Source organism: Lactuca sativa, chromosome 3 (genome assembly GCF_002870075.4).
Source record: "Lactuca sativa cultivar Salinas chromosome 3, Lsat_Salinas_v11, whole genome shotgun sequence".
In the NCBI taxonomy this organism is placed as follows: domain Eukaryota; kingdom Viridiplantae; phylum Streptophyta; class Magnoliopsida; order Asterales; family Asteraceae; genus Lactuca; species Lactuca sativa.
The window spans coordinates 15604470-15675411 of NC_056625.2; the positions used below are offsets into that span (position 1 = coordinate 15604470).

Sequence of the window (70942 nt, forward strand, 5' to 3'; positions counted from 1 at the left end):
CAGCTTCCACCAGTCCTTCCCCCCCCCCCCCCCCCCCCCCCCCCCCCCCCCCGACGAAGAAGGTTCAGGGCGCACCTGATGTTTTGGTCCTTCAGACATGAACAAGTGAAGAAACATCCTTCCATATCAGATAACCACCCTATATAAATAATCGGGTCCTTGACCTCGTCATCAGCTTCTTCTCCCCCGGAGTCCCCCCAACAACAATAGTCGCAGTGGTTGTGGCAGCAACAGCCTCCGTGATGGCAGCTTAGCGCTCGTGAAACATATCAATCATGGCGGTCTTGATAGACCCAAAAAACTCTGATATCGCCTCCCTAACACCCACGGTTACCTGAGTGGCGATCATCTCTTAAATGTCATCGTCAGTCAATCTTGGCCTCGCCTGGCCGCCAGCTCCTGATCCAGAACCTCTAGTGATCGGCATACTAAAAATAAACCGAAAAACATTAGAAAAGATTGACAAGCCATATTAATATATCATCACGGAGCTACTAACCCTTCGGGGTTTGTGACTTCTTTGATCCTCTTACGGGTCCTGTGCTTTTAGTAGTACAAGCCCATACTACCTTCCACATCTATCCATATTTATCTAAAGGTATCGTCACGGACCATCCGACTACAAATCCCAAATACTAGCATACACATGCATCTTATACTCACTCTCTCTCAAGTAGTTAATCATTCCTCAAGCTGGACTACTATAACCCATACACACTCATGAAACTTACACCAACCCTGTAGTCGCTCATGTATGTTAATCATACGTAACATTGGATTCGATAAACAGTCGAATACCTAATTCTACCCTAAGCCTACAACCAGACAAGGAATAGGAAATAATGCTAAATCAAACAATCTCAATCTGTAAAATCTTAGTTATATAGAGCTACGATACATACACTAAGCAGCCACAATAATAATGTCAGTTCCATATAACATAAAAAGAATTTCTCCTAGGCTATCATGTAACATCCGGAACCCCTAGGTACTAAATTTATTTATCTATTGCATTTTGAGGGTCCTCACGACATGAGATCTTACAGGACACGTCGTGAGTGGCCGTTCACCCATTGACTTGTGCTTTGGAGTCTCACGACATGAGCATGACTTAATGATCCCCAACCCTAATTTTTGGGTATTTAAGGGATTGAGAGGCTAGGGTTTCCCATCCTCGGCCTCTCTTACCCTCTAAGCCTCTGGAAACCCTAGTTTTCATATTACCTTGAATTATTGAGCATTTTGCTTGTAGAAAGGAAGGAAAAAGGAAGAAGAAGAAGAAGTAGTAGTATCTTTGGAAGGAATTGCTTGGGATCATCATCATCATCAACAAATTTCATCTTGTTTGGACCATTGTAAGTATCAAGACTCAAGCTTTATTGTATTTCATGTCTAGATCTAGGCTTTTGGTCCATTTTCTTATGATTTGGCTTGGTTAGAGTGGAGTAAATCCATAAAGTTAGCAACTTTATGGATTTAAATGGCCTTTGGAGCCTTGTGTCCTTCAGATCTAGGTTTTGGTGGAGTAATAGATTTTGCATGAGAACTTGAGGCCATATTTGCACCTTTTGACCATAAATGGTGAAAGGACATGACAGTTGCATGCATGTCCATAAATCAAGCATTTTTATGTACCATTAGGGACCCCTTTAGCTTTTGGAAGGGGTGAGGTTAAGGGATAAATGGATTAAGATCATTGAAATAGCGGTTTTGGCTTCAGAACATGGTCATGACGTGAGACATGAGGTCTCACAACGTGAGGATGGGTCACCATCCCCGTTGAGTTGTATGAGTTAGAAGTGAGGCACGGATTTAGATCGGACATGTCTCACGATGTGACCAAGGATTGGTCATGGCATGAGGCGCTGTTTTGGGCCTTAGTGGTCCACTAGTTTCTTACCTCGGGCCTTACTGTGTTTGGTCACATTTGGAGCCTTGTGTGTTATTCAAGAAAATTGGGCCTTTTGGGGATTAGGTCCATGATGGGTTTCAGGACCATTTAGGAAGATTGGTTGATAGTGGGCTTTTGTGTTAACGGATTGGGCATTAGATTTGGACCAAGTGTGAAGCAGGGTAAAAGGGTCTTTTACCCTAAGCATTGGGTCAGTAACTTAGATTCTTGATTATGGGTTGAGATCCAATTGTTAGTTGGATATTTATTTGATGATGTCAGCACAGGGATTTTCCGGATCAACAGTCTGAGATTTTCTCTGTGTGGTTCTACAGTTGAGGTGAGTTTCCTCACTATGTTTAGCGGGTCGAAGGCACCAATGTCGACCCATGGTTTGATATGTTAGTATGCTAGTTGTCTGCGTGACTCTTGTATGTGTTATATGTATATGTTTACCGGGTGGGGCTTGATGTCGGGCGGGGCCCAATGACTATTCTGTATTCTATTATCTTTGTGATTACCGCATGTGTTTGTATGATTATATGTTTATATGTTTATATGTATACCGGGCGGGGCCCGATGTCAGGCGAGGCCCAATGACTGACAGATCTGTATACCGAGCAGGGCCCATTATGTGTTTAGTATGTATGGTATGTGGTATTTTGGGAACTCACTAAGCTTTGTGCTTATGGTTTTTAGTTTATGTTTTAGGTACTTCTGCATTTTATGATTACTCTGATGTTTCATGATGTATTTGACACACTTTATTCTATATTGATTTTATGCTGATGTTTGGATTACAATTTTATTAATGTACAAGCGAAAACTTTTGGTCTTAATAATTGGGACGTTACATATCAAGCATCATACATCAGAAAATTCTATCATGCAATTCCTGAAGATCCTTAGCCTACATACTAGCTCTATCATATCATTTATACACAAACCAAATATGGGTATCTTGGGGATTCACTTTCCTTGGCTCTGGCTGATTGTACACATCAAATCCTTTCTGTCGGTTCTTTTAGGGTTAAATTTTGAAAACCTTTTGCAGATCCTTAGTTTGAGTCTGGAATCACACAAGTGTTCATCCAATTCGCTCAAACCAGGGCTCTAATACCAACTTGTAACATCCTAAAATCATGAAAAAAATTTCATTTTTAAACCATTCCAAAATCCATAAATTACGTAAAAACATTATTTCTCAACCCATAACATGAATCAGAGTATCCGAAAATCACAAGTCATATAAAAATCAAGGATAATGTGCACAATCATGCCTTTGCCTTGCCCCTGTCATCTGATGTACTTGAAACTATAAAATCAAACTGTAAGTTAAAGCTTAGTGAGTTCCCCCAAAATACCCCACACAATAAAAGTATTCACACGTTATTGGTTGAGTCCACAGTCTCCTGATTGGATTACCCTTGGCCCACAGTCTCCTGACTGGATTGCCATCTGGCCCACAATCTTCCGACTGGATTGCCCATATGGCGCACAGTCTCCCGATTGGATTACTACTGGTCCATAGTCTCCTGACTGAATCGCCCCGAGTTTGTTGGCCTACAATAAAAAGCAGTACTGCCTCAACCCACCCATACTATGTCGACATATGCAACATATAAACATATAACCAACAAGTACATGTAATCATATAAATATGCCAATCTAACATATAATCAACAAATACTAGCAATCATAAAGATCTACTAATCGAACATAGCATCATCCTATATACTAGGATAAATAACCTAGTAAGCCAGTATTGGTGCCTTCGACCTACGAGTATAGTAAGGAAAAATCATCTTAATGTCTAAAAGATAGCTTAACTAAATGCTGCTCCAAAAACCGACTCTACAGGTCACCTATACAATAAACAGTGACCAAACCACAATCTATTGCTCAAATTACTATATTTGACATAAAGTCAAACTTGGTCAACAGTCAAAGGTCAAAATCCTTACTAAAAAGTCACCTAGTCACTCGTCACATCGTAACCATCTATTGGTCATGTAGTGAGCTAAATAACACAAAATAACCAAAAATCATCATTCTTAGGTCGTGAGACCTAAGTGCTCACGATGTGAGAAACGCTCTTGACAGATTTGATGAATAAAGCTCTTAATCCCTTAAGATATGCAACCAACACTTCTAGAATGTCTTATCTATGTCCGAACATCATACAAATCGTGGCTTTTTGGACATGCATGTCCTAAACACAAACTAAGGCACACAAGAAGAAATTACATTAGAAGCAGGGCCGGTTCTGAGGATTCAAATACCCAGGACGAGATGGATAAAAAAGGCCCTTAGGCCTTAACGTGTAACAAATTAACTTACATAAACTAATATTTTTATTAAAATGACGATAAACTTTATAGCAATAAACAAAGCAAAATCATAGTATTTTAATGAGTCATAACATATCCTAACAGCTAACCGACAATCCATGAAGCCCTCCTAGCATTCTTGATTGCAAATTGGTTGATCAACTCTTCATAGTCTATACTCTCTAATATTTCGTTCTAGATAGATATCATTGCCAAACCGCTAAGTCTTTCTTGTGTCATTGTGGAGCGTAAGTAAGATTTCACAAACTTCAATTTAGAAAAACTCCTTTCTGTAGATGCAACCGTTACTGGAATAGTCAACAATATTCTATATGCAATGACTGCATTTGGGAAATAATCAAGTTCTTTCAAAAAAAATTCAAAACATCTATAGGGTTGCTAAATTCATTGGTTTCCAATGTCTCAAATAATTTCAACTCTGTATAAAGTTCCTCGGCATCAATATCTGATATTTCTTCAAACTTGAGTGCTTTTTCAAGACGATGATAATACGACTTAAGATCTTTATCTTCAATTCCCCTTAAATTATGTGGAAATAAAAAACCAAATACTTTGTCATACTCTTTGAATTGTTCAAATATTGTCTCAAGAGAAGAAATAGCTTGATCAACAATGAATAAGAAATAATTGACTCTAAAATTCTCTTCAGGTGTAAATGAAACTTCTTCGCTAGTTGAACTCTCATCAAACATTCTTTTCCTTTCAATCAAACGCTTTTGTGGAAATATTTGATCAATACCCATTTCAATAGCAATCTCCTTAGCTTCAACAATCGCTTTTGAAAAACGAGTTTCTCTATAATTCTTGAAGTACCCAATCAATTTGTTTATTTCTGTAATAGCATTATCAAGATGCATATCCTTTGATTGTAACTTCTTACTGACAATATTCACATGGTTTAGTAATTCATACCAAATAACAGTTGATACAAAAAATTCAAAGTCACCACGTTCTTTTTCTGCTACTGAAGTTGCTTCACTTGCAATTGCAACATCATTATCTTTTTCTCCAACTTGAAGTAAAGCTTCCCGTACATCCACAAGTTGAAGTTTAATAGCCTTTACACTCTCAACCTGGCTTTCCCAACGAGTTTGACACAATGACTTAAGACTCCAAGCTTTAACATTATCTTTCAAAATTTCCCACCTCTTAGTAGAATTTGCAAAGATAGTATAAATGCGTTGAATGAATCCAAAAAAGTTCTTTCCTTTAACACACTTGTTAGCCATATCACATAATATTAGATTAAAAGAATGGCAACCACAAGGAGTGTAAAATGCTCTAGGATTTATATCTAAAAATCTCTGTTGCACTCCTTGGTGTTTTCCTTTCATGTTTGCTCCATTATCATAGCCTTGACCACGTATATAATCAATTTCAAGACCAAGAGACTTTAACTCCTCAAGTGTAATATCAAATAGTCCTTTACCAGATGTATCATCAACATTCAAAAAACCTAAAAAGGACTCCTAGACAGTAACAAAATTATATGATAATGTTAAATACCTCACTATTATAGTCATCTGTTCCTGGTGACTTGAATCGGGAGTACAATCAAATATGATTGAGTAGTACTTTGCTTTCTTTATCTTCTTCATAAGTTCTTTTTTAATTTCTTGAGCTAGCAAAGATATTAGTTCGTTTTGGATTAAGTGGCCAAGATAATGCACATGAAGCCCATCACTTGTGATCCGCCGCACATGCTGTTTGATAACCGAGTCAAACTCTTCCATCATTTCAATGACACCCAAAAAATTTCCGTTACCTATTACATACAATTAACAAATAAGAAGTGAAATCAGTCATAATAATTAACAAAAAGGTATTTGGTGGAATTAGAACAAAAAAAGTACAATTTATAGTTACCTTTTTTATACGACTTTTCATTGGATCCACGAAATGCTAAATTATGTTTAGCAAGAAACTTCACTACTGCAATGATTCTCAAAAGGACTTGTTTCTAGTAATCTCTTTCTTTCTTAAATTGCTCTTATTGAACTTTATCAATTGTTTCATTCAAGTTCAATCTTTTACGCATATCAAACCACTTATTCCTATTTGTAAGATGATCCAATGAAATTTCGTGTTCTTTAACGGTAGTGGTAACATGGTGCCAATCTGCATAACCTTCACAATCCAATTTACCTTTTGAAATCCCTTTTCTAAACACTTTACAACAGAAATGAAATACTTTGTCTAGCTCTTTTGAATACACTAGTCTTTCTCTATCACACTTTTCCAAATTTGGTAAAGTTCTTATATATAAAGCTGCAGAAAACCGTTTACCAAATTTATCGTAGGGACCAGACATAATACTATTATCTCTTTTAGGGCATTTCTGGACTAAAAGTTTAATCTCCTCAGAATTAAGTTTTTCCCACCTTCTTGGATCATATATATCAACAAGCTCTTTAATGGACTCTTGCTCTTTTACCTCTTCTACTTCTATATGCTCTTGTTCTTCAACATTCTCTTCAATGTGCTCTTCAACATGCTCTTCAATGTGCTCTTCAATATGCTCTTCAATAGGTTGTCTATAGACAAACTTATCTAGAGCACCGGCGTCAGCCTTTCTCTTTTCTTCATCTAGTTTTTTTTTTTTTTTTTTTTTTTTTTTTTTTTTTTATACATTTTTGACTACCGGATGGTTGTTTAGACTTCATCTCTACAATTTTACAAACAATAAACATAATTTGATTCTTTAAACACTATGGTTTCTGAATTCAAAATTTTTGATAAACAAATATACAATAAACATAATCTCATAATTTCATTTATGTTTCTAATAATCTATTTCAAAATCATTCATTGATTTCATTCAACATTGTGAATCATTCAATCAGATTTCAATATGATAATATGACATAATGACAATATGACATAGTGATAAGTAATTAAAAATTCATGAATCACAATCAAGAATCTGAAAATTAAACAGTTGTTTATCTAAACAATTACACAATAATCTGAAAAATTGATAATACATTCAACTGATTCAAGTATGCAATTGAATTGAGAATTATAATTTACAAACTCATAATCCTTAATTCCTTATTTATAATTCCTTAATTTCTCATAATCTATTACATTAGCAGGAAAAGGAATACAGGATAAATCATGAATGGATAATTCATAATTGGGTCATTGATAAATTGATATCATACAAGATAGATAAATTCTAATATTCTAATTGTCTAAGACTCTAATACCCTCACCTAGAAAGTAGAAAGTTAGAAACTGCTGTAGTGTTGTATGCATGTATCGATTTGGACTGATGAAGGATGATGAATGATAATTGTTGTCTTGTTGATTGTTGTCGATGTCGCTGACCTGATGGCTCGCTAATGCACTGCACCACTGCCCTTCATTTGATCGTTTCCCTGCCCTGATTCTAGTCTTCCACTATTGTCGATTGTTGCAATCGACTTTTTTTTGAAGGATAATGAGCAAGATGAGTCGATCGATCGCTGTTGTACGCTTTATGTTTAACGCCGATTTCCGAATTTGAGATTCAAATGGTGTTGGATTGATTGGGGCTGACGGGTTACACTATAATTTTTTTTGGGCCCCTTAAGATTTTGGGCCCTGTTCCAATGCCCATTTGACACCTGCCCTAAACCGGGCCTGATTAGACATGCAATAGTCTCAAAACCCAACCATACTTCAGACCCCACACTTATTTCATCAAAGGGACATTGAAGATCCATAAACTTAGCACCATAATGGATTCCCAACATTATATCATTCTATACATGAAAGATAATGCATAAAAACCTAGATCTAAACTTATAAACTCATACAACACTGAACTTGGAAACTCACAAAGGTCCAAAAGGTGTGAAAATGAATGATGGTGAGGCTTGAATGCTGAGATGATGAACTAGATGCTCTTCCTTTTCTTCCTCTTTGCTAGAATCACCACAAATGGGCTTAAAATCAACTATGGGGTGCTAGGGTTTCAAAGAAGAGTATTAGGAGGTGATGGGGGTTGAGAGTGGGCTAACTCTAGCCCTCACTTCCTTTAAACATGAAAAACAGGTGAACATCAACTAATCTAGTCACATTTGATTTATTATCCAATTTTATCGTCTACCTTGCTAGCTTCTCGATAGGGGTTTCCAATATATTTGCCGGTAAAAAATAAAAAAAAAAAAATCTAATTTTATCGTCGGTACATTTCATACCATTATATTACATTAAATTAATCAATATCATCTAGTGTTGTTGAGTCAATTCACGCACTTGAGTGGTCCCTAGCTTTGAGGGGTGAGTGCCATAATTGACGATAAATCTAGATATGTATGAATAATAATAGAAAGTGTAACCTTTAAATTCTATAGAAAAAGAATTGTCCATATTTGCATTACATCCCCTTAAATTTTCAAATAAGATTAATAAGACCCTCTTCATCACAAACTGTATTGTACAAGTCGCATGACAAACCTTTTCGGTTTCCACCAACATTCGTGGTGTTTGAGATTGCTTATTTAAATCAGTTAATGTTTATTTAATTTATCGGTGTCAAAATAGAGTTTAAAAAATCATTTGATTTAACTTATCCGATACCAAAACATAATAAGTTAATAAATTATTTTTTAATGTTTGACAAATTCTGTATATTCATATAAAATAACCAAAACTAACATCTTAAATATATGTATATGTGTAGGATTATGGTAGGGTTAGTATGATAATTTGGTTTAAATAAATTATATGTTGTTTTATATAAGTAAGAAGGTATTGACTTATAAAAAACTCTTTATCTCCATTCTTAATAAAAATCTCTCCTAGAAGCCATGTGTCCATCTTTTAGACTTGCCTTCTGCCACGTGTCCATCTCTCTAGCAATTCTCTCTATTTTCTCCCGCCTAATTCATCATTTAATATTAAATCTGTAATCAAATCAGTATCCCTATAATTCAGCTGCCGAATTTGGTGCAATTTCGGTTTTCATCATCTTTGTTCCTATACATCATCGATTAATTTTTAAATACATGATTCCATATCAATTCATCTTTTAGACCTTCCTCCCTTTTGATGCTGTCAATCCTTAAATATCGCCAATCCCTTATCTTTCTTCGTTATTTCCTTTTTTTTCAACCCTAATTTTCTTTTTCCTCTCTATTAATGGCCACAATTGCAAGGAACCCTGGGTGTCGCCGCTGCTCTGAATGGTTTCCATTATATTTTTTCCTTGATTTGTTGTTGGTCTGTCTAATACACATGAATGGTGTTGTCATAACTTCTAAGAATGATGATTGGAGTGATAGTCTGAATCAGATTAGGTAGATTATGTTTTATAAGTAATCTGAGATTCAACTTATTAGTGATCTGGGTATTTCAAGGTTTGTAATTTTTCAAGTTCGTATTAATCTTCTTGATAGCAACTATTTCTTCTTTGACTTTTAATTCAAAATTTGAAGCTTTGGATTTAATGTTTAGATTGAATAAACTGAATAGTAGTATGAATAAGGAAAAAAACCAATGATATGTTGTTAAAATGTGACGAGTTTGATCACATACTAAGTGCTCGATGAAATGCTTGAACAATATCTTATTTTTAATTCTTTTTAACTGTAGTTAGATAGGAAGAAATTAATTCAATCCTTTATTTTGCATAATTTCTTGAAAGGTTTTTACTCCAAATGTAATAATTTTTTTTATAATTATTGCAGTTCTGCCCTACTTTACTTAAGTATATGGCTTCAATGACAACATGTTTTCCTCATCTAAATTGATCAGTGTAAATGTTGGAGCAACCAAACAACCAATTCACTTCAGCATCAGAAAATTTGGTACAGACTTTCTTATTTGATTTTATAATATGATGATCTATCTGTTGATTTTCCAAATAATTAAATTGTTATTTTCCAAAGAAATGAAGAAACATCAACCATTATTGAAGAAATGCATTAGTTAATTTAAAAGACACTAAAAACTTATTTTTTATGAAGGTATACACATGTTAAGTGAATATGTGTTAGTTGGCTACATAAAAAAGTGCCGATTAAGGTATGTGATTCACCTCTTTTACTCTTCTTTTTTCCCCTGAGTTATGATCAGTTGTGAGTTGTGAGTTGTGAGTTGTAAGTTGTTAGTTGTGTGGTGTGATTGTGGTAAACCAATTATTATATTTTATATTTTACTATGACTACTAATATTAATTTAAGTTCAAAATGGTATTTTAGACGTGGAAAAAACATAGATGTTGCAGGCCACTAACATATCATGAGAGTCATAATAAATGTTTGTTGCAATCATCATGAGTATCAATCAATTATTTAGGGCAGATGCTAATATCAAACTCCAAAACTTCATTGGTGTATATCTACTATTATGTTATCATATTCATAAGAGCATACTGATATGACATGTCTGATGTTGGTGGTATTCTTTTTGGCAAAGTTGAAAGAGACATATAGTAAATATGTTTTTTTAACATACTTTTTTTTATAGAGTATCCTTAAAGATAATGTTGACATGGTCAATGTTGTGTAGGTGATTGATAACTATGCCTTTAAATTGACTCAAACTTCAAAGTTTTATGAATAAAAGTTGGTGATAAAAAAGGCATTGATTTCACCGGAGCCACCTCTCCTCACGGTATATTCTGCATCTAGGTTTATTGTTAGGAGTTATATTGAGTCTTTTTAAGGAATTTTACCTACTAACATATTTAATTCAACAATTTGTTGTTGGATTTTTTTTAATTAAAGTTTCTATCAATCTTTCCACCATTTGTTGTATGTCTAATGACGAGGGACTGATATTCATCAAATTAACCTTCTTTGTTAATGTAAAACCTATTTCTTGCCTTCAAATGTTTTTATTTTTTTATTTGTATTATTTTAACAGTGTGCCAATGACTTTCTTCATTTTAGTATGCTTGATTTTTCAAGCCTTTATTTATATTATAATACATTAAATTTTTGGAAGTGTATGGATATTGGAGAGAACATTATATATATTGGTTTGATTCAGTAGAGTAATTGCTTTATGGTAATTTGGAATTACTTTTAGATGTTAAGAAAAAGAATGTATGTTAATTTTGCTTTTTGGTGGGGTTTTTATGTCAAACATGCAACATATTATAACCTCTTATGTGGATAATAAATGACGAAACAATGTTGTTCTTAGACACCCTTGATTTTGTAATTTCTTTGGTAAATTATATAATAAAGTATTCATGGACACCTATTACAAATATAAATGGACATACGTGAGAAGAACTAACACAAAGCAAAACAATTTCTACTATTTTGAATTTTTATAATGTGTTGATTATGTTGTTGATTCAGTTTCCTCATTTGGAAACAACCGTGACTTCACCTCAATAAGGTACCTTCTCTTTGTGAATATTGTTGATGAAATGGGTAAAATTGTCATTTACTTCTTCCATTAAGAAAAGAGTAAAATGATTTTATTAATGGGTAAATTATGCATTCACTTCTTTGATCAAGAAAATGGTATATTGTCATTTGCTTCTTTTATTAACGTAAGGGTAAAATGGTCCTCATAGTAAATCGTTGCTATATAACAGGTAAATTCTGGATTATTTTGTCACTTCTCGCCTATCGGACAAAAGGTATCATAGGCTTACAGCACATGGAGCAAATTTGTAAAATTTAGTGTTTTTATGTTGAAAGTTGGAAGTAAGGTAAAAGCTTCACCATATTTAAATTATGTTTCATCTTATGAGGTAGTGATTTATATTTATTTAATTAATTAGATTTATACTTATTTAATTAATTATTTGCTTTTTGACTCTAATGGATTTCATAGATAGATATCTTCTTCACCATTTATATAAGGTTGTGTAAAAAAACATTATTCTTGACATTGAAAAGGAAATAATACTTTATAATATTCTCTTTAGATTATATTAAATTATACGACTACTATTTCTTTTTAACTTTGATATGGTCTGATGGAGCTATTTCATTTAATTCAAATACTTTGACTTTTACTTTCATATATTATTTTGTCATCTATTTAGATATTTTATATCATTATGAAACAAGAAAATTTTAATTTTTGGTTTGTGTGTGATCTTGTATTAAAGGAAAACAATAATTTTTATTTTCATTTTGTTTATAACGAAGAATGTTGCTATATCTTATGTTTAAAAAAGAAAACAACTATATTTAAAAATTATTTAATTTTTTTTATCATCATTGGTCAATAATTATTTTAAAATTTTCATTAAAATTATTTTTGTCTTTTTCACCCGTGCTGTCCACGGGTTATAACCTAGTTTAAGTCATTAAAGGCTTTTGTTTTTGCTATATCCAAACACTAAAAAATGCTTATTATCGGTGCCAAGTCTCAATAAAACTAGTAAGTAGTTTAAATAAGCAATCTCAAACACCCCATAATGTAACTTTTTGCGTAACGTATTTGTCTAATTTAAACATTTATGACAATATACTTGAATTTTATGCACCTAGTTTTGTATATGTAAAGGTCATTGTAAGAAAAAACATAAAATGGATTTGTAAGCCAATTCATGTTATTTGAATTTTAATGAGGCATGACTCAATTTTGTTTTATAGAGCAGAGACACAGTTACTTTGCTTCACTGAATTTTGAACAATTATCAAGGTTTATATCCTTATTTTCAAGTTCACTTTCACAAACAAATCAAACTATTCCATCGACTTTTTGTTTATTGAGATTAATGGTTAGTTAAATTCACAAACCTAAGTAGCACTCAAGCTACACAAGGGGCCATGACATGAGGGCCTAGACATGCCCGTCCTAATTTGCGAGTAGGCATCAATAAACTAAGCTTGATCAATGGGCCCATCAAGCTTCAAACAAGCTCCTTTTTCGTAGGTGTGCCTTAGCCTCAACGAAGCTTTTTGCGGGCTTGCTTGAGCTATACCTGGACCGAGTCGAAACTTTTTAGTTATTTCTTTATTTTTTAGCATTGAAATACATGAGTCTGATGCAATCAACATAAAATACTTGAAAACGATTAAAATAAATGCAAGTAGGACACTACAAATAACAATACACATTTATATATTTGTGCATTATAAACATCATACTCTAATTTCTTTCCGTTTCATGTATTTGAACATTTTCGAGATGTTAAATATCCTCTTACTAAATGTTCCTACTTATCCTCTTACTTACAAGATCATCACAAGTGTCAAAATCAAAGGAGGAGATGAGGAAAGAGGGTTAATGTTTTACACATGACAATCATTAAATTGGTATGAGAATGAAGTAGGAAACAATTCAATTTCCTTATAGAAAAACAAGTAGGATGCTATATAAGTAACTTAACTACAATGATACATAAACTAATGAAAAAAGTAAAAAAAAATATATATGAACCACGTGGGGCTTTTAGTCTCGAGGAAGCACCGACAAAGTCCGCATGCCTTAATACTCAATTTTTAAGGGGTGTATGTGGGTTACGTTAGGTTGGGCCTTCAACGAACTTTTATTGACAAGGCTTTGACCAAGTTGGACTTTCGGGCGTACAAGACGAGTTTTTGTGCAACTCTAAGGGTGTGTTCGACGAATTAGCTGGTCACGGATAGCGAGTAGTTGGTAGCTGATAACGTTTTGTTAAATGCTACGGGATGTAGTTTTGGATTTGGAGTGTTTTGTTTAAACTAAACGCTAGAAGCTTCTAATGTCAAACGATACTTTCTATTTAAAACGGAGCGTTTTGTCAAACACTAGAAGTTAAGAGCCCTCAAACGCTTCATATTGAACATGCCTTAAATATAGTGATTAATTTTCAACAATGTTGCCAAGTATTGTCAAAGTGCTGTTGAATGTATTGTATATTCAAGAAATTTTGAAATTACTACATGTAAACATGTTGCATCTAAGCAAGGGAGTGTTTGACTGAGCTTTTAAAAACAACTTATTAGGTTCCACACCACTATAAATTAAAAAAAAATGTTTGGATGAAAATAATTTATTCCGGTTGGAAACCTCTAATAATTTATTTTTTTCATAAGTTACCATATACTTACTTATTAACTTATAAGCTAATAAGTTATAAACTAATAAGCAATAAGTTTTTTTTGCCAAACACCTCCGAAATATTTTGACAAAGCAAGTCAAATCTTGAATGCATATTGCTTGATATCTTCACTACCATTCAAACCCTTGAAGCAAAATATAGACATTTTAATTTTGATGAACGTTGTAACCAAATTCTTTAAACCCTTGGAGCAAAATATTAGCACAATGTGTATTAGGTTAATTTTGATGAACGTTGTAACCAAATTCTTTAAAGGAACATTTTAAAATCAAATTGAGCTTGTCACTACAAAGTTCTTCATGAGTAATTGAAAGGTTATGCATTTAAATCATCTCATTCGAAATGTTCATTAAATTACCACGAATAAGATCAAATAACAAAAAAAGGGATTGATTTTGATTTCATGAAAATTGAAGGGGTTGAACGGCTATTCCCTGTAAGTACATGAAATCTACATAGTCATTAAATTAACCCTAGAGTTTCGCCTAATTAGGAATAAGAGTGGCTGCAACAATTTCTATTAGAGAGCCAAAGGATCCCTAATTATGCCTTAATATGTATATCTGCGTCAGCGAGTAACTTGTGTTAGTTGTGTATACATAGTTTAATAGTTATATACCTTTTTTTTTTCGCAATAAATTACTCTCAAATGTCCAATCTCTCTCTTCCCATCTCTGATCTGTTGATTAAGAAAAAAAAACCATTATCGTCATTTGTCGGTTTTCTCTGTCAGAATCTCCTTTATTTCTTAAATTTATGACCTTTCATTTTTCATTTGGGCTCTGTGAGGAACAAAATCCCTATCGATTTAGACTGTAAACTGTAAAGGGAGTGGGAGTGAAGGGGGGAAAATGAAGCAAAATTGGTGGAGGTCAGCTTACAAGCAGAATCACTTGGTGTTCAAGTTAGGGATTTCGATTTTGTTCGTGGGTTTTGGATTCAGACTTCTTTTCTCACAATCATCCAGTGTGATCCCCGATGTTTCTGATAATAATATTGATACCCCTGTTGCGGAGAAGAATGTGAAGCCGATTCCTTTAGATGTTTCTGAATCTCCCAAAATAGAACTGAATCATATTCATCCCAAAGGTATCCATGATTGTATTTTAGCTAGCTTTTTTTTTTTGTTCTTGTACTGTCGGTCGAGATTTGAACTGTTTTCAGTTTTGATCTGCATTTACTTGTGTTCCTGAAATAGAAACGGACTAAAACTTGTGGGTTTTACTATTTACCCAATAATGCCATCGCCCAGAATAAATCTCGATGCATCTGTTCAACCATATTCGTACATTTACTTGGCAAAATTACTTTTTGGAACTGAATCCGTTTCTTGGAAATTGTTGTGAAGATGATGAAGACAAGTGTGATATTTTGGATGGTGAATGGGTACCATATTCGGGCGGAGCACCATACACCAATAACACCTGCAGATGGATCGAAAGTCATCAAAACTGTATGGGAAATGGTAGGCCGGACACAGGGTACATTAACTGGAGGTGGAGCCCTAAATCTTGCGAATTACCTCGTTTTGATGCGAAGAAATTTCTGGAAACGATGAGGGATAAATCGTGGGCTTTTGTTGGCGACTCAATAACTCGGAATCATCTTCAATCCTTCATCTGTCTTCTATCTGAGGTACGACTTTTTGTGGTACGTTTCTTGATGTTTAGCTTCCAATTCCAGAAATATTTATCTGTATCTTATCTCCTCTAGGTAGAAGATGCTGTTGAGCTTTTCCATGACAAAGATTACAAGAACAGAAAATGGCAATTTCCATCCTACAACCTTACAGTCTCAGTTATTTGGTCTCCGTTTTTAGCAAAAGCAGACATTTTTGAAGACATCGATGGTGTTTCATCTTCAGAAATACAACTCCATATTGACATTCTTGACAAAACTTGGACTGAACAATTTCATACATGGGATTACGTGTTGTTTTCATCTGGTAAATGGTTTATCAAAACAGCAATCTACTTTGAAGAAAACACTATTTTAGGTTGCCATGGTTGTGAAGGAAAGAACTTCACTGATCTTGGTTTCAATTTTGCTTATCGAAAAATCATAAAGAATTTATATGATTTCATTATGAATTCAAACAAACAAAGTACAATTATTTTCAGAACATCAACCCCAGATCACTTTGAAAATGGGTCATGGTCAACCGGTGGGACCTGTGATAGAAGGGTGCCAGCTAAAGAAGGTGAATTTGAGTTGACCGATTTGAACATAAACCTACGAGAGATTGAATTGCCTGAATTTGAAAAAGCAGAAGCTCGAGCTTCTGAAAAAGGGAAGAAATTGAAACTTCTTGATGTGATGCCTCTTTCGTTGGTGAGACCAGATGGGCATCCAGGTCCATATAGACATTTTTACCCTTTTGCAAAAGATAAGAAAGCTAAAGTTCAGTATGACTGTTTGCATTGGTGTTTGCCTGGACCAATTGATCAGTGGAATGATTTGTTGATGAAGTTAGTGGTAGATGATTGATGTAATGGCTTGTGAATAGTGTTGAGAACTCCATTGGTATCCACTTTGAGGTTTTTTAACCTTTTATAACTTTATAAGTATATGTTGTTTCCACCAATTCTTAGGGTTTAGAGGTGTATTATTATTCCTTGTTGTTTTTTAGTAGAGAAATCTTAAATGGTTGTAGATTGAACAGACTTATGCTTGTATAATATGGGCTTAATGGAGTATTTGTGATGTTTCTCATTCGTCTGTTTTATTTTCTTTGTCTTATGAATCCTGTTCTTAGGTTGAGTATGGTTTGGTTTTTGCCTAAAACCAAAATCGAATAGAAAGAATCAAGTTTCTAGCCGACAACAATTATCAAAGGACCCTTTGTTTGGGCTTGGGTTCAAATGTGCGTCGTAGATTCCCTTTCTAATTTTGCTTTTTCCATGTAACTTGGTTAAAATTTGACCAATTTAATCGATGAAGGTGTTAGTATATTGCTAATGTGGCATCTCATTTTACATCTTAATAAAAATCGTAAAATAATACCAAAAAATATTCTTGGTAATTTAGTATCATATGCATTTTGGGTAATTGGAATTGTGAGAGTGTCAAATGAGATTCTAGACTATGACTGTATAAGAGTCATGTGGTGTGAAGTATACATTTATATAATGTTAGTTTGACCTGGATCAGATTAATGAATGACAATGGTTAAGGGCCCACTCTCCTTAGATCTAGGGACACCACCCTTATAGGGTTAGGCAGTAAAGGCCCTTGCAGTAGCACAAGATAAATGGAGTTTACACACTAGTAAAGGCCTTGCAGTAGCACAAGATAAATGGAGTTTACACACTACAAGTGTAGTTGAAAAGATTGAATAGAAATAATGATACTCATATAAGTCATTAATTTGGTACATACTATTATACTACTAAGACTTGGGGGAGTGGTGCGTTAAGGGGTTAAGGGAGTGCAGTCTCGCCGCCGTGGCAACGGAACACCGTCCCCTAAGTGCGGTCTAGGCCGCAGTGCGGTACAAATTTGTTGTACTCTCCACTCTCTCTCTCTCTCTCTCTCTCTCTCTCTCTCTCTCTCAACCAATCCCCTTTTTTTTCTTTTCTCTCTCTTTACCTTTTTCCCACTCCCATCATGCGGTTTCACAGTGTTCAAATGAGAAAAGTTATGAGTTGGCGTCTACATGGCATAGGAAGGAGTGCGGTTTTTGTGGCACCACTCCCTCCAGCCTAAGGTTAGTCGTTGATTGAGTCAACTATCCTAGCTAATGCCAAGGGGTCACAGGTTGTCGGGGTTCATCATATATTTTTATCGTTAATTGTTAGACTTAGATACCTATAACATGCTCTTGAAGTAATATTGTTGAAATAGATGTTGGAAAAGGGGGTTGGTGTTGAATTGGCGAGCCTTTGTAACATATTCACAAAATATGGGTATGGTTGAAGTGTTGTGTTTAATTTGTACAAACTAATAATAGACTGTGTTGTAAGAATCCCGACAAGTCTTAGATTAGTCCCTAGTTGTTACCTGACGACTATGACGCTCCTAACGATTAATCTATGCCTAGAAAAAGAATGAATATGTAGAAGCCGATGAATTTTTAACAATTTTAACAAGTTTTATCTCAATAAAAACTATTTAAGGAATGATTAGTATTGTATTAATCATATTAACTTATTGTGTTATGATATTAGTGACATTTACCAACTTTTTTTTTTATGATATTAGTTATATTTATTTATTTTTTTTAAATCTAATGAATATACAATAAGAGTCTCTGACTAGTTGCTGATTAATCCTCGACTACACCGACTAATCCCTAGGTGGTAGCCGACTGACTTAGTACCATATAACGACTTTTACAACTTTCTCAATAGGTGAATTAATATTTGGTGTGTTTGTTTTTTTTTCTATGATTTGATTTTATTTGACTGATAAATAATTGATAATAAAGAAACAATGAATTTGTGGTTATAGTGTGGAAATGTGTATATAGTTTGTTAGTATATAACTATTTATAGGTAAAAATTGATTTTTTACAAAGCCTTCAACGGTCATGAGACCGTTTGGTCTTTCCCTCTCTCCTTTATGATGACCCATAGCAGACTCCACTCCACGCCAACACCACAAGACACAAGGGCGGTGTTCACACGTAGAAATGCCCCTCAAATCATCTTTACACATCTTACTTAGCCACCGTACTTTATGGTCTAACGGGTGGGGAGGAGAGAGAATGTAGGGTCCATTAGATTAAGCCATGAGCCTATTTTATATTCTTATTTATATAAGGTTAAATCGTTAATATGGTCAGACAATATTAAAGCATTCTACACTACAAAATGATATCAGAGCTATAGGTTAAAACCCTACTGTTTACCACAACATGTAGTCGTCACCAAACTAGAGCTCCTTCCTTGGCTTCTTGTACTGCTTCATCTACTTCTGCCTCTTCCTGTCTCCTCCTTGGATGGTCCCTACCTCCAAGCAGCCTTCTATCTCTTCCTCAACCCTCGACTGATCTCTTTTTATCCGAATCTCTTTTCCGAGTCAACCTCTTTCGATGTTGTTGTTGCCTCCCTCTGATGACACCTTTTCCACCGGGAAAGCTCTGATTTTTAGTCTTCTCTCTCTCTCTCTCTCTCTCTCTCTAAATCAACATTGTAGTTGCCGATCTCTTTTCCGAGTCATCCGTGTCCGGTGCAGCTCGATGCCTCTTTCTTTCTTGCTGTTTTTTTTTCGGACCGCTCTATCACCCAACACCATGATAGTCGTCTCTCTCTCTCTCTCTCTCTCTCTCTCTCTCTCTCTCCAACAATATGACCTCTAGCCGCCGCTTCTTCTCCGACTAACAATCATTGTTAGCCGCCAATCGTTAAAGCTCTGCCACCATCGTTACTATTGTCTTCGTTTATTTTTTATGTTTTGTTGTTTTGTTGTTTTGTTTATTTTTCTAGTTTAATATTCTCTTCCTCGTCAAATTGCAAAGAGTTGTTAGTGATTAGCATTAAATTAATACCCTCATTATGATCATGCAAAACCAAGAGCCCATTTTAAGTTCATATTTATATAAATATGAGGTTAAATCCTCATTACTTATGATCATGCAACATCAAACTGTTATATGTTATAAGAAAATAAGGAGATGGGGTAAATTGATATTTTATAGACATTTAACGATTCATTTTAGATCATGGTTATCAAAATCGCGATCATGATCGTACGATCCTAGGTATGAAAAACGATCCGGATCGTAAAAAGATCGTATTTGGGGTAGGATCGCAGGTAGGATCGTAAGATCGTAGGATCCAATCCTACCTTCCCTTGATTTTTTTTTTTTTTTTACAAATGAATTTTTTTTACCACTTTATGTCTTTTACCCTTTACCAATTTACCATTTATCATTTTTTATTATGGCTTATGACTAGTATTTGAAGTTTTTATAACTTTTAAACGAAAAATTGAATGTTTGAAATATTTTTCATGATTAAAAATTATAAATTAAAATTATATTTTATTTTGTGGGATTTTAGGATCCCGATCCCGATCTTGCAAACCCAAAAATGATCATAGGTAGGATCTCGATCTTGAGAACCTTGTTTTAGATGATGACAATTTTAGAGACTGCACTCAACTTTTAGAAATTAGATTACGAGGCATATCAAAAATCGAAGAATTTGACTTAAATTTCACATGGTGCAAACCACATTGATCAAAATTGCAAATTACACTTAGTAATAATAAAAGTTGAAAATAAAAGAATTATTTCAATAGACTGTCTATAAAGTATATACATTACGTAACGTAGTATTTTGTCAACGCATGGAAAACAATATGGGTCACTCCTCTTAAATATATGAGCTTCCTTTGTGGGGAAATAGACTGTAAAGAAACTATGAGTGAAATTGTAATGAAGCAAAATTGGTGGAGGTCAGCTTATAATCACTGGGTTTTCAAGTTAGGGATTTTGATGTTGTTAGTGGGTTTTGGATTCAGATTTCATTTATCACAATCGTCCAGTGTGATTCCCAATGTTTCTGATAATAATCTTGGTACTCCTTTTATGACGAAGAATGAGAAGCCGATTCCTTCAGATTTTGCCGAATCTCCCGAGGAATTAAACCAAATTCGTCGTAATGGTATCCATTTCGTACTTGTATATTGTCGTTCATTTTCTACATAATAGATTTTAGTTTTCTGCAGCTTCTATCTACAATTACTTGTGGCCACGGGATAAGATTTGTGGATATTAATGTAATAAAAACAAGACTTGTATTTTTAGTATTTACACAATAATATCATAGCCAGAATAAATGTGGATGCACATATCTGTTCATGTTCAGCCATATTCATACATTAAACGTGTTTTTTGAAAAAAAAAAAATACAAACTTTCTGGAACTGAATGCGTTTCCTGGAAATTGTTGCGACGATGATGATGAATCAGAAAAGTGTGATATTTTCGATGGCGAATGGATACCAAATTCCGGCGGAGCAGCGTACACCAATAACACCTGTAGATGGATTGAAAGTGATCAAAATTGTATCGGAAATGGTAGGCCGGACACCGGGTATCTTCACTGGAGGTGGAGTCCCAAAGCTTGTGAATTGCCTCCTTTTGATGCCAAGAAATTTCTTGAAATGATGAGAGGTAAAACGTGGGGTTTTGTTGGCGACTCCATAACTCGGAATCATTTTCAATCCTTCATTTGTCTTCTGTCTCAGGTAAAGCTTTCTTGATATTTAATTTTGAAATCAAGAACTAGTTTATTATATATTTTCATATGAACAGTTATGATCTCTGGTGTTTTTGTATCTTGTCTCCTTTATTTAGGCAGAAGATCCTGTTGACTTTTTCCACGACAAGGATTACAAGATCCAAAAATGGCATTTTCCATCGTACAACCTTACAGTATCCGTTATTTGGTCTCCTTTTCTTGTAAAAGCCGAGACTTTTGAAGATATAAATCATATTCCGTCATCTGAGATACAAATCCACGTTGACATTCTTGACAAAACCTGGAGCCAACAATTTGACACATGGGATTACGTCTTGTTCTCTTCTGGTAAATGGTTTGTAAGAACAGCGATCTACTATGAAAACAATACCATTCTCGGCTGCCATGGCTGTGAGGGAAAGAACTACACTGATATTGGTTTCAACATTGCTTACCAGAAAGTCATAAAGAATCTTTTTGATTTCATTATGAATTCAAACAAACAGAGTACGATTATTTTCAGAACATCAACCCCGGATCATTTTGAAAATGGTCCATGGTCAAGTGGCGGGACTTGTGATAGAAGGGTGCCAGCTAAAAAAGGCGAGTTTGAGTTGGGAATATTTAATAGAATCCTACGCGAGGTTGAATTGCCAGAATTTGCAAAAGCCAAAGCTTCTGAAAAAGGGAAGAAATTGAAACTTCTTGATGTGATGCCTCTTTCGTTGGTGAGACCAGATGGTCATCCAGGTCCATATAGATATTTTTACCCTTTTGCGAAAGATAAGAAAGCTAAAGTTCAGTATGATTGTTTGCATTGGTGTTTGCCTGGTCCAATTGATCAGTGGAATGATTTGTTGATGAAGGTAGTGGTAGATGATTGATGTAATGGCTTGTGAATAGTGTTTAGAACTCCATTGGTATCCGCTTTGATGTTTTTAACCTCTTATAACTTTATAAAAATATTTTGTTCCACCGATTCGTAGGGTTTAGAGGTGTAGTATTATTCCTTGTTTTTTAGTGGAGAAATCTTAAATGGTCTTAGATTGAACAGACTTATGCTTGTATAATATGGGCTGAAGGGGGGGGGGGGGGGTTATTTGTGATGTTTCCCATTTGTTTATTTCATTTTCTTCGATTTATGAATCCCAGTCTTGGGTTGAGGTTTGGTTTTTGCCTAAAACCAAAATCAAATATAAAGAGTCCAGTATCTAACCTATAAAAATTGAGTTCGTTCGTGTTTGGGTTCAAACGAGTCTTTGTGTTTTTGTTTTTTAAAGGGAATGAATCTTCCTTTCATTTCACTTTAATTCTTTTCGATTTGAGAGGACATTATGTAAGAAATATTAGCATGAATCTTTTTTGTTTGTGGTTTTTTCTTTTTCCTTTTTCTTCTTAATTTTTCCAATAAATAAACTTAAACGTAATGATCTTTTCTCAATCTTCCCACTTTTTTTCTTTCCTGTCGTAATAGTCATTAGACTCTCCAGGATAGAGTTTGAGTTATATTATAAAGAGTAAATTACACGAATGATCCCTATGGTTTGGGGTACGGGTGAGCACGGTGCGGTTTGGTGCGGTTATTAGCCAAAAACTTCACCACTAACCGCAAATGCGGTTATATTTGCGGTACGATTAGACGGTTATTTTTGCTGTGCCGTTTTGTTTTGTCTGTGTTGCGGTTATTAACCGCATTGATTTGATGCAGTTATTTTGTGTGGTTTTTAACTACAGTTTAGAGCTCAAATAGTTTTAAAAGTTCAAACATATTACTTGTAATAAAAAAACATAAGGTATAAGATAATTAACTATTTAACTTAAACCACAAACAACTAATATCTTAAAAACGTCAAATCAATAGTAATTAACAATAAATATCTTAAAATTCTCTAATTTCATCATTTTTTAAAGTTAAACATAAGAAAAACTAACACTTTTATCTTCTAGTATTTTATCTGTCTTTCATTCATTAAACTTGTCTTATTTTTAATACTTAATAAACTAATAATTGATAAAAAAAAATGTATATAATATATGAGGTGCGGTGCGGTTTTTGGAAACTAATAACCGCACTGCACCACAAATTTGCGGTTTTTGAAAAACAAAAAACCTCACAATCGGTTTTTATTGCGGTTGCGATTTTTCGGTTGCGGTTTATTCGGTTTTTGCGGTTAATTTTAGTTGCTATGCGGTTTTTGCTCACCCCTAATTTGGGGTAATTTGCGTGCTTGGTTCCTAACTTATTTTTTTTAACTCAGAAGGTCCTTAATATTTGTTTCTTTACGCGTTTGGTCTTTACTGTTTGTTTTAGTTATGCGTTTGGTCCTGTCTTACTTAAAAAAAACTATTATTTAAATATAGAAAAATGTTGGGGTAGGTAAGGTAAGGTGAGGGGTGGGGTTAGGGGTGTGTTTATTTAAATAAATTAAAAAATCAATAGCAAAATAGTCTTTTTAGGTAAGACAGAGACCAAGCGAGTAACAAAAACAACCAATATGAACCTTCCGAGTTAAAAAAATAAGTTAGTGACCAAATGTGCAAATTACCCTAAACCATGGGGACCATTCGTGTAACTTACTCTATATAAGTCTTTATCCACAATATTCAAGTAAGAAAACTCATAGAGAGTAAGTTACACGAATGGTCCCCATGGTTTTGCGCGTTTGGTCCCTAACTTATTAAAGTAATTAACTTTTCGGTTTGTTCGCATCTAGGTAACTATTTTTTTGTATACATCTACGTAACGAACTTTTTGGAAGTGTTTACATATGACCGACTGTAGTACGTTACATCAGGTCATAATGATAATATGCGAACACTTCCAAAAAGTTCGTTACCTAGATATATAAAAAAATAGTTACCGAGATTTGAACAAACAGAAAAGTTAAGAGTAAATTACATGAATGGTCCATGTGGTTTGGGCAATTTGCGCGTTTGGTTCTTAACTTATTTTTTTAATTCAGATAGTCCCTAATGTTTATTTTTCTTGCGTACTTGGTCTATGTCTTACCTAAAAAGACTATTGTACCCTTATTAATTTATTTTTAAATTAATTTTCTTATTTATGTATTTATTTTTTATATATTAAAAAAATTAATAGACCCCACATATCCGTATCTCCTCATCCTAAACCTAAAACTACATTTGAAAATTTTAATTTGGGTCCCACCAGTCACCACCCCATCTCTCATCCCCCTTAACTTCTATTTCCTTTTGTCTTTAGGACATCGACGTCTTTATCATCCCTTCATTTTTTTGTTCTTCAACTCCGACAAACCAACACCACAACCTATTGTATATTCCTCGAATTTTCCATCGCTACAACTCAATGCATCACAATCCTTGCAACAAAAGAAAATTGATACCAGAAAGAAAAAAAAATTAGAAAACCACATCAATTGAAAACCGTAACTTGAAATGCAAATCAAAACCTAAAACTCAATTAACAACAGTGTAAACTTTAACTCATCAAACGATGTATTTTTTTTTATATATTATTGGTCTCCATTTATGATCATTTTAGTCTCTAGTAAATTTAAATTTTTATATTTAATATCTTAAACAATAAAATTCTATAAAACGACGATGTTTTTTTTCCATGCCAAATCTACAATTTTTATTTTTTATTTTATTTATTTATTTATTTTTACCAAAGTAGTGTATTTAAAAAAAAGTATTTACCAAAATGATGTGGTTTTAAAAATATTTACCATTTAGGTAACTATTTTTTTATACACATCCATGTAACGAATTTTTTTGGAAGTGTTTACAAAAAAATAGTTATGCAGATATAAACAAACCTAAAAGTTAATTACCTTAATAAGTCAATTTCCCTTGAGTTGAAGGGTCGACTGAGTCATTTTAAAGTTAGAGTTAAAATCATCAATTAAAAACACTATTTTTTATGTGATTAGGTTATTTTTGGTCACTTAACTTTTGTTTTGTGCTCATTTGGTCACTTAATTCTTTTTAAGTTTTAAAAGGTTATCGAACTTGAAAATTTGTGTTAAAATGGTCATGAAACATTTTTTGGTCACTTAACTATTTAGTTTGTGCTCATTTGGTCGTTTTTAAAAGTTTTTTATATGGTAAATGTCATTATAGCACAATCTATTATCATCATTATCCAATTTGATCACTAAAGTATTTTTTTACGCAATAGGTCATTAAACTTACAATTTACTTGTCTATTAAGTCATTTTGGTTAGTATTTAATGGATCCCCCATTAACTAGTTATTCTAAATTACATGAATGATCCCTATGGTTTTAATATCTTTCATGGCTGGTTCTCACGAACACCGTTCATCATCGGCACCACCACCGTTCACTTCTAGCAGCCACCACCTTTCACCTCCGACCAAAATCGAAAATCTCCACCATATATGAAAATCGATATAATTCTGTTTCATCTTAAACCACTTTTCGAAACATCATTGATCTGTTTATAACATAAATACCCATAAAAGCATAACATCATAGTACAATAGATTATTTTTAATCCATGTGATTTTTAATCCTGTTTGAATGATTGCTTTTTAAATGTCCTTATTTTTCAATTGTAATATCGATCAATTTCCAAAATGAGATGTTAAGGAATGTAAATAATTTGACGTTAGATGTGATAAGTGCCATTTTAGCAACTATATTTATGGATCAAATTACATACGGGGTATTTTAAGCCTCTTTTTCAGAATATACTCATATTTAAATTAGCATATACTACTTCCCTTTCTTTTCTTATACTTCCTTAATAAAAGGTTCATGTCTTTACAATTAACCTTTTAATTCCCTTTAATTTTCTATCATAAATTTCATATATTCTTACAAAATATTTGTATGTTATATTTCTACATTTTTGCTCTAATAATAATGGTGTTTCGAGTTCTAGCATTATTATCACAAAATTTGATTTAGGCCTAATATCTCACCACGATGTGCTAGAGTGTACACAACGATGAGGTGTATGGTTAATGAAAGACGCGGATCCATTGGGCGCCATGAGATGGCAAGGAGGGTGCCACGATATGGGGAGTGTTTCAACCCAATCCCATGAAATTTTGGGTTTCTTCCATATGTAAAGTCCTAAACTAAAGGTTTAAGGCACCCTCTTAAGCCTCCAACCCTTTCATATGAAACCCTAGCCTCCATGCATGATTAAGGGCTTGATTTCTTAAGTTAGAGTTTATTATTTGGATTTTGGTGAAACTTGGGGAAATGAGAGGTTAATCTTGGTGCAAGGGAACAATAATCAAGGTTGGATATGACATTCTCTTCAGATTTCTGACTTGTTGGAGGTATAAAGTTTTAAAACCGACACTTATTCTTCTAGATTTAAGTTTGAGGTCATATTTAGGTTATTTTGGTCCCTTCCATGGATGCTCTTGGAGTTTGAGGAACTCCAAAGCTTAGTATGGCTCCCCTATGGTCAATATGTTCTATAGAATGGAAAAAAGAAGCCATGTTGGAGTCACCTTGTGTCCATGCACAAGTTTTGGCTCCATTAAGGACTTAATGGACTTATTATTGTAGATCTAACCTTAGAATTGAGTCCTAATGTATAAAGTTGGAAACTTTATTCATTAAGTCATTGAAAAGAAGTAGATATGAAGTTTTAGGTTTAAATCTATAAGGATTAAGCACTTAATGAAGATTTTGGCAATCTGAAAGAAGCGACGACATGGCCAAGGGCTTGCCACGAGGCGGAAGTGTTCAGATGCTTGACTGTTTTGTCCTTAGTTGGCCACGACATGGCCAAGATCTTGCCACGTCGTGAGGGTTGTAGACATGTTGACCGTTGACTTTTGACAAGTTTGACCTTGGGTTTAACCTATAGTTTTTGGGTTGCTGATCAAGGTGTGTACTTTGACTAGGTGACCATCGGTTTGCAAGATTATCCAGTACGAGGATTTGAGAGTGTTGCAGTGTTATCCAATTATGCATTTCAAGTGAGTTTCTTCACTATACTATACGCTACAGTGTATATAATTGTATGTCAGGATATAGGAGTAGTGGTATGCTGGTTAGAGTACCAGTAGGTGTGTAATTGCCTAGTAGAGTGTCCTAGGGTTGTATGAAGTCGCGTAGGATAGCCAAAGAACTCTTGATCTATGAGTTCTTGTATGTTCCTTGTTTGGTTGTAGTTATAGAGTGAGATCACCTTGTGTGAATTTGTAACATCCATTTCCAGGTAATGCTTTTTCTCGAGTTAATTATTTTAGTTATTAAGTGAGAAGCTATTAGGGTGGGCCATGATGAGGTGGCTAAGGCCCCACATCGTGGAAATTGTCCAATATAGATCATGAAGTTGTGTAGTGCCATGGCGTTGCATCCTATTTGTCATGACGTGGCGGCCATTTTTGTGTAAACCCTAGATCTCCTGGTTTGTATCCTATTTAAGGGCACTAACTCCTAGGACTTTCTTATTTGCCAACCTCCATCCTCTAAAATAGATCCCCACCCCAAAACATATCCTTTTGTGTGTATTCTAAGTGTTTGAAGCCATTTTTGTGAAGCTTTAAGGAAGGATAAGCTCATCTTGTGGTTTGTTAACTTGGTTCCAAATTCCAACTTAAATCATATATCTTTATCTCATTTCAGACCTTGTGGAGGTATAAAGTCTCAATATTGCTCTTTTTTCTCTAGATCTTGCTTTAGGTATTTATGAACTTTTTAGTCCCAATCATCTTGTCCTTGAAGTTTGAGTGTACTCCAAAGCCTTTGGATGCATATTTTTGCTTATATACCATGGTGTTAGTTTGAGAGTGGTCTTGCATGAATCATTTTGGTACCCAAGCCTTTAGTGTAATCATTAAGAATTTTGGAGTAAAGATCTTGACTTGGTGAGGTATTTTAATGGATAAAGTTGGAAACTTTATCCATCAAGACCTCTTAGAGATTTAGATCTGATTTGTGGAGCTCTTGGGTTAGGACATAGGAGTTTAATCCATTAAGTTGTCCTTGTACAATTTCCATGCCATGACAGCTTGCTTGCCATGACATGGAGATTGGTCTGGTCACGACTATTTTGTCTGGATTCTTCCATAGTGTGGTCACATGTCTATCATGGCGTGGAAAGTGAAGTTTGAAAGAGTTCAAGTTGAATGACCACGACGTAGAAGACAGCTGGAGTTGAATTTGATCATTGACCTTGACCGTTGACTTTTGACTTGGGTTGAAGTTTAGTCGAATGAATAGTTTTAGAAAGTAGACTAAGAGTTTACTTTATATGATTCATTAAGAGGTGTATAGCATCCGTATTTCGACTATGTGAGCCTGTTAGCTGTTGGCTACGTTGTGAGATGAGTCTTTTCACTATAATGTGTAGGGTGCTAGTTATCTTTGTGACTCTTGCGTGGAAGATCAGGATTTGGCCACTGGAATTTGTATGGAATACCACGGTTTGGCCCCTGGCATTTGCATGGAAGACTAGGGTTTGGCCCTTAACAATTGTATGAAAGACCAAGATCTACCCCTGACACTTGTACAAGTAAAGACCATGATTTGGCCCATGGCAGGAAGTAAGACTATGATTTGGCCCATAACATCCGTTAGAGCTTGAGATAGACCTATTATGTTATATATCATATGAGGTATTTTGGGGAACTCACTAAACTTTGTGCTTACAATTTTATGTTTAAAATGTTTCGGGTACTTTTGGTTCGAAAGGGAAAGGTCCGACTTAATCGGACAACATCCACCGGAGATTTATTCCACACTAGTTATTTAATACACTCTGATGTTTGAGAATTTTTACATACATTGATTGGTTTTGAAAAAAATGTGTGTATGGTTTTGGTGGTTAAAAATCAAAATTTTTACCTAGTATTTTTGGGTTGTTACTGAATTCAAACAAACAGAGTACATTTATTTTTAGAACATCAACCCATATCACTTTGAAAATGGATTATAGTCAAGTAACAGGACTTGTGATACAAGGGTACCAGCTAAAGAAAGTGAGTTTGAGTTGGGAATATAGAATAGAATTCTCTGAGAGGTTGAGTTATTGTTGTAACAATCAAAAAATGTTGGAAAAAGTTTCATTTTTAAAGTAAATAAAAAATCCATAAACTTCACAAGTAAAATAATCCAAAACATAAGTATATTATTTTCATAAATATAAAAGTGATCCTAAAATCCCATAGTACGGAAAAATCATCGGTGGATACAACACAATTAAGTTGGCTTATTGCCCCTGCTACTAGATGTAACACCTGTTCCAGGTATTAATTAATTTATCTAAGTTTTAGGGTTTTATGCATGGACTCGGCGAGTTGGGGTGCTCCAACTCGTTGAGTAGAGACTATTATGAGGATGCGGGACTTGGATACTACTCGACGAGTCGGAAGGCCCCGACTCAACGGGTAGGTGTTGTAGAGGAAACCCTAATTTTCAAGGGTTTGCACTGATACGTGCATATTTATACACATATTTATACAACATATCCTGATATTATAATTACTTTTATGCCCTTAATAGAACAAAAGATACTTAATTTGCTATGAATCATGTTGCAGGTATTAAAAAGACTTGTTTAAGCAAAAAGGAAGCTGGAAGCTGGATTAAAGAAGCTTGGAGTTGAAAGTTTGGACTAGAGCTCTAAAATGAAGGAAAATATGCCCAACACGTCGTGGTAATATCTGCCACGACGTGGTGTCTTGAAGATTCCCGATCAGATTCGATGACGTGTAGAATACGGGATAAACACAATCACCACGACGTGGTGCCCTGCTTTTCGGGGGAAGTATAAATATCTCACATAAACCTTCGAATGGGGACTTTTGGCTCTGGAGAATTCGAAGTTTTTTAAGGAAAAGGCACTGGAATTAAGCATTGGAAGCGAGAAACTCAATTACAATCATTAGGCGAAGGAGATCTAAGGCAACTAAACTCTACTTTTCGATTTTTCATTAGGAATAACGATGCCTTTACTTTTGAATCTCGATTTTATGATTTTGTTTGTTGAAATCATGAGCTAAACACTCATGACTTTCGTTTGGCTAGGATGAGTTGATTAAATATGATTGATTTCATAGTTAGGATTTAGTGATTTGGTTATTTGTTGACTTTTGCTTATTAAAGAACCTCAAGTATTTTTGATAACTGCTTTTAATCTGCTTATTGCTGAATTTGATTAGGATAGAATGACTATTTTACTTAATTGAATTTGAATCTTATGATCTCGTGACTTGCAAAATCGTAGGACTAGAGTTTTGATTAAAACCTAGGGGTAAGTAGAAAAGTGGGTAAAAAAGTATAGGACCAATATATGATGAAAAATCATATATAGAATTGAATCAATAAAATCAATTGGTCAATTAATTATAAGTCTAAGCAACTCGAACTAAACACTAGTGAACTTGTAAGTTTGTCCGCTTGATCACCGAATAAATAAGCTAGTTTGCTAAAGGATTAAATTGGTGAATACCAATTTGGTCATCTTAGGAATCGGTAGCCAAAGAAACTAAATCCATTGCACTTCTATGAAACAACCATAATAACAACAAACCCGAAGCTAAACGAAAGTCTCTTTCTCACCTTGATTAATTCATACTTGTTTGCTTGCTTAGCTTAGTGTTAGTTTAATTAAGTGAATTTTGAGTAATTTGGTAATTTAAGTATCTAGTCTTGCAAAACTAGGAAAATAGTAATTAGCTAATAGTAGAATAAAGTTAATTGAAACACTGTTCCTTGAGATCGACACTCGTTCTTACCATAGCTATACTATTGCACGATTAGGTACAATGTCTAGTGTGTTTAATAGTCTAGTTAAGTAAATTATTTTTATAAAATTAACTTGAATAAAATACAAGCATATTAAATTACACATCATGCACCCTATTTAAAGGACTTATGGATCATTTGTAGCCTCCCTCATCGTCCTTGCAATCCAGAAAGAAACCCTATCCGCATAATTGAGCTTCCTTGAGTGTGTGTGAGCCTTAGAGAGTGAAACTTGTGCCCTTGTGAAGGATTTTAGAGTTTGAAGAGGAAGGAGCAAGGAGAGGAACAGTAGATCCGACATCTACTCTGTATTGGCCATAATTTTGAGGTATAAAGTTGTTACCTTGATCTCTAGCTGCTTAGATCCCTTTTCTTGGAAGAAAATGGCCATTTTTGGTGCAAAATGGTGTCAACTTGGTTCTGGACTTATCACAAGGATATAGTTCCAGATCTGGACCTCTCTAGGTCCCCAACGACATAAATTTTCTCACTTTATCTAGATTAGCCCCTTTCCCTGCACTAAAACCTTGTAGGAAGCTTAGTTTTGATGTTATAACCTTGGAGGGCCTTGCATGCACGTAAAGTTTGCAACTTTACATGGTAACTGCACTAGGGGAGGTTGGATCTGAAGTTTGGGACCTTGGATCCTACTGGAAAGTACTGAACACAAAAAGGACTGAAGGAACTTGTCGAGTCCCTTAGTCGACTCGACGAGTCTGGTAAGGTTTACTCCTTTTTGAGATTTGGGGTGATTTCGGTGAGGGATTAGAGTTTTTGGTCTGCATGGGTTTTCGGTCTTTTGGACATTGAGGAACTCGACGAGTTAGATAGGTGACTCAGTGAGTTGATGAGTTACTCGGGTAACTCGACGAGTTGTTGGATGCACTCAACGAGTTGAAGTTAACATGGATTGTTGACCTTGACTTTGACCAGGGTTGAACAGGGTTGACTTTGAGGGTATTTATGGTATTTCGGGATCGTGATAAATTAAATACATGATGATTATAGGCAGTTGAGTTGGAGCAGCAGGTGGGGTATATTGGATCTTAGCTTGTCAGTTCAGCATCCGAGAGGTGAGTCTTCTCACCATACCAATGGGTCTAAGGCACCAAGTCCAACCCATTTTATGATATGTGATACACTAGTTGTAGTAGAGATATGTTGTGTGATAGTTAGCTATATGCTAAGCGGTATGCTAGTGATCATATGATATTTGCATGGAAGATCCCGGGGGGAGCCCATGACGCATTGGAGTAAGACCCTGTAGGGAGTCCACAACATCCTTATATGCTTATGTATGAGTTATGTAGTATGGTAGATACTTTTTTGCTATATAATATGCTAGTTGATTATTATGCTATTGTATGGAAGACCCCGGGGGGAGCCCGTGGCAATCGGATATAAGACCATGTGGGGGAGCCCGTTGCATTCCTAGGTAAAAACCATGAGGGGAGCCCATGACATGTAGGTAAAGGCCCTGAGAAGAGCCCACAACATCCTTATATGATAGTATGCATGGCTTATGTTATTTATGTAGCTGTTATAGCTAATATGATATGTGTTATGTGGATTGTGCGTGGGGTATGCTCTGGGGGACTCACTAAGCATTAGCTTACAGTTTGTGGACTTGTTTCTGGTACATCCGAGCCTAAGGGCAAGGGCAATGCTTGATGGCGCGGCGTGCACTCTCTCTCAGGCATTTTTATTGGACACTCTGATGTTTGGAAATAATATTGTTATGGATATGAATTTGAAAACAATTGTATTGATATTTCATGGATTATGGATAAGTGTTTTGGGCTATTTAAAAATGAAAATTTTCTTTTGAAAAATTGGGTTGTTACAAGTTGGTATCGGAGCCTTGGTTTGAGGGATTCAGGCACACCCTCGGGTGTGTCGGGACTCAAACTAAGGAAATGGTAAAACTGTTTTCAAAAATAAAAATGAAAGTTAAAACTTTTAAAGAATGGAAAAGAGGAGAGTGCAACATGTGTGATCGGCCGAGCCAAGTAAGTAGTTCCCTAATATGTTAGCCATGTTATACTGATGCTTGAGCTATGATAATCGTATGGATCTTGCTATGTGTATGCTTTTAAAATTGTATACGGTTAGGAGCTTATAGCCTTAGAATGATTGATTTGGCCTTATTTCTTTTTCTTCGTCTGGTTGTGGTCCTAGGGTAGAATCTATTATTCGAAAGTCTATTTGATCCTTTTATGTGTCTAATTTGCATGCATAAAGGCAATCGATTATGATTGGTATGATTGATATGGGTAGAGCAAATCTTAGGGTCGCCTAGGGTTTGAGATATGCGGTAGTATGTGGGATATGATTTATTTTGAGACGAATTGGAGTTATCAGGTAGACCCCTGGGAGGTACAGGTAGGTGTGGAAGGTAGTATTGGGCCCGTATTACTGAAAGCACAGGACCTGTACTCGAACTAGTGTTAGACCTGGAAGCTCTAAGGAGGATCGATGTGGGAGGATCCCCTCTATAGACATCCTGATCAATATGTTTTATGGTATTGCAGTACAGTATGTGGTGACACGACACGAAGCTGGGGGATCAGAATCGGGATCTGGATCTGGATCTGGGTCGGGCGATGGCACCGAGCCCATTGACGAGAGGTTGTGCAAGCTCATCGCAGCTGAGGTTACGAGGGACATCCTTGACGGCACCCCGGTTATCTTTGGGACAATCAAGGAGAGCATGACAAAGATTTTAGAGGAGAGGCTCAGGGAATTTAGAGCCAAGATTGTGGCAGGCCAAGTCGGGGCTCGAACTCCCTTGTTCCGGGAGTTCAAAGCGTGTGGGGCACCAGAGTTTTTCGGGGTCAAGGACCCCATTGTTAGCCGACATTGGGTGGTGGATATCGAGAACGCCCAACATACGAGTTCTTGCCCGAATGTTGCAAAGGTGGGTTTGCTTCATGTATGCTGAGAGACAGAGCCCGAGACTGGTGGGGTGAGGTGACTAGTTAGGTATGAGAAGTTGGTATGGCTGAGAGCTTGAGATGACACGGTCCGAGTTTGTTCGGCAATTTGATTTGGAGTTTGCACCACCTATCGAGGTGCAACGACTAGTGAGGGAGTTTCATGACCCACAACAGATCACCGAGACTATGGCGGAGATCACCGCCAAGTTTCGGGAGCAAGCATTACTGATCCCACAATATGCTACCGATGAGGACATGCGGAGGATGAGATATCCCTCTATGCTGAGGGATGATATCCGGGAGTTTGTGGGCTTTACAGAGTGTAAGACCTTGAATGAGATGGTGAAGAAGGCCCGTGAGCGGGAGATGGAGCTGGACTTCTGGACCAAGCGGAAGCCGGAGCATGTACAGGCAGCGGTAGGTCAGGCTAAAAAGCCTAAGACCTCAGATACTTCCAGTAGGGGCCAGCAGGGTCGGGGCCGATGTGCCAAGTACGATAAACCGCATAGTGGAGCTCGTCGGATAGCAGACTCAGAATGATACGCATGTGGCGAGCCGGGTTACTTGAGCAGGGATTGCTCCAAGAAGGGCCTTATATGTTTCCACTTCAACCAGACTGGCCATAAAAAGGCCGATTGTCCGAGGTTGCAGGGAGGGGGAGGAGCAGTGGCAGAGCCTGCGCCTGCCACGATGAGGACTACCGATGGCCGCCCTGCTAAGGCGGATGCTCCAGCAGTGAAGTGTCGCGCATTTCAGTTGACTACCGAGGAGGCTCGGGTAGTGCCATACATTGTGGTTGGTATGTGTTTATTCTTCTCTGCTCTATGTTTATTTGCATTGCTTACGTGTACATTTTGCTTATGTATAGGGACCTTTTTGGTCAATGGTATGTCGGCTCACGTTCTATTCGACTCGGGTGCTACCCGGTCATTTGTATCTCTTGCACTTAGCAAGAAGTTTCGGGATGCGCCGGGGACTTTGGGTTCTCCGCTTGAGATTCAGATTGCGGATGACCGCACTGTGAGTGCTGTGGTGGTGCATCGGGACTGTGTCCTTGAGATTGCGGATGACTGCACTGTGAGTGTTGCGAGGGTGCATCGGGACTGTGTCCTGAATGTTCTTAGGGAGAGGTTTCGTGTTGATCTACTCCCAATACCATTACAAGGGATGAAGGTGATTGTCGAGATGGATTAGTTGGTGAACAATGGGGCCATGATCGATTGCGAGCGCCAGTTGGTGAAGGTTCGAACCCCAAGTGGGGGAGAACTAGTTATTCATGGTGATAGGGTCTCACAAGGGCCAACCCTCTGTTCAGCTGCGAGGGCTAGGAGATTGCTTCATCAGGGTTGTTCAGGATTTTTGGCTTATATCTCAGATACGAGGGTTGAGGCCACGACAGATGTGGGCAGTGTGCCGGTTGTACAGGAGTTTCGGGATGTCTTTACCGAGGAGTTACCGGGAGTGCCTTCAGAGAGGCAAGTGGAGTTTCATATTGATTTGGTGCCAGGTGCCGCTCTGATAGCGAAGGTACCGTACCAGATAGCACCTCCCGAGATGTAGGAGCTATCTATGCGGCTTCAGGAGCTGCTAGACCGAGGGTTTATCCGTCCGAGCAGTTCCCCGTAGGGGGCTCCGATCCTGTTCGTGAAAAAGAAGGATGGATCCTACAGGATGTGCATTGATTACCGAGAGTTGAAAAAACTAACGGTGAATAACCGTTATCCATTATCGAGGATCGATGATTTGTTCAATCAGTTGCAGGGTGCATCTTGGTTTTCCAAGATTGATCTTCGGTCGGGGTACCATCAGATGAGGATTCGGGATGAAGATATACCAAAGATAGCTTTCAGGACTCGGTACGGGCACTATAAGTTTGTGGTGATGCCATTTAGGCTCACCAGCGCCCAGCAGTGTTCATGGATCTCATGAACAGAGTGTGCACACCGATGCTGGATCGGTCGATGATCGTTTTTATTGATGATATTCTGGTCTATTCTAAGACCAAGGAGCAGCATGAGCAACATCTGAGAGAGGTATTGGAGACTCTGAGAGTGGAGAAACTTTATGCTAAGTTCTCCAAGTGTGATTTCTGGCTGCGAGATGTTTAGTTTCTGGGGCACATCATCAATCAGGAGGGCATTTTGTTTGATCTAGCCAAGGTTGAGGCAGTGATGCGGAGAAGTACCGAGGAACGCATCCGAGATCCGTAGCTTTTTGGGTTTAGCGGGCTATTATCGGAGATTCATCTAGGATTTCTCCAATATTGTTGTGCCTTTGACCCGCTTGACCAAGAAGAATGTGACATTTCGACGGGGCACGGATCAACAGTTGGCTTTTGAGACCTTGAGACGGAAGTCATGTGAGGCTCCGATTCTAGTACTACCTGAGGGGTTAGATGATTTGGTGGTATATTGTGTTGCGTCCATCTCAGGGTTAAAGGTAGTACTGATGCAGAGGGGAATGTGATAACTTACTCCTCGAGGCAGTTGAAGCCTCATGAGGCTAATTACCCTACTCACGACTTTGAATTGGGTGCAGTGGTGTTTTCCCACAAGATTTGGAGGCACTATCTGTATGGGGTACGGTGCACTATTTATACTGATCACAAGAGTTTGAAGTATTTGATGGATCAGCAGAACCTCAAAATAAGGTTATTTTGGTCCTTTTATTGATTTTAATGGCACTTGTGAAAATAAGATAAAAGGGCAATGTAGTCTTTCTCTAATCATTTTCAATTGTCAAATGGGATTGGATTATTAAAGCTTGTATGGATTTTTAGGATTTTAGAAGGCAGTCAGGACAATATATCAATGTGATAATCTAAAGTATTGGGGAAAAATTAGAAATAAAGGGCATTGTGGTCTTTTTATGATTAATGTTTATTTGTCATTTGAAATAGCTTTTTACTTACCATTAGAAAAAGGAATTCCAATCCATCTCTTAACCTTTAATAAACCATCTTTTCTATCACTTATTTTTTTGTGTCCAAAATCTGAATTATGACGACTTGGTAAATATAGTAAATAGCAATGTAATTTGAATTTACACGTTTTTTTCCTGTTTTTTTTTTCAGTTTGTTTTGATTTTTTATCAAAGAAAGAAAAATCCCATTACGAGCATTTTCCATTTTCAGGTGTTATATGCACTAAAATAGCAATGTACTTTAAATTTAAATCTTTTTTTTTTCTATTTTTTATTTCATCTTTATTCGTCGCCAACGTGTAATCTCCGCAATAATTGTAACATGCTGCTTCATCTTGCCCAGATATACATTTACAGAGGCATGATGAAATTTTTTTTGGTTATTGTGTACTACCTTGAAGAAGACACTAAGAAAACCTGAGGTTATTGCTTCGTTGAATAGGCACTCCTCAAGTATCTCTTTTACTCTTCTTATTTCCTGAAAAATATATCTATATAAATTATAATATATATTCTTTAATATGATAATTTTCTACATACTACTTTCAAATATAAAAAATTATCAAAGTACTTTCTTTAATGTGTTTATTAAAATTCCATAATATAAATGCAAGTTGGTAAATAAACAAATAATTGAAATAAATTGTTATTATTGCATTTAGCTTTTCATGAATTATTTCTATCACAGGTATTAAATTTAAGAATTATATACCGTAATGGACATAAATATAAAAAGGTTTAAAATTTTTAATTGTCACATGGAAAGAGGGTGGTGAACCAACTTAGAGTGCTTCAACATTGGCAGACTTAAAGTCCACTTTTAAACCATTTCGGTGTATGTAAAGTAGGTTGTTATGTATCCAACAGTTTTTTGGGGTTGTTTCTTTAAAGTACGATTGTTCTTATTTATATTCCTTTTTTCCTTTTCCAAAATGATAAAAAATACATATAATGGATTTATCTCAAAAAAGGTAACTAGATGAAATGGTCATAAATTTGAGCAGCTTGAAACAGGAAGGCAAATTGGTCATAAATATGAGAACTATACTGATGAAAAGTCTTGGTCTTCAGCTGCTTTTTAAGGTTAGTTTTTCTTTTACCAGACAACTAAAACTAAAACTGAATATTTATTACTTAATTTTCTCATTATACTTCTGATTTTCACATTCATTTCCAGCAAGCTTTGTTTTGACTGAGGAAGAAGCCATATATGATTAGTGTTGGTACCCTTACATCTATCTTCCTATATCTTCTTTTGTTGGAATCCTTTTTCATTATTAGTATATTATTCAAAGATATTTAGCATGTAATTTAGTTGTTTACCATCAATACAGTATCTTTTGATTGATCATGATCTATGTTGTTAAATTTTTATAGATTTTTATTTTTATTTTTGATGAATATGAATGGACTGGTCAAGACATCTTCAGGTCAAGTCAGATATCTTGAGTGGGGGAAGAAATTGAGGAGATAATGAAAAATAGGAATGAGTTGGAGATGCTCTTTTTCCATCCATCTAAGATAGCAACATGTGATTTCTGTAGTTGGAATTGGATTTGAAAAGACTCAAATTTTTGCCATCTTTGAGCATCCAAAGCATGTATAGTAACCACATTGTTTATTTTTAGTTGTTACATTGAGTTTGAGATTATAGATAATTCTCATTTTTAATGTTTTTATTTTTTCATTATAACATGCCAGCACCCTATTCATTATTTTATGGATATATCATCATAAAAACTACTATGATACATCCCACTTGATCACTCCAAAATTACTCACATAGACGAAAAACAACTGGTCCAAAAAAGCGCTCAAGATATGAGGAATAAGTAGTCCATCGTAGAATACAAACACTTTAAAAACAATCGACCAAAAAAAGGTCACATATTTGGCCCCGCAATACGGGGTCACTCATCTAGTTGATAGTATAGATAGAAAGAATTGGTGGTTGCATTGTTGAAATATGTTATATAGTTGGTTAGCATTTTTAGGTAAAATTTTGATTTTTTTTTTTAAATCCTTCAATGGTCTTGAGACCATTTGGTCTTTTCCTCTTTCCTTTGTGAAGACCCATAACAAGCTCCGCTCACACCAGTAAGCCACCACCATAAGACATAGGGGTGGTGTTCACTCATGGGCATGCCCACCAAATCATTCTTACATGCCTTACATAGCCATCGTATTATATGGTCTAAAGAGTGAGTAGGAAAAAGTAAGTGGGGTTCATAATAATTTAAAATCTTAAATTATATAAAAATAAGAAAAAGAAAAAATATGGGTAAATTGTCATTTTACAAGCATTTGAAAAATGGTATTAATGTGTGGAACCATGTATTCAATTTAAATTGTAGGGTCAGTTTTATTTTATTTTATTTTGTTTTGTTTTTTATATGATTGATGTTTAAAACCATATCAAAATTGAGAAGTTTGACTAGAATTTAAATAGATGTAAACCATGGACCAAAAGTGACAATCTACTCTTAGTTATTAAAAGTTAAAAATAAAAGAATTTTTTAATAGTCTATATAAAATTAATTAAGTAGTTTTTGTTTTTAGTCAAGGAAAAGAATGTTGGTCGCCCCTCTTAAATATATAAGCTTCCTTAATTTGTGGGGAAATTGACTGTAAAGAAACTGAGTGAAGTTGTAATGAAGCAAAATTGGTGGAGGTCAGCTTATAATCACTGGGTTTTCAAGTTAGGGATTTTGATGTTGTTAGTGGGTTTTGGATTCAGATTTCATTTATCACAATCGTCCAGTGTGATTCCCAATGTTTCTGATAATAATTTTGGTACTCCTTTTGTGACGAAGAATGAAAAGCCGATTCCTTCAGATTTTGCTGAATCTCCCAAGGTTTTAAACCGAAGTTATCCTAAAGGTATCCATTTCGTACTTGTATATTGTCATTCATTTTCTATTATGGATTTGAATCGAGATTTTAGTTATCTGTAGTTCCGATCTAGAATTACTTGTATTCAATTCCTGCAATGGTCACGGGCTAAGATTTGTAGATATTAATGTAATAAATACAAGGCTCGTATTTTTAGTATTTACACAATAATATCATACCCCAGAATAAATCTGGATGCAGATATCTGTTCATGTTCAACCATATCCATACTTTAAACGTGTTTTTTTGAAAAAAATACAAACTTTCTGGAACTGAATGTGTTTCCTGGAAATTGTTGCGAAGACGATGATGAATCAGAAAAGTGCGATATTTTCCATGGTGAATGGATACCGAATTCGGGAGAAGCACCATACACCAATAACACCTGCAGATGGATTGAAAGTGATCAAAACTGTATGTCTAATGGTAGGCCGGACACCGGTTATCTTCACTGGAGGTGGAGTCCGAAAGCTTGTGAATTGCCTCCTTTTGATGCCAAGAAATTTCTTGAAATGATGAGAGGTAAAACGTGGGGTTTTGTTGGCGACTCCATAACTCGGAATCATCTTCAATCCTTCATTTGTCTTCTGTCTCAGGTAAAGCTTTCTTGATATTTAATTTTGAAATCAAGAACAAGTTTATTATATGGTTTCATATGAAAAGTTATGGTCTCTGGTGTAAGTTTCTGTGTCTTGTCTCCTTTAATCAGGTAGAAGATGCCGTTGAATTTTTCCATGATAAAGATTACAAAAACCGGAAATGGCATTTTCCATCCTACAACCTTACAGTATCGGTTATCTGGTCTCCTTTTCTTGCAAAAGCCGAGACTTTTGAAGATATAAACCATATTCCGTCCTCTGAGATACAACTCCACGTTGACATTCTTGACAAAACCTGGACCCAACAATTTGACACATGGGATTACGTCATGTTCTCCTCTGGTAAATGGTTTGTAAGAACAGCAATCTACTATGAAAACAATACCATTCTCGGCTGCCATGGCTGTGAGGGAAAGAACTACACTGATCTTGGTTTCAATTTTGCTTACCAGAAAGTCATAAATAATCTTTTTGATTTCATTATGAATTCAAACAAACAGAGTACGATTATTTTCAGAACATCGACTCCGGATCACTTTGAAAATGGGCCATGGTCAAATGGCGGGACTTGTGATAGAAGGGTGCCAGCTAAAGAAGGTGAGTTTGAGTTGGGAATATTGAACAGAATCCTACGCGAGGTTGAATTGCCAGAATTTGCAAAAGCCAAAGCTTCTGAAAAAGGGAAGAAATTGAAACTTCTTGATGTGATGCCTCTTTCGTTGGTGAGACCAGATGGGCATCCAGGTCCATATAGATATTTTTACCCTTTTGCGAAAGATAAGAAAGCTAAAGTTCAGTATGATTGTTTGCATTGGTGTTTGCCTGGACCAATTGATCAGTGGAATGATTTGTTGATGAAGTTGGTGGTAGATGATTGATGTTGGAGGGATTCCAATTTGATATAAAAACCAAATTTTCATTTTTTTTTTTTTTTTTTGCTGTCTTGGTTACGTAAAAATAGCAAGGGAATACGTGAATGTGTTGAAATGGAAATCCACGAAAATATTTAATAGCAAAAGCCAAAAAATATGTAGAAATTTTATTATGTAATAACACAACTGATTTGAGTGTAATGAAAAACTATAACGATCTTGAATCTCTAAAAGTATTCGTTTGTCGGCATATTAAAGTATTGATGAGTGGACATATTAATTTAAAATGGAAAGTTCCTCACTGCTAAAATTTTCAAATTATTCGTTTTTGGACATATTCAATTATTAACTGAATATGGAAAGTTGTTCAACGGTAAGATTTTCAAATTTAGGCAAATCATTCCGAATTCCAAAAGATAACCGTTAGAAAGTCACCATAAATCCCTCAAGCAATAACTACACAGTGCACAAACCAACAAAAGATCCTCCTCTTCACACTGCAAATTCAAATACCCAAATGGCCGACGTCGCCACAGCGATTCCCATCGTTATTCCGACAAAGAAGAGAACCAGAAAGCCACTGCACCCCAAAAACTCTTCACAGAATGAATCTAACATTGTCGCCGGAGCTATATCTCAGCCACCATTGGCGTCTGATCACATCTTTGCCGGAAAAGAGAACTCCGACAGCCTTTCTCAACACAAATCTCCAAAGATCAAGAAATCAGGAAAAGGGAAAAATCATCCGAAACCCGAAACAGCATCAGTTTCATTTGAGAAAGAGTTGCAGGAAATGCAAGAGAAGCTTGAAAAGATGACGCTTGAGAAGCAACAAGCAGAGGATCTTTTGAAACTGAAGGAGCAAGAACTCGAGTCACATAACAGAGAGCAAGAGAAAGTTAAAATGGAGCTCAAGAAGTTGAAGAAGTTGAAAGAATTCAAACCCACGATGGTATGTCATTAACTTTTCTGAAACTTCCATCAATCAGGGTTTTCGATAAATAAGTGATTTCAACCAAGAGAATACATTATTTTCTGCATGCAAAATCTTGATTTTAAGTTTGCGAAAGTTTATATAATCGATGGAAGTACTTGATCCTGGCACTAGGGTTTCCATCTTGAATTGGGAATTACTGGGAAACTCAGAATTAGGTTCTTTTGATTATCTGTTCTACATTTATAATGAAGTCTGCGTTGATTCTTGATTTTGAAAGCTCTTGATTCCGAAACTAGGGTTGAATCTTGAACGAGTAGTCGAGTACTGTTTTGAAACGTAGAAATAGGTTTTAACATATATTTGTTTCACATCTTTAATAATCTGTGTGCTTGATTCTTGGTTCTAGTCTTTGAGAAACTTGATTACCACTTATGAAAGTTCTTGATGATCTGTTCTCAGACACTGCCCGTTTTACACTCGTTGAAAGACAAAGATCAGGTGAAGAAGAAGAAGAAGAAAGGTTGCACAGATACTAAAAAGCCAGCAACTCCCTACATCATGTGGTGTAAAGATCATTGGACTGAGGCAAGCAACAATCCTTTTTCTTTAATTTCATGTTATATTTTGTAGGTAAAGCCTCTAAGCTTCGATAAATTGATAACATCATGGGGTTTTTATGATTTTTACAGGTCAAGAAAGAAAATCCAGAAGCAGAGTTCAGTGAAGTCGCGAACATTTTGGGGGCGAAATGGAAGACACTCACCCCCGAAGAGAAGAAGCCGTACGAAGAGAAGTATCAAATTGAGAAAGCGGCTTATTCAAAAATTGTGGATAATGAGAAAAGAGAAAGTGAAGCTATGAAGCTTTTGGAAGAAGAACAGAAACAGAAGACAGCTATGGAGTTGCTTGAACAATACATGCAGTTCAAACAAGAAGCAGAAAAAGAGGGAGATATCAAAAAGAACAAGTAATTATCTATTTACCCTTTTCAAGATTTGAAGCAAAAATAAAGTTTTTTTTGAATCAAGTACTTGAAGATTACTATGGTTTATGGATTTTCTTTTTCTGCGTACAGGAAGGAGAAAGATCCATTGAAGCCAAAGCGACCAGAGTCTGCGTATTTCTTGTTTATGAAAGAGAAAAGAGCAGCTCTGATTGCAGAAAGCAAGAGTATGGTCGAGGTAATTTGAGTTTAAAGATCAATTTAGTCAAAATTGTGTGTTTGTGTTTTTTATGAAGAACTAATTAAGGAGTTTGGTTCGTATTTTGGTGATGGTAGATTGCAAAAATCTGTGGAGAAGAATGGAAGAACATGACAGACAAGCAAAAAGCAGGGTATGAAAAAGTGGCCAAGAAGAAGAACAAGCAATATACACAAGAAATGGAGGTGTACAAGCAGAATAAAGAAGAGGAAGCTGAAAATGTTAAGAAGGAAGAAGATGAGCTTTTGAAGGTTCTAAAGCAGGAAGCTTTACAATTGCTTAAAAAGAAAGAGAAAACAGAAACCATCATTAAGGTTTGTGTCCCTAGCTTTTGCTGAGTTAGTTTTGGCATTTGTTTAATTGGGCCTTATTTTTTAGAAAACAAAGGAAGAGGAGACTAAGAAGAAGGAAGAGAAGAAGAACAAGAAGAACGTTGATCCTAACAAGCCCAAGCGTCCTCCATCTTCTTTCTTTCTTTTCAGGTAACTTCTTTTAGATATCCATTTCAAGATTCGAAGCACAGAGTAAATTTTTAGATACCCATTTTAAGATTCGAAGCAAAATAAGTTGTTTGATACTCAATTCAAATTCAATAATCATGTGTTGTTTAAAATGAATCAGCAAAGAAGCAAGGAAGGATTTGTCGAAAGAAAAGGCAGGAATGAGCAATTCCCAACTGACTGCTCTGATTTCCGTGAAGTGGAAGGAATTGGGAGAAGAAGATAAGCAGAAATGGAATGGTGAGGCTGCAGAAGCCATGGAAGCTTACAAGAAGGATATGGAAGAGTATAACAAGAAATGGAATGCAGTAGAGATCCCTAACAACGATAACTAGCACTTACTAATGGCCCTATCATGTTCAACTTGTTCTGTTGAACATCTATTGCCAATTTGCCATGACAATCCAAATTAGCTTTCTTTTTTATGATGATGTCTTTACTCTCAAATATTTAGCCACATATTGGAATTTCTTTCGTTTGCTTCCGTTGTCCCAAGAGGTGAAGTTTTCATTGCCAAATTCTGATGAGTCATAGAATGAAAATAGAACTCCAAGGCAGAATGTGTGACCTTTGATCCAAGAACGTAGAGTCCAAGGCAGAATGTGTGGCTACTAATATTTGTCACACAAAAAAAAAATCACCTTATTTTAAATTTTAAGTAAATTTCAAAAAGAATCGTTTAAAATCCGGTAAATTTTGCATTTGAGAAATTGATCAAACTTAGTGCTTTTGAACGTTTGAAGATATTTGATGTATGATGTTGGTTTGTGGCAGAATAAAGGTGTGTATATGTAAAAACATGGTATCACAATGGTACTGGGTGAGGCATACCCCCCCCCCCCCCCCCCCCCTCCCCGAAATTATTCTTCCATCACCAATATCTTCATTTCGTACCAACCATCCCTAAAATTATCTTTATCAAGATCATATATACCTACATATTCTACAATTCTTCATGAGGATATAGATTCAAATCATTAACAATGATAAGCATGTCTTAGTAATCGACATCTCCACATATAACATCATTATCAACATACTTATTACTCAAATAGCATCAGCAACCAGTGTTTTATACAACATGCGGAGTCACCATATGAGATAATAAAATACCTACTTGATATTTGCTTTCGGCACTTTACAATTTCAAGTACTCGTTTGGTTTCCACCAACCGATCGATTTTCGTGCAATACGCATTTACATGGACAATACAACATTTGGAAGCACTAAACAAACAACATTAATCAAGTGTTTAACATCACTGTTGTCGATTATCTTGAAAATATTTTCTAAACATATGCCATTATTTTCTAAACATAACTTTCTTGCCACCAAAATAGTAGGTCGATTTTAGCTACTAACCCCAAAAAAATGGACATTTTGTTAAATGTGTATCACTTTTTGCGAATCTTATGATTTTCTCTCAATTCTAAGTGTTAACTTTGACGACATGACCAATATCGGGCTAAAATGTACCGATGGCATGACCAATATTATAGAAAAAGCTAGACTACCATAAACCAAACGCCATAAATCAATGCACCTACCAAAAGCCTCTAAATCTATATGAATGTTGTATGAATCTACAACGTGTATCCATATGATACAAAAAGATGATACTCAATTGTTGACCCTCTCCCATTTTTATCATATATTCGTTTACTAAGCTTCAATCTTAGTATCCTTTCGGACTTGTGTCTCTTTTTCAGTATCATCTCTGACTTCTTCCTAAATTCCGCCCTATTCATCTGTAGACATTTGATTAAAAATTGTGAATTAATTTTAGAAAATAATAAATTGGCCAACAAATAATAAGTTTGATCGCACTTACTATAATACTGGTTTCAACATTTTGGCATTCTTCTTCTTCAACACTTTTGCTTTCTTGACCAAATTGAATTGCATCAACTTCTAGTTCACACGTGTTCTAGTTCACACGTGTTCTATAAAAATGTTGCGAGTTAGTTCTTCTATGTTGAGTCTTTATGTTTTGCACAAGTTTTAGGTTGCATGTGTTTATTCAAATTGTTGCCTTCTCTGCTATTTATACACTCAATCAACAAATTGATGCCAAAAATCAACCTCGAAATCTTCGTAGAACTACATGAATGGCAATCCCAGTTATCTTTTTTTTTAAAAAAAATATATTTGGCACTTGTGGCTCAACTTTTTAGCCACATATTCAAGTTTATCTCTCTTTTTTTCTTTTAGTATTTTGGTTGTTTGTTTTTATGCCACTTTCTGCAAAAGAGAAAGTAATACACGTCAAATTTACGTTGTTTGCTTCCATCGTCCCTAGAGAGGTTGCAATTTCATACACACCACTAATTATTATATAATATAACATCTGTGGCTTCTTTACTAAACCCTAAGATGACGAAAGAATCAAACCACTACTGTAAGGCACCCACTAAAAAAAAATACTAGTAGAAAAATAAGAATCCAATTCCAGTTTTGCAAAATGGGAATCCAATTCCCATTGTAGATCATATCGCTATAAATACATATGCCACTGTGTGTTTCCATGTGTGTGAGTGAGCAATCAATCAAGATTCAAGCCATTACAAAAAAAAAAAAAAAAAAAAAAAAAAAAAAAAAAAAAAAAAAATCACTAAACCAAATTAATGGCTTCAATCCAATGCCAAAGACCAGTTGACCACAACCACCACCAAAAACCAGTTGGCCCCACCAAAAACAATCCCCAAAATGCCCCTACCCAGAACAAGTGTAACCACACCTGCTCCTGCTGCCAAACTAAAGAGAATGAACACTCTTTCACCAACAAAGTCAAAGTGATGGCATATTCGGCAAAAGGAATGGCAAATTCGGCTTACAAGAAGGTGGCTGACCAGATGCACCACCATGATCAGCCGACAAACGCCGCCCCAAAACCGGCGGCAGGAGGAAAAAAGAATGAAGGGGCCATGAGCAACTGCATACCTAAGATAGGCGATCTCAAGAAGAAAGAGAAACACTCAAAAAAGAAGGAAAACAACTGCAATTGTAAAAAAGATGGAAACAGTAGCAGCAGCAGCAGCAGTGATAGTGACAATGACAATGACAACGACAACGCTCATGTCAAAAAACATCTTTAAGTGTGTAACAATAACAACTACTACTACTATCTTTCCTATGTGTTGTTATCTACTTTAATAAATGATAAATTAACAATATAACAGAACTTGGTAATAATATTAAGTTATAAATATTCATTAGGGAAATTAATTATGGTTGTGATGATGATGTTATATAGAAACTGTTACTCATACAGACTTACATTTTCATTCTTGATTCGTGAAACAAACATTGCAATGGATTCAGCAGCACGTTGTTCAGCTTCTTCATGAGTCATTCCAGTTAACTCAAGATTCTTTTTTGCAATTTGGAATGAGTGGTCACCATGTTCAATCACATGCAAATCATTTAAAGATTTCAGCTTCTGCCTCACTACTTCCAAAAGTTTCAGTGGACAGAAATTATCATTACTTCCCTACATCACACAAGAATAAAAACCAAATCTTGATGCTAAGTATCAAATTTCAAAAGTAAAGATATTAAGATAGGTTTTTTGAATAGTTTCATTTTTGTTTTACCTGTACAAACATGATAGGAGTTGTAAGTTTCATGAGGGTTTCGTCTCGAATGGCTCCATTTTTGGCCTGCAACATTATCAATCTTTTCAAATACATGCGGTCTACAACAATGTCAGCATTTTGCACATTTTTTATGTTTCATTGAGAATCTACTGTGGTGTAAAACTTGAAGGTCTGGATTTAAAAGAAAATGCAATATTAGACATCCAAACAAATAAATGAAGGATTTTTAGTAGGAAACCTTTAGTGGGTATCCCAAGCAAACTACAGCTAATGCCCCGATATCATTCTCTGCAGCTACCATACAACTGACTCTGCATGGAAATTAAAGAAACTCTTCTTTATCCATAATGACATTAGAGGAATGCTTCCTAATTGAAAATTTTAGATGCACTTTTCATATACTCCCATCATTTTCAAGTTCAGTTATCATTACCTTGAACCCAAGGATTTTCCTATTAAGATCAAAGGGTGCTCTGGGTATTTGGCAGCAACCTTTCTCACAAATTCCAAATGAAACCCAACAAGTTTTTCTGCATCTGGTGCAGCCTTTCTTCTACCAGAAATGTCTGCCAGAAGTCATAATCAGTTATCATAGCATTGTGCATGAATTTCAGATCAAGTGTATATGAAAAGCTAAAATGCATAACTTCATACTGCAGAAGGGTATTAGAATTAGAGAGAGATGTAAATGGATTAAACTGCTAATAACTCACATGGGTAGTCAAAAGTTACAACTTCGACAGGATTTAAAGCATTGGCCAACAAGGTCCTCCATCTGCATAAAACTCATGCCTGAGGTTCGATAGAAATCTTGAGGTAAGCAAAAATGAAGACCTAAGTAAACATGCATTTGCCCATTGACCCTTCTAGATCTCTAATGAAATTAGCATTTCAAATTGCAAAGTTCAAATCATAGTATTTCCAGGATTAGTAGACTTTTGACTACAAAAGTCAAACTAATCCTATGGGATATTATTAAAAGCCCCCAATATGTACAGACAAATTTTAGGCGCGCTCAGACTTCCGATCTGTAAGTGTGCGCTCATGGAAAGTGACGGCATGTAGCTGGAGTCGAACCATGCATTACAACACATTGGACATAATTTCCAGCTACTAACCACTAGCCAGCCCTATAATCTAATTGATGTGCATTATACAGATAGGCCACCCTAAAGGATCCTAATTTAGCCGAAGCTGCAGGGTCCGATTTTGAACTGATTTAGCAAAATTAGCATAACACACAGAAAATGTAACTAAGTCACGTAAATTTGTGTGAAGACATATGCATATATAGCAAAAGCAAAAAGTTCAAAAAGACCTAGTCATCCACTCGGAAGTTGAAGGAGCACCAGCTCCATGAGCAAAGACGACCACCAGCGGATTATGATTATAATTATTGAACTTCACCGACGAGCTTTCAGCTCTTCTGATCATAGGGGCACATTGCTGTACTACTTGTTCGTCGCTTTCCGTCGAACGCGGTCGCTTCGAAGCCATTTTTGCTGATCAAACAGAGATAAAGCGTAGGTAATTAGGTATAAAGTTGATTAAATTCAAATTGCTTTAGAATTTTCGGGGCGAATACGAAACCCTAACTTCTTGTCAGCTTATTTTTTCGCGCCAAATGATATCGGGCTCATCGGCTGGCTCGGCCGACGGAGAGTTTCTACTTCGGCTTAAAGAGAGTATCATTTGGGTTCATGCGAAGCATAATCAAGCCCAAATAGTTGGTATCTTTTTATTTGCTTTTCAAAATAATAAAATGATTTTTCTATAATATACTATAGTATAAAGTAGGGATGAGAGTGAGTCCAAATCCGGACCGATAGACCCGGATCTAGAAAACCCGGGAACCGGTTAACAAGATTTTGTAGGACCGAAAACCGAACCGGTATATATGAACCGGTTCCGGGTAAGGTACCGGGTAAAATTGGTCCAGAACCGGAAAACCCGTAAATATTAAAGTGGGTCGGATGGAACCGGGTAAAGTGAGTCTAGAACAGGAAAACCCGAGAAAACCGAAATTTTTTGGTAATTACTTAGTGGTTGAACTTTGAAAATTTTCAACTTTGATATCTCAACTTCAGAGGATTGTAAATCATTGAATATTAAACCAAAAATGACAAAATTATAGTCTAAAATCATGTACAAACTCTAAACTACACGTTGCAAAAAAAACCTCATGATAATTCGACTTCAAACGAATTAGATATGCATATTTTAAAATTTCATAGAATACAAAAATAAAGCTGAAAAAAAAAATCGCAACTTTGATATCCCGACATTGGGAGACTATAAATCAATGTATATGAAACCAAAATGACAAAATTATAGTCTAAAATCATGTACAAACTTTATACTGCACTTTGGAAAAAACACACACTATTCCGACTTCAAACGAATTATATGTGCATGTTTTAAAACTATCACATAATACAAAAAATAAATAAATAAATAAAAGTTGAAAAACATAAAATTTCCAATTTTAATATCCAGATTTTGAGAGATTATAAGTCAATGAATATAAACCCAAAAATAACAAAATTATAGTCTAAAATCATGTAAAAATTGTAAACTACACTCTGGAAAAAACCTCATGTCAACCTAGCTTCAAACGAATGAGATATGCATGTTTTAAAACTATTACAAAATACAAAAAAGCCAAAAAAAAAAAAAAAAAAAAAAAAACATAAAACTTCCAACTTTGATATCCCGACTTTGAGAGACTGTAAGTCAACGAATATAAACCCAAAAAATGAAAAAATTATATTCTAAAATCATGTACAAACTATAAACTACACTTTGGAAAAAACCTCATTCCAATCTGACTTCAAAACGAATGATATATGCATGTTTTAAACTTTTCATAGAAACCGGTTCCGACCCCTAAAATCGGTTCCAGTTCCTAACACGGTTCTGGTTCTTAAACCTGGTTTACCTGGACCCGAAACCCGGATTACCCGGATAAAGCCATTCTTTAAACTCAGGACCCGGACCTCAATTATATAGACTCATGATGGGTCTACATCATAACTCTGAAAATCACATGTTTGCTTCCCTTTCCTCTGAACACGAAAAGCTAGGAGAATATAACCACCAGCGTAGGTAGTGACACCCTAATCCATTTTTCAATCATTCAGCCTCCGACTGCAATCCTCAAGCTGATCATCACAACAAATTCCCTCTTGAGTCATGCGACTCGACTGGAACTACCTCGAGCAAGTCCCTTGACGCCTCAAAATCAACCAACTTACCTAGGTCTCCACCATTCAAACCCAAACTAACATGGCCACTAAGGCCCAAAAAATCACCAGATCCATCCTCAATAGCCGATAAATCGAAATAAGATGGTAACACATTGCAACGAATCATGGTGCCAAACCATACAATCTACCCTCAATCATCTCCTTAGAATCCCCGAAAATTTTCCTCGATTCGAGTATTGATCTTGTGCTTTCAGTAGTATGGACCCAATAATACCTTCACACCTATCCTTACTTTCCTCAAGAATCATCTTGATTTCTTTAAGTCAGTTTCTCAAATTGGTACTCCAAATACTCACTAAATAGTGCATCCAAACCCACTAAAACACTTCATATGCTCTCCTAGGCTCCTCACCTCACCCTGCCATCAATTGATGAAGAACTACAACCAATGTCAACCAATTACCTTATGAATACAATTACATGCAATAAAACTTAAAGAATCTTTTGACTAAAAGACCCAAACGTATAATGGTTGGAATCAGACAAGATTTCTGCAATAGGGTCAAGTCAATAACTCTAAGATTATTTAACCCTTGCAACATGTAAATTAACATGTTCACTTAATAGTTAATAGTTAACTTACATCAGTAAGAGACCCACAAAGCACAAAGCAAGTAGCATTCGGGCATCAGAAAATCTAACAAGTGCATCACCTAATCAGGCCATTCTATCCAATCATCTGAATTCCATACTAGCATGCAGTTCTAAAATCTCAACCAATAGGCATATAAAGGCATCTCTCCTAGCATTCTATCATGCAATCCTGAGAAAATCCTTATCCCGAATCTAACATGAAATTCTCATACCATACAACATATCAACATGTATGGGTATTGTGACAATCACATACTTTAGCTCGACTGATTGCACGCATCGCACCCCTTTTCTTCATTAAAAATGTTTTTTTATAAAATTGATTTTATTTTGAAAATATTACCAATTACTCGGTTTGAGTTCATACACACTCGAGAGTATGCCCAAAAATTCAGAGTAAATTTTTCATTTTTAAAACAATAATAATACAAATAAGTTGTTCCAAAACCAATCAAAGTGGTTACATTTAAACATTAGAGTAAAAATCATAAGTAGTCAATGCGGAAACTCTGGCGGATGCGGTGCAGCCACGTCGGGCCCTTCCATTTAGAACTGGAAGTACCTGAAACCATAAACATAAAACTGTAAGCACAAAGCTTAGTGAGTTTTCAAAAATATCACATATCATACATAGAATAGAGATTGCTATGTACCAACCATAGTCTTACCATATTCCATTATGCCATGAGTCGTATCATGGTCTTTCCTTGCCAAGTCGGGTGCTGAAACCCGAGTCTTACAAACAAGTGCCAAGAGCCACCTCCTGGTCCTCCATGTAAGTATCACAAAGACAACTAGCATTCTACATATAACTGTCAAGGTCCATACCCTAGTATTGCATACAAATTGTTGGGATCCATATCCAGGGCTTTCATATAATTATCAGGGTCCACCACTTGGTCTTCCTACATAACATAATCCAATGGGCCGACATTGGTGCCTTCGACCCATAAGTACGGTGAGGAGACTCACCTAAATCATAGCGTCGACTAAAATCTCATTCAAAAACACACCAACCACAACCAACAACTCTCACTGCCAAAAGATGGGTGCTAACGATCCACACAAGGCAAACCCTAAGTCTACCTTCTCAAAACAAAAATTTGACCAAAAGTCAACGGTCAAAGTCGATGGTCCACGTTAAGTCTAGTCAAATGCCATGTCGTGGCCTTCCGTGGCCACTATGTGTCTCTCATACAATCTAACCGACGGGGATTTCCAGTTGCCATGTCGTGGTGACCTATGGCCATGTCGTGGGCACAAGGTTTCCAACAACCTAACAACTTAAGTCGATTTTTTTATTCCAACAGTTCTAAAACTCAGATATGGTCCATTCAATGGTCTAAATCCAAAGAGATCAAGATCTCCAACCCTAGATCCAAATAAAGCCAAATACCACAATGTCTTAACCATTAAGCCCTTAATCTGAAAAAGTCATTAACCCCACCACTCCAGAAGGGTTTATAATATCATATCTTTCATAAAGGTGGAAGCTTTATAGATATGAATATCCAAAACTGGAGTTCTTATCATTTGCATGAGTTTTTTTGGTCATTTTTAGCTTATTCTGTGCCAACCATAGTCTTACAATTGTCATTATGCCATGAGTCATATCATGCTCTTTCCTTTCCAAGTTGGGGGCCAAAACTCGGGCCTTATAAACAAGTGCCAAGAGCCACCTCCTAATCTTCCATGCAAGTATCACAAAGACAACTAACATTCTACATATAACTGTTAAGGTCCAGACCCTGGTCTTGCATACAATTTGATGAAAGCCATATCCATGTATTTCATATAATTTCCAGGAGCCACCACATGGTCTTCCTACATAACATAATCCAGTGGACCGACATTGGTGCCTTCGACCCACAAGTATAGTGAGGAGACTCAACTGAATCACAATGCCAACTAAAACCTCGCTCAAAACCGCACCGACCACATCCAATAACTCCCACTGCTAAAAGATAGGTGCTGAATACCTCCTAACGATCCAAACAAGGCAAACCTGTGACAACCCGAATATTTCATATATATAATTTCTTCAGTCAAACATTTCATTTGGAAGTCAAATTCATTTTCCGTCATCTTTTAGCACAAATTAAAGTCCATTTTAGTATTCCGAGACTTTCACACTTAAGGATCAAGTCTTAGAAAACAACCACTAAAGCCCTAACACCAAAAATCATGCCATAACCTCCATAAGATGGAGTTTACAACCGTAAACATGGGGTTTATGGCAGTAAACTCCGGGTAGTAAACTCAGTAGTAAACCCGGTGGTAAACTCGGTAGTAAACCCGACAGTAAACTGTGGTAGTAAACTCCGGGCGGTGAACTCTTGTACATCAAACTCACCCTATATAAGGATTTATTAGACTTCATTTGCACACTTTCCAGTCTCTCACTCTACCCTCTCTCTCTAAAAACCCGATTTCATCCAAGAATCGTCAAGTTTTCGACCCCAAATTGTAAGTTCTCTTACCCTAGATTGTTCTAAAGCTCATTACATGTTTACATAGCTTGAAAATCATCCATGAGGCCAAGAACAAGGAGTTTACGACACAAGAACCTTCTTAGGCCGTAAACCCCTAAAAGTGTGCTAAAATTGCCCCAAATCTCTTCCTTAGGCTTAGAGACTAGCTTAGAACTTACCCTTGAAGTGTTTTAGACATTAAACACCAAGTTTGGAGGCATGAAAGAGGGTTTACGGCCCAAGAACATTCTTAGGCCGTAAACTCCCTCAAACTATGCAAATCAAGCCCTAAAGCCCCTATTTAGCCTTATACCTTCACCTAGAAACATGTAGGAGTGAGCTAAGGACCTCAAAATCGAAGTATAAGGTGTGTTCAAGGGTTTACGGTCGTAAACCATGGTGTTCACGACCGTAAACTCCCAAGGAGTGGTCCTAGGACCGCAAACTCCAAGGGAGTGCCCCTTTTGAACCCTAAACACCCTTCAAGCCTTGGAATTTACCTTGGAACCCTTCCTAGTAATGCAAGAGACTTGAAAACACACAAATACACTCCTCCCATGAGTTCACGGCCGTAAACTCATGGGGGAAGTGGTCCCTCAGCCGTAAACTCACCCAGGGTGAGTATTTGAGGAGTAAACTCCATAGTGAGGCCTAACACTCCTTCCTTGCAACCCAATAACCAATTCTAGCCCTTGACCAAAGAGTTTTTCTTTGCATTAGGATGTCTATATGTGTTTAATTAGTGTCTTAATCACTAATTACTTGTAAACATATGTCTTCATGTATTACTAGGGTCATAGAGTGTGTTCAAGTCTTTACTTGACACCAAACACTCATCCGACACTTACACCCGATCTACTCGCTATAGGTGAGTTCATACCCCTTAATTAACCTTTTCAAACGTTTTTACATGTTTTAGGGGGGTACAATTTAAATGCAATAGGTTTTAGTATCAAATCATATGTGATTTATAACTTGCAACCAAAAAGGGTTTTCTATACTTTTAGCTACTTGTTAATAAAACTGTTCTAGATAATTATCAAACGCATTTTCTATGTTAAATTGTCATTAAATTATTTTCAAACTGCTTTTAAATTACTTTCCTTTTAAACTATATCTACACCAATATATTTATATAAGTAAGACTTGAAGGGCTTAGTACCGATAACTCGCCTTATTTCCTGTTCTTGTTTGATTGCGGTCTTAGGGTATACTGTTATCCGTCCGACTGTCGTTGAATTCTTAGTTATATATCATATATATTTGTGTTAGATATGAAAGTCTTCATCTTATTCAATATCTTTGTAAATCAAAGGCTTGCAATCCCACACACTATTTAACTATAATAGGTATAGTTAAGACTACTGCTCGTTACCTCTATTACTATGATACTCACTATAATTACTACTATTACAAGTTAATGCATGTTAAAGAGAACACTCTATATACTATACTAAAAGTTTACTATACTATAATACAAGAGAATACACTAATCCATAATATAAGACACTATCCCTCTATACGGCACTCTACTGCGCAAATACCATGTAACCAGAGCTTCCCGGAAGAAAAGCAACACTACACGTATAGATCTATACATGACGGACGCTATTTCATCCCGACTGTTAACTACAATCCGAGCCGACTAGGCTCAGGGGTGGCACTACATCACTACACTACGTATGACCGGGAAGGTCATCGGACCCTCTATTATTACTCAGTTTGGTTACATGAGAGATCACATCCATATCCAAATTAACACACCAAGACTTAAATTCTAAGCTAACTTCCCGAAGTAAATAAAAATATATTGAAGTTTGTAACACTACTACAGCCAACCAGCAATACTTTTCCTCATCTACGTTACTTGAATGAAATTTATAACCTTATTTTTATAACTGAAAGTTTCAATGGAAATACTTTTACACACACGAAGGATTTAACTTACAAATGCTCAATTTTGGAAAATATAGGATTTTCTAGGGATTTATTCTATTCTCAAACAGTAATTACAGCTTTTACATTACAGATTGTAAACACTTTTATACAAACAACAACACTAAATTCTTATGAACTCACTAGCTTTATGCTAATACTCGTTTTCAAAATAACTTGTATCCTCAGGTCAAAGATAAACAAGTACTGGTGTCTATTAACTGTGCAGAACACGTTTGTATTTATAATCACTATATTAATTAAATGGTTGTTGTCGCTTGTTTTTACTATTATGCAATTGTTATAATACTGTACATGACGTCTTCCACCCCAGAACGTATTCTGTTGTTCTCGGTTTTGGGGTGTGACAAAACCCTAAGTCTACCTTCTAAAAATAGAAATTTGACCAAAAATCAACGGTCAAAGTTATGATCCACGTTAAATTTAGTCAACCGCCACACCGTGGCCTTCCTTGGCTATGTTGTGGCCCTCATACAATCTAAATGATGAGCATTTCTGAGTCGCCACATCGCGGCGACCTATGGCCACGTCGTAGGAGTTGGCTTTCCAACAACTTAACGACTTAAGCCATTTTCTTCGATTCCAAGAGTTGTAAAACCCAGATATGGTCCATTCAATGGTCTAACTAGATAAAGTTTCCAACTTTATCCATTAAGACACTCAAAGAGATCAATATCTCTAACCCTAGGTCCAAATAAAGCCAAATACCTAAATATCCTAACCATTAAGCCCTTAATTTGAAAAAGCCCTTAACCCCACTACTACAGAAGGGTTTATAATACCAGATCTATCATAAAGGTGGAAGCTTTATAGACATGCACATCCAAAACATGTCTAGAATCCATTTTGGGTCAAAATAAGCTAAAAATGTCCAAAACCTCATGCAAATGATAAGAAATCTAACTAAAGTCTAGATCAACAACATATGTTGCTCTTGGGACTTAGGATAGTCATAATGTTGCCAACTTTATGCGTTCCTTCATTCCAAACTTGCTTAAGCATGAAGAACATGGGACAATATCTTATATCTAGCCATTTCATGCCATAAAGTTTGATCCTTTGACACTTACAAAGGTCCATAAGCAATGAGAGAAGTTGATGATGTTGTTTCCTTGCAAGATCCAACAATAGAGCACCTTCTTCTTCTCTTCTTCTCTAAGCCAACAATGTTCCAGAAAGGCCACAAATCACCAAGGTAATGAGAGCTAGGATTTATTTGAGATATAAGGGTGTTAGAGGCTGGTAATGACCCCTAGAAATGGCTTAGAAGGGTTTAAATATGAAGCAAACCCTAAAAGAATCATGGGCTTGGGCCAGACAACTGTCACATCGTGGCGGTCCAATAAAGCGTGCATGTATTTTACTCGATGCCACGCCATGGGTATCCTTGCTTCACGCGTGGCACATAGCTTTTCCTAAAAACTCCATCTTTATCCCTTAAAATATAAGGCTAAACCAATATGGAACACGGGTGTTACAATACCACATAACATACATATAATATGGATTGTTGTAGGCCAACCATAGTCTCACTGTCACTATTAACCATGAGTCAATCGTGGTCTTCCTTGCTACTCTAGGATCCAAATCTTTGTCTTATGTACAAGTGCCAAGAGCCACCTCCTGGTCTTCCTTGAAAGCATCACAAAGACAACTAGCAACATACAAATAACTGTCGGGGCCAAACCCTGGTCTTGCATACAATTTCCAGGAGCCACCACCTAGTCTTTCATACATATGCCCACGACCACCACCTGATCTTCATGCAAGTATCACTAAGACAGCTAGCATCCCACATAGTATAATGAGGAGACTCACCTTACCAATGAAGTCCACAACAACAACTCTCACATCCAACGAGTGGGTGCTAAACACCTCCTACTAAAACTGTAATACCCAAAGTTTTGAAGGACAAGAAAGGAAAGAAAACCTTAATGTTAAGGGGCGACTCGGCGAGTCCAAGGAGGAACTCGGCGAGTCCGAGCAGGATCCGGGTCGAGGAGTAAGTGACCGACTCGGCGAGTCGGCCAAGGTGACTCGGCGAGTCTGGTCTGTGCATGGAAAACCCTAAATTCGAGACTTGGAGCCTATATAAACGTCTTAATCTTTTTCCTAGGGTTCCTTACTGCCTCTTAAGCCCTGGATATCAAACCCTAGCCGCCATATCCTCTATTTGGGCCATTTATTGCCTTCAAGAGTGCATTAAGCTTGGAGAAAGAAGAAGAATCTTGAGAGTGCAAGAAGGGGGCTGTAGATCCAGGATTGGGAAGACATTTCTGAGCTTTTGGAGGTATAAACTAGTTCCTGGACCCTTTTTGCATCTAGATTTATGTGTGGTTGTTGGGGCTCTTTAGCCATAATGATATTATTTTGAGTTAGGAGCCGGATCTAAAGTTGCTACTTCATATCCAAGTGTGTTATGGACTGGAGAAGCATAAAGTATCAGCCCTTGAGTCGATTTTGAAGCCCCTTGGCCTTAAACCCTAGTTTATGGTGCTTTTTGCCTAGATCTCCCTCTCTACACGTAAAGTTTGCAACTTTACGTGGGGGATAGGATTGGGAAGGGTAGATCTACAGTTTGGAGTCCATGCATGACTAGAAAGTCCTCTGCATGTAAGTAGATTCGAATGGACTCGGCGAGTCCTTCGAGTGGATTCAGCGAGTAGCATGAAGATAAGGAGGAACTCGACGAGTGGGATGAACAGCTCGTTGAGTCGGATGAAGATGGGCATGAACTCGGCGAGTTGGATGAACAACTCGGCGAGTTGGATGAAGATTGCCTTGTGCTCGGCGAGTCTGTTCTTAGACTCGGCGAGTCAGGTCGCGCAGTCCCAAACCTTCGAGTTAAGACTCGAGTCAGCGAGTCGAGCAAGGACTCAGTGAGTTGGACAGGACAGGATTCGGGAATCAGTAGACTCGGCGAGTCAGGGGCTGACTCGGCGAGTCAAGTCGTGATTGGAAGGACTTTGAGCATAGGGACTCGGCGAGTCAGTAAGTGGACTCGGCGAGTAGGGTTGACCTGGAAGGTTGACTTTGACCAGGACTTTGACTTTGGCAAGAGTTGACTTGGTTGACCTTTGAAGGTCAGTTAGACTAAGTGTTATGTTGATATTGGTAGCTCGGGGAGCTAGTGGAGCAGCAGTTCGGAGTCAGTGGTCAGGTAGCGGTCAAAGGGATTAGCAGCAACAGTTCAGCAGTATCAGGTGAGTTTCCTTTTGTATGAATGGGTCTACGGCCACAATGCCGACCCATGTAGTTATGAGTAGAAGACCCAGGGGTTAGCCCTAGGCCCAGTATGCTAGTATGATATTCGGGACGAGGTCCAATGATAGAGGGCGGGTGCCCAAGGAATGGTTTAAATGATAGTTTATACTTGTTGTCTGTGTGATACTTGTATGTGCCTGGTAGGGAGGTGAGTGTGGGCGAGGTCCCGTATCTCACCAATAGCAGAGTGTGGATGGTGTTCCATATCTCAGTAGCAGCAGATCAGGGGCGAGGCCCAAGTTAGGGAAGGAGTGAGGGTGGGCTGGGCCCGTATCTCACTATCAGCAGGAGTATGGACGGGGTTCCATGACTCATCAGTAGCAGGACATGGGCGGGGCCCAGAGATAGACGAGGCCTTAGAACAAGATCCGTTAGTTTTAGCTTATGTGAGATGTTTATGTGCTATTATATGTTAGTGGGCGAGGCCCTGTGACAGGCGAGGCCTACGTGAAACAGATCTGTATCCGAGCGAGGCTCGAAGCCAGGCGGGGCCTGGAGCGGCGGGGCCGTTGTAGCGGGCGAGGCCCGAGGTAGGGGGCGAGGCCCAGGATAGCGGGCGCGGCCCAGTATGTGCAGTATGTGGTTATGCATGGTATGTGGTAGGGTGGGGAACTCACTAAGCTTCGTGCTTACGGTTTTCAGTTTTGGTTTCAGGTACTTCCGGTAGCGGATGATGGAGCTCGGGATGATCGCATGGCACACACCATAGCTTAGACAGCCTGGGAATGTTTACTCTGATAACAAATATGTATTTTGGAAACTAATACTTTGTTTATGTTTGAAAACGATGAATTTGCTTAACGTAATGCTTTATTAAAAGAAATTTTTAGTCTTGAACTTTGGGATGTTACAAGTTGGTATCAGAGCCTTGGTTTGAGGGATTTGGGTATGCTCTCGGGTGTACCTGAACTCAAACTGAGGGGTCGGATGAAAAGTTTTCAAAAATGAAAAGACAGTTTCATAAAAAGATTTTTGAGAACTAAAAACAGTTTTAGAAAAACAAAAGAATTCAGAAAAAAAAAGAACTTTGAAAAGAGAAAAGGGTGTGGTGCATGCAATCAGCCAAGCTCAAGTAAGTACCCCAAAATACCCATACAAGTTTATGTTATGATTATCACTTGGTAGAACAGCATGCTAGAATAGGACTAAGGATCTAGGGATGATGCCTTATGTGCCTGTTATTTGTGCTTTTGAGCTGCATGATAGTGCCGATTAGACAGTAGTAGGATAGCCTTTTTAGGTTATGCCTGAGTTTATGAGTTTGTGTTGCATGCTAGTTCAGATTCTTGCTGTTTGGATATGATTGCTTGAGTATGTTGTGGTTAGATTTTCCCCTTGTCCGAATGTTGCTCGCTTTGTGCATTGTGGGATTTTGAGTGATGGGAGTTAGCCATTAGGTGGATACGTCACGTCACATGTGATTAGGGTTGAATAATCTCAGAGTGCGGGATTTAGCCCTATTGCGCAGCTCTTGTTTGAGTCCAACCGTTGTAGGGACGAGTCTTTTACTTGAAGGATTATCTGAGCCTCGTCACATGTGATGGTATCCAAGTAATGGCTAATTGGCATCACAAGGAGACCTTCGGCAACTGAGGATTGGCTTGAGTTGAGTCAGAGGTTCCCTAGGGTAAGCCTAGGATGAGGTAGTGCTGGGGGCAGTAGAAGTGGTTAAGGGACCTAGTGGAGTCGAAGCAATTCCCGAGGAAAGTACGGATAGATCTGGAAGGTAGTATGGGCCCGTACTACTAAAAGCAGAGGATCCGTACTCGATTCGGGAAAGGCCGAGACAAGACCGGGAACCTGGTGGGGTATGGTTGGTCTCGCATCAGTGATGAGTATTCTGATAGTGGTTGTGTTATATGTTTCAGCATGGTGACGTTGCGAGAGAGACCAGCGGGCGGACCAGGCACTGGAGAGGGATCGGGCTCGGGTTCAGGGGCCGAGTAGTCGAGGAGCGGATGAGAGAGTTGATATCAGCTGAGGTTACGCGCAGTAGTCTAGCTCAGACTCCTGTGATCTTTGGCACGGTCAAGGAAGGTATACTGGAGATCTTGGATGAGAGGCTGGGAGCCTTCCGTACCGAGATGATGGCTTTGTTGGGAGCGTGTACCTTGACATTTCGAGAGTTCAGGGCTTGCGGGGCACCAGATTATCATGGGGATAGGGACCCCATTGCTAGCAGCAGATGGTTGGCTGATGTTGCCAACGCTTTTCGTACGAGCAAGTGTCCCGAGGGGGGCAAGGTTAGACTCGCCTCCTGTATTCTGAAGGACAGAGCGAGGGATTGGTGGGAGGAGATTGGTCATGCTTTGGGGGATGATGCCGCGTTGGACGCGATGACTTGGAGCGATTTCTCGACCAGGTTCAGGGCGGAGTTTTCGCCGATTATTGAGGTGCAGCAGCTGGCACGAGAATTTCAGGATTTGATGCAGACTACTTAGACTGTAGCGGAGATCACCGCCAAGTTTAGGGAGAGGGCTCTTCTTGTACCGCAGTATGTCGCGGATGAGGAGATGAAGAAGGCTCGGTACCATGAGATGTTGAGGGATGACATCAGGGAGTTCGTGAGCAGATCTAGCTGTAAGATGCTGGAAGATATGATTTTTCGGGCTAGAGAAAGGGAAATTGATTTGGAGCAAATCCGGAAGAGGAAGTCGGATGAGGTTTAAGTAGCTGCGGGTTCAGGCAAAAGGCCCAATGGATCGGATTCGAGATCGAGGGATCATCAGGACCGCATTCGGTGTGGAAAGTGTGGCAGGGCGCACGGGGGTGCGTGCAGGAGTGGTAGCGGTGGTGAGTCTGGCTGTTTCAAGTGCGGTCGGACTGGTCATTTCAGCAGGGATTGTACTGTTACCGCCGCGCAGGGATCAGACTTGATATGTTTTCACTGCAACCAGCGGGGCCACAAGAAGGCCCAGTGTCCCAGTTTGTTTTCAGCAGGATGGGTGATGGCACCCGCCCCTACAACTTTGAGGATCACGGATGGCTGTCAGGGCCGGGTAGAGGCACCTACGGCAGGGGGCAGGGCTTTTCAGATGACTACCTTGGAGGCACGAGCAGCACCGGACATTGCAGGTATGTGACTTCCGTTTTCAGTTCTTTTATGTTTGCATGATTATATTGTTATGGTTATGCATCAATTTTTGGTATGAGTATTGTATTATGGTGTGGCTTGCTTGTGATTATGTTATATGCCATCTGCATACCTTGGTTATTTGTATGGTAGTTAGGGGAAGTGCTCAATGAAAGAATGATTAAAAGGATGCAGTAATTGTAGCATGCTAGGAAGGGAATTGGTACGTCTCGCTAGTTCGGAGTGACAGGGCGTTAGAAAGGGAATGGTTAGATCCCTAGCTATGGCGGGCTTGGGTTCCTTAGTAGATGGGTTATGGAATGGTAGCAAAGATCGGGATCTCTTTTGAGTATTGAGCAGCAAGGGGTAAGCAGGATTGAAGTGGGGGAGAATCCTCCGGGTGTGCCCAGAGAGGAGCACGCAGACCCAGAATGGGTACGTGACCTCCGAGAAGGAAGAGAAGTAGTTCAACGTTTCATGGATTGAGGATTTCAGGGTTGGGAGTTTGAGAAACTCCCCATCAGCTAGTGCGTGTGATGGTAATGGTTAGTTTATGGTTGAGAATTCAGGTTGTGGATCGCCCGTAGGACTCGAGGGAGTCGGAATGAGGATCTTAAGAGCTAATGGCACATGGGTGCCTTCGTACTAGCAGTCAGCAATGGATGGTGATGTAAGACTATGGGTAAGACGTAGCATTCCTTAGTAGTTTTGTTAGCGGAGTTGGGGCGAGGCCCTTATCTCCTAGTGATCGGATAGGGATCAGGAATGGGCAGTGGATGAGAATGATATGGAGTTTGCCTGTATAGCCCTAGAGAGGTGAGACCTTGGGAGAGGCCGCTCCAAGATATAGTTGGGTGAGACCCGTGGGCGAGGCCCGTATGAGATTAGCAGTATAGATGAGACCTGGGAGCAGGGTTGCTCAGTAGTATGGTTGGGTGAGACCCGTGGGCGAGGCCCGAGCGAGAGTGATTAGACTAGTGGGAATAGAAGGATAGAGGCGGGTGGGACCCGTGGGCGAGGCCCGTGAGTTTTAGCAGCACAGGTGGGACCTGGTAGGGACCTTAGTGTCAAGTTAGGGGATCGAGAATCCCAGGTTTGTAGTGCCTGAATAGCAGAGTAGATTGAGCAGTTATAGGTGATCGAAGTTCTTTGGAAGTCGCTAGGAGCGGCTAGTGGTGGTGTTGGGACTAGCTACCGGTAGGAGCCGGTAATCCAGTCATGGATAGGTTGGTAAGGACCAGGGTGGTCTCAGTTCATCCGGAAGTCAGAAAAGGAACAACAGAATTGTCAGGCAGTGGCAGTGCGAGCATGCAGTGCATGGTGGAATTCAGTTAGTTGATCGTGGGGTGCTCTGCACCAAACCATAGTAGAAAGAAATGCCCAATGGATACTGGCGATAATGACCCGTACTGGTATGCGGGGGTGATGGAGTTGGTGAAGGATAGGGCCTTCACAGTGATACAAGGAATAGTTGGTTATGGGGTTTTGCCTTAGGAAGGCAAGGAATTGTGCAAGGAAAGAAGGGGTGAACCCCTATAGGTTCAGTGCAGTACTCGGTGAGTACCAGGCGGATTATCGGTTGAGTAAGTCGTGTTTCCAGAATGTTCAGGGTCAGGGTTGACCCGAGATGATTATCCGCAAGGTTTGATGCTAGTCAGAATGATTGGGCGGTAGGCCAGCGAAGGAAGGCAGCTAGTGTTGGGATAATTGGTTGGGTATTGCAGGCAGATCGCAGGCGGTGGGCCATAGCAAACTTCGAGGACGAAGTTTAGTTTAAGTGGGGGAGAGTTGTAACACCCAAAGTTTTGAAGGCCAAGAAAGGAAAGAAAACCTTAATGTTAAGGGGCGACTCGGCGAGTCCGAGCGGGATCCGGGTCGAGGAGTAAGTGACCGACTCGGTGAGTCAGCCAAGGTGACTCGGCGAGTCTGGTCTGTGCGTGGAAAACCCTAAATTCGGGACTTGGAGCCTATATAAACGTCTTAATCTTCTTCCTAGGGTTCCTTACTGCCTCTTAAGCCCTGGATATCAAACCCTAGCCGCCATATCCTCTATTTGGGCCATTTATTGCCTTCAAGAGTGCATTAAGCTTGGAGAAAGAAGAAGAATCTTGAGAGTGCAAGAAGGGGGCTGTAGATCCGGGATTGGGAAGACATTTCTGAGCTTTTGGAGGTATAAACTAGTTCTTGGACCCTTTTGCATCTAGATTTATGTGTGGTTGTTGGGGCTCTTTAGCCATAATGATATTATTTTGAGTTAGGAGCCGGATCTGGAGTTTCTACTTCATATCCAAATGTGTTATGGACTGGAGAAGCATAAAGTATCAGCCCTTGAGTCGATTTTGAAGCCCCTTGGCCTTAAACCCTAGTTTATGGTGCTTTTTGCCTAGATCTCCCTCTCTACACGTAAAGTTTGCAACTTTACGTGGGGGATAGGCTTGGGAAGGGTAGATCTACAGTTTGGAGTCCATGCATGACTAGAAAGTCCTCTGCATGTAAGTAGATTCGAATGGACTCGACGAGTCCTTCGAGTGGATTCGGCGAGTAGCATGAAGATAAGGAGGAACTCGACGAGTGGGATGAACAGCTCGTCGAGTCGGATGAAGATGGGCATGAACTCGGCGAGTTGGATGAACAACTTGGCGAGTTGGATGAACAACTCAGCGAGTTGGATGAAGATTGCCTTGTGCTCGGCGAGTCTGTTCTTAGACTCGGCGAGTCAGGTCGCGCAGTCCCAAACCTTCGAGTTAAGACTCGAGTCAGCGAGTCGAGCAAGGACTCAGTGAGTTGGACAGGACAGGATTCGGGAATCAGTAGACTCGGCGAGTCAGGGGCTGACTCGGCGAGTCAAGTCGTGATTGGAAGGACTTTGAGCATAGGGACTCGGCGAGTCAGTAAGTGGACTCGGCGAGTAGGGTTGACCTGGAAGGTTGACTTTGACCAGGACTTTGACTTTGGCAAGAGTTGACTTGGTTGACCTTTGAAGGTCAGTTAGACTAAGTGTTATGTTGATATTGGTAGCTCGGGGAGCTAGTGGAGCAGCAGTTCGGAGTCAGTGGTCAGGTAGCGGTCAAAGGGATTAGCAGCAACAGTTCAGCAGTATCAGGTGAGTTTCCTTTTGTATGAATGGGTCTACGGCCACAATGCCGACCCATGTAGTTATGAGTAGAAGACCCAGGGGTTAGCCCTAGGCCCAGTATGCTAGTATGATATTCGGGACGAGGTCCAATGATAGAGGGCGGGTGCCCAAGGAATGGTTTAAATGATAGTTTATACTTGTTGTCTGTGTGATACTTGTATGTGCCTGGTAGGGAGGTGAGTGTGGGCGAGGTCCCGTATCTCACCAATAGCAGAGTGTGGATGGTGTTCCATATCTCAGTAGCAGCAGATCAGGGGCGAGGCCCAAGTTAGGGAAGGAGTGAGGGTGGGCTGGGCCCGTATCTCACTATCAGCAGGAGTATGGACGGGGTTCCATGACTCATCAGTAGCAGGACATGGGCGGGGCCCAGAGATAGACGAGGCCTTAGAACAAGATCCGTTAGTTTTAGCTTATGTGAGATGTTTATGTGCTATTATATGTTAGTGGGCGAGGCCCTGTGACAGGCGAGGCCTACGTGAAACAGATCTGTATCCGAGCGAGGCTCGAAGCCAGGCGGGGCCTGGAGCGGTGGGGCCGTTGTAGCGGGCTGTAACGACCCAAAAATCATGACTAAAAATTTCTTTTAAACATTACTAAAAATAGATTTATAACAACTTATCATAAGTCAAACATAACCTTTGAGTATTAAATTCAAAACGTAATATCATTATCAGAGTCAAACATTCCCAGGCTAACTGACTATGGTGTGTGCTCTGCAATCTTCCCGAGCTCCTCTTTCGCAAACCGAGTACCTGAAACCAAAACTGAAAACCGTAAGCACGAAGCTTAGTGAGCTCCCCCAATCTACCACATACCAAACAATAACATATCAAGCACTTACTGGGGCCTTGCCCCCTCCATCGAACCGAAGTCCGAAGCTGACTGACTGGGACCTTGTCCCCTACATCAGACCGAAGTCCGAAGCTGACTGTCTGGGACCTTGTCCCCTCCATCGGACCGAAGTCCGAAGCTAACTGACTGGGGCCTTGCCCCTCCATCGGACCGAAGCCCGAAGCTGACTGTCTGGGACCTTGTCCCCTCCATCGGACCGAAGTCCGAAGCTAACTGACTGGGGCCTTGCCCCTCCATCGGACCGAAGCCCGAAGCTGACTGAACACAGCATATCATAACATATCAACTGGCATAAACTCACATATACTGCATACTACCTCGGGCCGTAGCCCGGAACACATAACACATAAATCCTGTCTGAGCCACGAAGGCCTCAAACATACTAACTACTGCATCAGATCAAAATCTGAAAACTACTGCTAGCTAAACGGGCCGGCATTATGGCCTTAGACCCATTCCTACTGGAAGGAAACTCACCTGAACTGCTGAGCCCTGCTGATAAACCTCTGGCTGCTACTCGACAATCCCCTGAACCGCTGCTCCTCTAGCTCTCCAAGCTATCAATATACATATAACACTTAGTCTGACAGTCAACTAAGTCAACTCTGGTCAAAGTCAACCTTCCAGGTCAACCTTACTCGCCGAGTCTTCCTAAAGACTCGCCGAGTTCATAAGCTCAGGGTCTTTCTTATTCGCGACTCGACTCGCCGAGTCAGTCCATGACTCGCCGAGTCCAACTAGTTCCATGACCTGTCCTGTCCAACTCGCTGAGTCACCACCCGACTCACTGATTCGAGTCTCCACTCAAAGGGTTTAGGGTTTCGCGATCTGACTCGCCGAGTCCAAGAACAGACTCGCCGAGTTCAAGACAATCTTCAACCAACTCGTCGAGTTGTTCATCCAACTCGCTGAGTCCATGCCTAACTTCAACCGACTCGACGAGCTGTTCATCCTACTCGTCGAGTTCCTCCTCATCTTCAAGCTACTCGCCGAGTCCACTCGAAGGACTCGCCGAGTCTATCCAGTCTTCAATCCATGCAGTGGCTTTTCGAGCCAAACAGAACTTCCAACTCATAGATCCATACTTCTAGGGCCTATTCCCCACGTAAAGTGGCAAACTTTACGTGTAGATTGAGAGATCTAAGCTCAAAACACACTAAACTAGGGTTTATGGCAAACATGCTTCTTCAACATACCAAGGGCTGATACTTTAGGGGATTCAAGACCAAAACCAACATGGATCTGAGGTAGCAACCTCAGATCTGAACCTCCAACTCGAATTGGTTGCATAACATACCAATAATGACCAAAACTCACACATAAGAATAGATCTAGATGCAAAGGGAGTCTAATCAGCAGCTTATTACCTCCAATTGATCTGAAATGTCTTCTCAATCTCGGATTTACAGTCCCTTCTTGCACTTCCAAGGCTTTTCTTCCTTCTCCAAGCTTATAGTGCTTTCTTCAATGCAAGATCTAGCTCAAAAACGGATATGGCAGCTAGGGTTGATGTTCTGGGGGTAAAGAGGCACTAAAGGAACCCTAGGAAAGAGGATGAGATGCTTAAATAGGCTCCAAGTCCCGGATTTAGGGTTTTCCTCGATCAGACCCAACTCGTCGAGTCTCCTTGGCCGACTCGCCGAGTCGGTCGCTTTCACCACAACCCGGATCCCGCTCGGACTCGCCGAGTCCCTCCATGGACTCGCCGAGTCTCCCCTAAACTTGAGGTTTTCTTTCTTTTCTTGGCTTTCCAAACTTTGGGGTGTTACAACTCTCCCCCACTTAAACTAAACTTCGTCCTCGAAGTTTGCTATGATCAACTGCCTGCGAACTGCCTCCAACTCTCTGTCTGGAAAATCTAACACCCTTTTGTCCGACACTCCAGCCACTCACCATATCGATCATAGCAAACTTCGAGGACGAAGTTTAGTTTAAGTGGGGGAGAGTTGTAACACCCCAAAGTTTGGAAAGCCAAGAAAAGAAAGAAAACCTCAAGTTTAGGGGAGACTCGGCGAGTCCATGGAGGGACTCGGCGAGTCCGAGCGGGATCCGGGTTGTGGTGAAAGCGACCGACTCGGCGAGTCGGCCAAGGAGACTCGACGAGTTGGGTCTGATCGAGGAAAACCCTAAATCCGGGACTTGGAGCCTATTTAAGCATCTCATCCTCTTTCCTAGGGTTCCTTTAGTGCCTCTTTACCCCCAGAACATCAACCCTAGCTGCCATATCCGTTTTTGAGCTAGATCTTGCATTGAAGAAAGCACTATAAGCTTGGAGAAGGAAGAAAAGCCTTGGAAGTGCAAGAAGGGACTGTAAATCCGAGGTATGCAAATGGCATATAACATAATCACAAGCAAGCCACACTATAACACAACACTTATACCACAATTTGATGCAGAACCATAACATTATAATCATGACATAAGCTGACAGAAAAACAAAAGTTACGTACCTTCATTACTCAGTGCTGCTCGAATCCCTGCTGAAACCTACCAGAAAACTCGGCTCTGAGCCGTAGGCACCCTTGCCCGGCCTCAACAACTGCTGGCGGTACTCGAAGTCCCAAGGGCAGGAGCTGGCACCTGCCCTGCTGGATACAAACTTGGACAGTGGGCCTTCTTGTGGCCCCTCTGACTGCAATGGAAACATAACGGCTCAAGCCCCTGGGCGATGGTAACAACACAGTCTCTGCTAAAATGACCAATCTGGCCGCACTTGAAACACCCAGCATCGCCACCACTTCTACGCCTACACACACCCATGTGCGTCCTTCCGCACTTCCCGCATCGACTGCGGCTCTGATAGTTCCTCGTCCTCAAATCTGGACCCTTGGGCCTCTTACCCGAACCTGTGGCTACCTGAGTCTCATCAAATTTCCTTTTCCCTTCCGACTCCCTGCCCGACTCTCGCTCCTGCGTTACTCCAACGGCAATGCCTGTTGACTGAACAACAGATGTCTGATCCTGAAGCCTCGCTATCAATCTATCAGTGATCCTCACGACCATGTCGGGCAGATCCTCGCGAATGGCTCGCGAAACTTCCTCAACTATCCAATCATGCAATGGTCTCTCTTGGAGACAGAATTCCCCACTCACCCCTGCCCCCTGATGGCAGGAACTAGAAATGGGATCTCCCTCCCTGATGGATCCCTGAACTCCATAAGATTCGGGACCTAGACGAGCCCCAATCTGTCCTGAAACTAACCCGGCCTTAAAGGCCTCAAGATGACTATCCATGAGCTCTACAATGGCCTCTCTAACTGAACCGAAAATCACTGGAGTCTGATCAATGATGTTGCGCATAATCTCTGCGGAAATGAAATCCCTCATCTGATCATCAAGCTGCCCGGCTCTGAAGCCCGAGCCAGACCCCTCCTCGACACCTGAACTGCTAACTGGTATCTCGCGTAACGTCACCATGCTGAAAATATAACAAAATCCTGATCAATTTACATACTACTGCTGAGGAATTTCTCACATACTCTACTAGTTCCTTGGTTTTGCCTCGGCCCCTCTTGAATCGAGTACGGATCCTCTGCTTTCAGTAGTATGGGCCCCTACTACCTTCCACATCTATCCGTACTTTCCTCAAGAGTTACCTCAACTCCACCAAGTCCCATTTACTCTTCTACTGATCTCTGCTACTCTCATCATAGGCTTGCCCTAGGGAACCTCTGACTCTACCCAAACAGTCCTCCGCTGCTGAAGGCCTCCTAGTAATGCCAATTAGTCACCACCTGAATACCATCACATGTGACGAGGCTCGGATAATCCTTCAAGTAAGAGACTCGTCCCTACAACGGTTGGACTCAGACAAGAGCTGCGCAGTAGGGCCAAATCCAACACTCTGAGATTATTCAACCCTGATCATATGTGATGTGATGTATTCACCTAATGGCTAACTCCCATCACTCAGAGTCCCACAAAGCACAAAGCTAGCAGCATTCGGATAAAGGAAACATACTCAGGCAAAACTATTCTCATAACAGGAAACTACACTAGCATAAAATGCTAAGCTCGCGTTACCAAGCATAACCTAAATAGGCTATCCTACTGCTGTCTACTCAATACTAGCATGCAATTCTCATAAAGCTGAACACATAAAGCAGGCACATAAGGCATCATCCTAGATCCTTAGTCCTATTCTAGCATGCTGTTCTACTGAAGCTGGAACTGAAACTGAAACTGAAACTGATACTGATAATCATAATATAACTTGTATGGGTAAATTGGGAGTACTTACTTGAGCTCGGCTGATTGCATGCACCACACCTTTTTCTCTTTTCAAAACTCTTTTTGCTTTTTCTAAAATTGTTTTCTTTTCTCAAAATTCTTTTTGTAATTACGATTTTTCTTTTGAAAACTATATACCACTTCCTTAGTTTGAGTTCAGACACACTCAGGAGTGCGCCCGAATCCCTCAAACCAAGGCTCTGATACCAACTTGTAACGACCCAAAAATCATGACTAAAAATTTCTTTTAAACATTACTAAAAATAGATTTATAACAACTTATCATAAGTCAAACATAACCTTTGAGTATTAAATTCAAAACGTAATATCATTATCAGAGTCAAACATTCCCAGGCTAACTGACTATGGTGTGTGCTCTGCAATCTTCCCGAGCTCCTCTTTCGCAAACCGAGTACCTGAAACCAAAACTGAAAACCGTAAGCACGAAGCTTAGTGAGCTCCCCCAATCTACCACATACCAAACAATA

General features: G+C 38.3%; 5 protein-coding genes across 11 annotated transcripts; 3 read left to right on the forward strand and 2 right to left on the reverse strand.

Annotated features, from left to right (window-relative positions):
- Window positions 1–4589: 4589 nt before the first annotated feature.
- LOC111894300 (uncharacterized) lies at window positions 4590–6905 on the reverse strand. Its single transcript, XM_023890378.1, has 5 exons — window positions 6872–6905; window positions 6277–6828; window positions 6109–6174; window positions 5795–6007; window positions 4590–5698 (listed from the first exon to the last, which is right to left on the reverse strand). Exons 1-5 carry the CDS (start codon window positions 6903–6905, stop codon window positions 4590–4592), a joined length of 1974 nt encoding a protein of 657 aa, XP_023746146.1.
- Window positions 6906–14790: 7885 nt separating this feature from the next.
- On the forward strand, window positions 14791–16960 carry LOC111894270 (protein trichome birefringence-like 23). Its single transcript, XM_023890347.3, has 3 exons — window positions 14791–15337; window positions 15597–15883; window positions 15962–16960. Exons 1-3 carry the CDS (start codon window positions 15100–15102, stop codon window positions 16733–16735), a joined length of 1299 nt encoding a protein of 432 aa, XP_023746115.1. The 5' UTR covers window positions 14791–15099; the 3' UTR covers window positions 16736–16960.
- Window positions 16961–20539: 3579 nt separating this feature from the next.
- Window positions 20540–41584, forward strand: LOC122194373 (protein trichome birefringence-like 23). Of its 3 annotated transcripts, none has more exons than XM_052769164.1 (3): window positions 20540–20856; window positions 21164–21441; window positions 40615–41427. In XM_052769164.1, the coding sequence occupies exons 1-3, from the start codon at window positions 20574–20576 to the stop codon at window positions 41380–41382; spliced, it is 1329 nt and encodes a 442-aa protein (XP_052625124.1). In that variant the 5' UTR covers window positions 20540–20573; the 3' UTR covers window positions 41383–41427. The 3 variants fall into 3 exon arrangements, with proteins under 3 accessions (XP_052625124.1, XP_023746112.1, XP_023746114.1); XM_023890344.3 differs by lacking the exon at window positions 40615–41427 and adding an exon at window positions 21551–22413; XM_023890346.3 differs by lacking the exons at window positions 20540–20856; window positions 21164–21441 and adding exons at window positions 39583–39893; window positions 40209–40501 and having other exon boundaries at window positions 40615–41584.
- Window positions 41585–41738: 154 nt separating this feature from the next.
- Window positions 41739–44499, forward strand: LOC111894268 (high mobility group B protein 6). The gene is made up of 7 exons (XM_023890343.3): window positions 41739–42328; window positions 42773–42898; window positions 43003–43280; window positions 43389–43494; window positions 43593–43829; window positions 43894–43997; window positions 44137–44499. The coding sequence occupies exons 1-7, from the start codon at window positions 41894–41896 to the stop codon at window positions 44348–44350; spliced, it is 1500 nt and encodes a 499-aa protein (XP_023746111.1). The 5' UTR covers window positions 41739–41893; the 3' UTR covers window positions 44351–44499.
- A 751-nt stretch (window positions 44500–45250) lies between these two features.
- Window positions 45251–49277, reverse strand: LOC111894281 (uncharacterized). 5 transcript variants are annotated; one of them, XM_042899965.2, is made up of 9 exons: window positions 49209–49277; window positions 48931–49114; window positions 48326–48387; window positions 48046–48178; window positions 47851–47923; window positions 47610–47675; window positions 47294–47506; window positions 45848–45943; window positions 45251–45764 (listed from the first exon to the last, which is right to left on the reverse strand). In XM_042899965.2, exons 2-9 carry the CDS (start codon window positions 49107–49109, stop codon window positions 45600–45602), a joined length of 987 nt encoding a protein of 328 aa, XP_042755899.1. In that variant the 5' UTR covers window positions 49110–49114; window positions 49209–49277; the 3' UTR covers window positions 45251–45599. The 5 variants fall into 5 exon arrangements, 4 of the variants coding, with proteins under 4 accessions (XP_042755899.1, XP_042755898.1, XP_042755900.1 ...); XM_042899964.2 differs by lacking the exon at window positions 49209–49277 and having other exon boundaries at window positions 45255–45764; window positions 48931–49202; XR_006188990.2 differs by lacking the exon at window positions 49209–49277 and having other exon boundaries at window positions 45749–45764; window positions 45848–45959; window positions 48931–49199.
- Between the last annotated feature and the right edge of the window lie 21665 nt (window positions 49278–70942).

What these genes read in the sequence shown, in the direction of transcription:
- LOC111894300 (XM_023890378.1), bottom strand. Translation starts at nt 6,905, where the DNA reads ATGAAGTCTAAACAACCATCCGGTAGTCAAAAAT. An exon ending in ACCATCCGGTAGTCAAAAAT is followed by an intron (nt 6,829 to 6,871) that starts GTATAAAAAAAA and finishes AAAAAAAACTAG; the next exon opens with ATGAAGAAAAGAGAAAGGCT. An exon ending in TGAAAAGTCGTATAAAAAAG is followed by an intron (nt 6,008 to 6,108) that starts GTAACTATAAAT and finishes TGTATGTAATAG; the next exon opens with GTAACGGAAATTTTTTGGGT.
- LOC111894270 (XM_023890347.3), top strand. Translation starts at nt 15,100, where the DNA reads ATGAAGCAAAATTGGTGGAGGTCAGCTTACAAGCAGAATCACTTGGTG. An exon ending in GAATCATATTCATCCCAAAG is followed by an intron (nt 15,338 to 15,596) that starts GTATCCATGATT and finishes ATTGTTGTGAAG; the next exon opens with ATGATGAAGACAAGTGTGAT. An exon ending in TCATCTGTCTTCTATCTGAG is followed by an intron (nt 15,884 to 15,961) that starts GTACGACTTTTT and finishes TATCTCCTCTAG; the next exon opens with GTAGAAGATGCTGTTGAGCT.
- LOC122194373 (XM_052769164.1), top strand. Translation starts at nt 20,574, where the DNA reads ATGAGCTTCCTTTGTGGGGAAATAGACTGTAAAGAAACTATGAGTGAA. An exon ending in AAACCAAATTCGTCGTAATG is followed by an intron (nt 20,857 to 21,163) that starts GTATCCATTTCG and finishes ATGATGAATCAG; the next exon opens with AAAAGTGTGATATTTTCGAT. An exon ending in TCATTTGTCTTCTGTCTCAG is followed by an intron (nt 21,442 to 40,614) that starts GTAAAGCTTTCT and finishes TCCTTTAATCAG; the next exon opens with GTAGAAGATGCCGTTGAATT.
- LOC111894268 (XM_023890343.3), top strand. Translation starts at nt 41,894, where the DNA reads ATGGCCGACGTCGCCACAGCGATTCCCATCGTTATTCCGACAAAGAAG. An exon ending in AAGAATTCAAACCCACGATG is followed by an intron (nt 42,329 to 42,772) that starts GTATGTCATTAA and finishes ATCTGTTCTCAG; the next exon opens with ACACTGCCCGTTTTACACTC. An exon ending in AAAGCAAGAGTATGGTCGAG is followed by an intron (nt 43,495 to 43,592) that starts GTAATTTGAGTT and finishes TGGTGATGGTAG; the next exon opens with ATTGCAAAAATCTGTGGAGA.
- LOC111894281 (XM_042899965.2), bottom strand. Translation starts at nt 49,109, where the DNA reads ATGGCTTCGAAGCGACCGCGTTCGACGGAAAGCGACGAACAAGTAGTA. An exon ending in GCTTGGGATACCCACTAAAG is followed by an intron (nt 47,676 to 47,850) that starts GTTTCCTACTAA and finishes ATAATGTTGCAG; the next exon opens with GCCAAAAATGGAGCCATTCG. An exon ending in CACGAATCAAGAATGAAAAT is followed by an intron (nt 45,944 to 47,293) that starts GTAAGTCTGTAT and finishes CGTGTGAACTAG; the next exon opens with AACACGTGTGAACTAGAAGT.